The 72,089-nt window shown below is 33.0% G+C and overlaps 2 protein-coding genes across 3 annotated transcripts; both read left to right on the top strand.

Annotated features, from left to right (window-relative positions):
• The first annotated feature begins 36,014 nt into the window (after window positions 1-36,014).
• Window positions 36,015-38,557, top strand: LOC107891925 (stem-specific protein TSJT1-like). Its single transcript, NM_001326792.2, has 5 exons — window positions 36,015-36,338; window positions 37,507-37,747; window positions 37,857-37,977; window positions 38,068-38,177; window positions 38,261-38,557. Exons 1-5 carry the CDS (start codon window positions 36,136-36,138, stop codon window positions 38,294-38,296), a joined length of 711 nt encoding a protein of 236 aa, NP_001313721.1. The 5' UTR covers window positions 36,015-36,135; the 3' UTR covers window positions 38,297-38,557.
• A 150-nt stretch (window positions 38,558-38,707) lies between these two features.
• LOC107891926 (uncharacterized) lies at window positions 38,708-56,297 on the top strand. Of its 2 annotated transcripts, none has more exons than XM_041101831.1 (2): window positions 38,708-39,955; window positions 55,695-56,297. In XM_041101831.1, the coding sequence occupies exons 1-2, from the start codon at window positions 39,665-39,667 to the stop codon at window positions 55,764-55,766; spliced, it is 363 nt and encodes a 120-aa protein (XP_040957765.1). In that variant the 5' UTR covers window positions 38,708-39,664; the 3' UTR covers window positions 55,767-56,297. The 2 variants fall into 2 exon arrangements, with proteins under 2 accessions (XP_040957765.1, XP_016672337.1); XM_016816848.2 differs by lacking the exon at window positions 55,695-56,297 and adding an exon at window positions 41,298-41,576.
• The last annotated feature ends 15,792 nt before the right edge of the window (window positions 56,298-72,089 follow it).

Below are 72,089 nucleotides of genomic sequence, written 5' to 3'. Positions count from 1 at the left end.
TGAACCGAGACTTATCATAATCATAATTTTACTCAAATACCTTCACATAACATTGAACATGGTCGGCACAGCTCGGTTGGAGAGTACCCTGTCTAAATAAGACGGTACTCATACGCGTCGGAAGACATCACACTATCACAAATCAGTGGCATGTATAGCTAAACTTTTACACATGCTCGGTTAGTCCGAGAACCGACTAAACCTACTCTGATACCACTAAATGTAACGCCCCGTACTCGAGACCGTTGCCGGAGTCAAACACGAGGTGTTAACGGACTTAATTCTTTACTTAAACAGCTCATACAATTCATTTTAAAATTTCCAGACAAGCTGGCTAACTGCATCACAGTCGCTTTAAAAATTATATCTCGAGTTCCGAAACTCAAAATCCAATTCTGTAAATTTTTACTGAAACTAGACTCATATATATCTACTAATTTTTTTATAGAATTTTTGGTCAGGCCAATTAGTACAGTTTATTAGTTAAAGTCTCCCCTGTTTCAGGGTTTGACTACTCTGACCTCTGTGTATTACAAATCAGATATCTCCCTGTACAGAGCTTCAATGACTATTCCGTTTGTCTCTGATAAAACTAGACTCAATAATGAATCTGTACATATAAATCATGACTTCTAATTATCTTTGTAAAATTTATGGTGAATTTCTAAAATCAGAACAGGGGATCCAGAAATCGCTCTGGCTCTGTTTCACAAAAATTTAAACATCTCATAAAATATAGCTCATATACCTGTTTCGCTTCTTCCATATGAAAATAGACTCATCAAGCTTCAATTCCATAAATTATTCATTATTTAATTCCATTTCTACTATTTTTAGTGATTTTTCAAATTCACATCACTACTGCTGTCTGAATCCATTTTATGGTAAATTTTACCTATTTCATGGTTTCCATGGATTAGCTAGCAAATTTGACATACATAACACCAAATATGATCATGATTAGCCATTCCAATGGCTAATCATTACCAAGCATTTTCATACCACTCAATAACCATATCATAAGACCATATATACAAAATGATTATAATGCTATACATGCCATACTCAAAATATACAAGCCATTATGCCAAGATGGTATACGGATAGTGTGAGCGAGCCTCCGACCGTTCCCGATTTCCGAGCTGGCTTGTCAAAACTACAAGGAATGAAAAGGAGGGAGTAAGCATAAATGCTTAGTAAGTTCACATGCAAATAGCAAGTAACATAACTATATAAGCAAACATAAAACATCATTTACATAATCATCACCGAGACATTCATATCACATTTTCTAAATATCATTCATCATCTTACGATCTTACCGTTGTTGTATCTATTTCCAACCCGAGGGTTAAGAACATACCTGTCTAAAGTGTCCATTTCACAACACTTACCAATACGTCCCTTTCATCTCGAGTATTCCTTCGCTTGAGTAGAATTTTACCCGTTGAACACATCGGAATATAATTCGGATACATGGAAAGTTTGCACATAAGTGCCACATATGTAGCCAAGCTACCATGTAACCCTCCCATAAGCGAACTCGGACTCAACTCAACGAGCTCGGGCGTTCGCATCCATAGGTGAACTCGGACTCAACTCAACGAGTTCGGGCATTTGCATCCATAAGTGAACTCGGACTCAACTCAACGAGTTCGGATGCTCAACAATCCTAGTGACATGTCACTTGTATCCTAATCCATTCCTAAGGTTCAACGGGACCTTTTTCCCAATCATGTGTCTCAACCATCTTCTACAGAATGCTGATACCAATACTCGGTAGTATTTCACATTTTCCAAATATATCACATAATTTGACATATTATCAAACAATTGTCACAAGTATGATATTTCATAATAATTATCATATCATTTAAATAACATTAAAACATTTAAAACAATAACTATGTTACCAACATTTACATATGAACTTACCTCGTATGCGAAAATGGCTACTTTTACCATTTCGTCCACAACTTGGTATTTTCCCCATTTTAGCCCGAATTTCAGTTTTCCTTGCTCTATCATTTAAAATATAGTCTAATTAGGACTCACATTATTCAAATTGACCCAAAATCATATTTTTGAAAAATTACAATTTTGTCCCTAAACTTTTGCATATTTACACTTTTGCCCTAAAGCTCGTAAATTAAACTTCAGCCTATTTTCTTATGTTTTATGACATGATGATCATTTTTCCCTTCTATGGCAACATCAAATTCTCACTCTAACATGTACTTATGACTATTAGGTATTTTTACCGATTAAGCCCTTTTGCTCGTTTTCACTTAAAACCGAGTAGCACAAGTTGTCTAACATAATTTAAAACCTCATATTCTATCATAAAACACCAAAATACACAAATTTCACCTATGGGTATTTTTCCAAATATAAACCCTAGGTTGAATTATTGCTAACATAAGCTTAATCGAGCTACCGGGACTCCAAAAACGTAAAAATCATTAAAAACGAGGCTAGAACGGACTTACAATCGAGCTTGGAAGCTTGAAAAACCCTAGCCATGGTTTATCCTTGCTATATTCGGCCATGGGGTTGAAGATGAGCAAAATTGGCTTTTAATTTTGTATTTTAATTCATTTTACCCCTAAATGACCAAAATGCCCTTACTACTAAACTTTCCAAAAATTCCATCCATGTCCAATTTTTGTCCATAGACTTAGAAATTGGTAAAATTTCTATTTAAGACCTCCTAATTAATATTTCAAAACAATTTCATACTAGAAACTTCTAGAATACAAGTTTTGCAAATTATTCGATTTAGTCCCTAATTTCAATTTAAGCACTTTATGCATAAAATTTCTTCACGAAATTTTCACACAATCATGCAATCATATCATAGACCTTAAAATAATCATAAAATAATTATTTCTATCTCGGATTTTGTGGTCACGAAACCACTATTCCGACTAGGCCCAAAATTAGGATATTACAGCCACAAACCAAGATTATTGGTACCATCAAATTTTTCTACTTCAAATTTTGCATTGGTCACAGTAGTCTTTGCTGATGACGATGCCTCTGTCATTTTTCTCCTCAATCCCAACTACTATATATATGAACAGTGCCGTCGACGTGAATATTACCATGGATGAGCAATACCGTATACGCAAATAATATCGTAAACAGTCATATTCCTTAAGTACGAACCTGGCTCTGATACCAATTATTGTGCGGAAGCGTGTAAAAAAAGTAAAACTATTGTACTGAAAAGTCACACTAAGTTCAATTCTCAGGAAAGAGAGGTGGGTCACGTGGATCACTTAAGTACCAAATCTTTCCTAGCCAGAATATCTTTCTATCGTAATTTAACCGCACAATAAATCACTAAAATCACACTCACAAAATATGCAAAATAAACAATAAAGAACAAAATAATTTTAATGAGGTTCAGCAAATTTTGTCTACGTCCTCGGGCACTAACAAATATATTTCACTCCAAAATACAAGTGAAAATTTACAAATAAAGAGAGAGAACAATGTCTTAAGGAGAGAATGACAAATGTGGGGGATGATAGAAAATGAGGAATGGTTAGGCCTATTTATAGTTAAGATTCAGGGATTAACTTGCAAAGTCACTATACAATTAAGGACCAAAAATTGCAAATATCTCATGCCAAATTTTAATCCCACTTTCAGTGCCTTAAATCTTTTATTTCCAGTGTCAACATTTTGATACACATATCTTTGACTTTTCTAAATATGGATGGTTGCCAATAAGCACCACTGAGCATAAAAATTGCTCAGCGTACAGCTTGTTTATTTTTCCATGCGCAGGTAGTTAGATTCGTTAGATCGTTCCAGCAGCATCCGAAGAACCGAAGTTTAGCTCAAACAATGTTGGTGAAGAGTTTACTTTATAGTTGATGTAAATGGCATGTACCTAGGCTTATAAATATATGATATTATATCGTAAACTGAATTTAAATATTTTCATTATGTTTTCTTAGCTAGTATTTTATAACTAATATTTTGATAAAATAGTAAAGCATAAAAATCTAGTTTATTGATATGTTTTGAGAAATCATAGTGCTGGGAATTGATTTGGGATATAATTTGAATATGAATATTTTGTGAAAATCTAAATTTTACAGGAGGTTTTATGTAAAATAGGCAGAAATGCTGGCGAAATTTTTATAAAATAATTTTACCACTACGTTTCATTTTCAAAAATAAAATGGAAAAGTGAGTTGTTTCGGCAACGAAATGTGACATTTTATATTTAGATCCAACAACTGGGTCAGGTATAAGGTGTCATATGGGGGACATTCGACCAACGTTACTCTAAATACCGTAGGAGCGACCGAATATGTCTTAAGGAAACTGTGTTTCACAAGCCTCAACGTTTCGTAAACTCCCTATTCTTTCTTCTTTATTTCAACTTTATATTACGGTTTATTTAATTTTCGTATTTGATAAATTAATTATAAATTAATTTATTTATATTTTATTTCATATGTTTTTATTTATATTTAATTTATTTTGTTGGCTAACGTATTTTCTCTAACCGACACAATTCAGTTTCTAACAACATCGAAACACAGTCTACTCATTAAAACATATTCTTAAAACAATAATATAGCAAATGAAGGCAGCCAAACCTGAATGAAAAGATAACATGTTGTAACCCAAAAAATTCTGGACTAACATGGTTATTACGTGTCCTAATTTTCAACATATGAAAAAAGTAAAAGCAATTTTTATTGTTGAAAAATAAAGAAACGAAAATTATTCTAAACCTTTTTATTAAAATATGAAATTTGCTTTTGAAGATAAATTGAAAGTACGTTTAATATTAAAATAAAAAATAAATTTCTGGGTATTAAGCCGAAAAAATAAAGAGTTTTGGGACCTAAACCGTGGTCTAAAAGCAAAACAATGGGTTGGGTTGTCAATCTTGTCTCCCTCAAATATGTTTCCACAAATTTAAGATTCCTTTTTTCTTTTCTTTTCATTTTTGTTTCCATTTGCAGGTAAATATCCAAAAGTTTCAATCTAATCCCCCAACTTCAGTGGACCCCTCCTTAAACATGATTGTCAATTTATCATGATTCACAGAAAAATAGTGGTTTATCTATTTAATTAAATTTACTTACTTTATTTAAATTATTTAATTCTAATTCAGTTCAGTAACATAATAAAAACTTTAACGTGTTTCTTCCTTTGCTTTATCATTTGGGTAAACTAAATTGAATATTATTAAATTATTAGTAAATTTATATTTTGATTATTTAACTTTAAATAGTTATTGTATTATTCTTAAGTTTTTATTTAAGTCATTAAGATGTTAAATTTCTTTTTAAATCAATTAGATAGCTCTAAGCAACAATTCGACGATCAGTACGATAGATCAATATTTATATCAATGAGTAGAAAATCTTACTTTAGATCCAAGTCGATTTGACGGTCAATGTCAAAAATTGGAGAAGCAAGTTGTTTGGATTTTGGTTCAAAGATTCATGACGTTCAAAGTTGTTTAGGGAAAAAATGAATTGTAAAAAAAAAGGGAAAGAAGAGCTTTCGATAGTACAAATAATGCGAATAGAGAATGGCATATAATAGTAATTCTAACAGCCTAGTGAGTTAAATGAAAATTTTCGTATAATTTAATGACTATTTGTAATTTTTTACAGTTGAGTAACCAAGACATAAACTTACTAATAGTTTAACACCCTTGAGTGCAATTTACCCTTATCGTTTTTAGAATTTTTAATTTTAATTAATAAAATAAATTAATACTTAATAATATGCAATTAATACATTAAATATGTATCTTAATCAAACATTTAATCAAATTCACATTTTCCAACATATTATAAAAGTAACGATGCCAACTGAATTAAAGTTCAATCAATAATTTTTTTAAAAAATTTAAAATCGAAAGGATCGTTATTATTTTAAAATCCTAAGTTAAAAAGAAAAAAGAAAAGCCTAATCCAAATATTTCGTTCACATGATAATTTTGTGCATAATAAAATGAATTAAAAGTGTCATTTTAGTTACGTTTTACTTCACTCTAATTTAATGATTTTATATTATAATAAATAAAAAAAATTCATAGTTAACACCGTAATCAAAGTCTTGATAATTAATAGCATCTAGATTCCTAAGTATCTCCTTTTTCTTAGAGATGAGTAGGAAGCCACTAAGCAAGCTCAGATTACGACATGTAGACTAACCTCACCCAAAAAGCTTTTCTGATAATTCACCTATATTTTAGGTATTTTATTTATTTATTTATTTGTTAATTACGCTAATATTATATAATAAAATTATTAAATATAAATGTTTTAGGATCATAAGTTAAACCTATTAAATTAATCATGCTTAAACCTATCATCTCATATTTATTACATTATTATTTTTACTAAACATAATAATATATTTACTTAATAGGTGTTTGGTACAACAGTAAAGTACATACACACGGTGAAGAGAGGGTAGACCTTAGTCCCTAAAAATAAAAATTTGTTTATATAATCCCTTTAATTTTTGAGAAATTATAAGTTAATATAATAATAAAATTGTACTTTCACCCTCTATTTTTTTTTTCATTTTTGGCCTCTAAAACAATTTCTTGACTCTGCCCCTGCACATTACATACACTTTCAAAATAAGAATATAAGTTCAAACTTAAAAAACAACATTATTGAGAGAGATGGTCACGAATATTGAACATGAAAGGATCTCATATATTAATATTATATTAAAAATTATTATGATTAAAATAAAAGATGTTGCAGGGAAAGACATTTTGATTCTTGGGTCCCTGCCAAACAAAGATTTGTGATGAATTAATTTAGGTTCAAGTTGGCATCAGAACACAGGAAAATATTGCTTTCATCCACAGTTTTGGCATATTAGAAGCTTGGATGGAGCCGTTTTATTCAAGTTTCAAATTAAATTATTTAAACCTTGTATATAATTAGATCACTACTGGGGAAGAGACTATCTTGGAATAAGTTTTAAATTGAAATAGTAGAATATTATGGTCTTGAATGTATCGATGTATGTACATTTTCGGTGGCACTTATATGCATGCACGCACGCACGCATATATATATATATGATGGAAGAATTAATTGTACGTATGAATTAAAATATATTTATTTTTTTACTAAAATTTGATACAAAATTTATAAGGTTTCGTAAATATGAGAAAGTAAAATATTATAATATAAATATTTAATTTTTTTAGAATCATGATAATTTGTTATGATTAATACAAACTAATATTTAATTAATAATATCAATCGAAGTGATTTAGAGCCTGATTTTGATTCCCTTAAAAGTAAATTTTAGTTCCAAATTATGCACTACTTGGTTTAATCTTTAAATGTGTTTAGTTAAGGTAATGTGCTCATTATCTCCATTTGATTAGTTTTGACCTAATTGACTAATTCTAAGGAATTAAAAATATCACTTTAATATAGTTTGATATTTTAAAATAGAAACCTTACTTGCCATAATTTAAGCATTTTCAATTATTTTTAATTAAAATGTTTTTAAGTAAATGTTTGCTGTTTCAAATTTTAGGGAAAATGAAATCCTTATAATTTTACTATCCAATTTTTAGAGCGTTTTTATTTTAGTAAATTTTTAACCGTGGTTGATTACACACATTACATTATGTTTATATTTTTATTTTGGTCACCTAATTTTTAACTCAATTTCATTTTGGTCACTAGAAAAATATATTCTTTTAAGTATTGATTGGGGTAAAAATAATCAATGGTTAAAGTAAAAAGCGGTAAAAATTAAAATAATACACAAAAATTGTTAAATTGTACTTATTTATCCTATTGTTGAAAATTCTATTTTTTTTAATATTGAAATTTTAAATTTCAAAACATAAAATAAATTAGCTAAATTGTTGAAAATTGTTTATCCCTTGAAAATGTCAACCGATTTGTTACTAAAATATTGAAATTAATTATTTTAATCCCTTTACAAATTTTAAATTTTTATTTTATGTTTTCAAGTTATCCTTAACAAGATCAACTCAAATAACTCATATTTAATAATTGCCTACAAAACATAAATTTCTTTTCATTATGCATTCTCAAATCTTCCATGCTAAGTTAAAAGCAAAGAAAAAAAAAGTCTTTGCATTTAATTAAATTAATTGTTTGTTCTTCATTTGGGTGAAGAAGTGATAAAAAGGGTATGAATTTTGTTTGAATTTTGTTTGGCATGGAAGATAAAATTAATTAATTAAATTAATTGCAAGAATTTTTTCTTTACTCTTAGCTTAACATGGAAGATTAAATATCATATAATCAAAAGAAATTTGTGTTTCATAGACAATTATTAAAGATGAGTTATTTGAGTGTCTGATGTCACGCACACAACCCTCCTCCCTTTTCCTTCTCCTAAAAAAAATACAAAATGGTATACATATACATACAAATGTAGAAACCATGCCTAGCTATAGCTATGAGGAAGTAAAACACACTTAGGGCAAAAGATAGAAAACAACATTTGACTAACTGTGTTTGAGACTCAAGATCAAGCTGTTCAGAGTTGACTGGCTGCACCAGATTGACAAATTCACCATTTCTCTGTTACGGCACAACGGAATAAATTGCCAAGGCAAAGAACGAAAGGAACATAAAAATGATGAAAACCTACAAAAACCCACTTCCATGATCTATATGAAATTAAGAACAAAGAAACATAAAATAGAATGAATAATAACATACTTAAACTGAAGGAGAAGAAAGGAAATGTTAGAAAACACTTAAAGAGAACAAACAAATACAAGAAAGAAGTAAAAACTATCAATCCATGGACATAATAATAAACAAATACAAGAAAGAAGTAAAAACTATCAAGCCATGGACATAATGATAAATAAGGCCTAACTAAATAAAAAGCAGACTAACCATTGCAAAATGAAAAGGAAAATGAGATTTCTTACTTGAGTTGTCAAGAAAAACAAAAGTTTATACCAGGGAATTCTTATGGAAATAACATATATGGCAATAAAGATACAACACGGAGTTTAGTCTAGTAGAATACAAGCAATGGAAAAGTCAACACTGTACTCAGAATAGAAAAATTCTTATGGCAATAGCATATATAGCAATAAAGACACAACAGGGAGTTCAAACTACTAGAATACAAACAACGGAAAAGTCAGCACTATACTCAGAATAGAAAAATCAGATATAGCAATGTTGGTAGCGAAAAAATCAAAGCAAATTTTACCTAATAATTCAAATGAAAAGTATAATTATAAGCAAGTATATATCAATCGAGCATAATAGATATAACTTGTTAGTAGTGTTAAAAATCAACACTGTTACTGAGAATAGAAAAATCAGATGAAGCGAGAATCATGGTTTTTCAGTCTCAGTATTGAAATAGATGAAGTGAGAATGATGGTTTTCAGCAATGGTTTTCAACAACGGCTGTTGGTGATAGGATTCAATCGAAAATGAGATTTTATTATAACCTTTGATTCGGTAATCTTGCAACATGAGAGGGAAAGGGAGATTTCTTACCTAAGTTGAAGTAGTCAAAACGGAAGAGGAAGTAGATGCTGGGATTAAGATTGAGGAAAATTAGGGGAGGGTAAATGTGCATGAGAGGGGAAGGTTTCTTACCTAAGTCGAAGCAGGCAAAGCGAAGCAGGCAACAAGGATTAGGACTGAGGAAACTTGGGGGACGGGAAATGTGCATGATTTTAAATCAATCAACTCGCATTTAATGCCTATAATACAGAGGAAGTAGCGTGTGCTTATATATACTATTACTTTTTTGAATAAATATATATTATTCTTTAATTAGGAGTCTTTTTGTTTTTTTATATTTATATATAAAATTAATAAAAAATAAATTATGATAAGGTTTAAACTTATAATATTGTGATTTATAATTTTTTAAATTTTTATATGAAATTTTAATAAATATATTTATTGATCCTCCTTTTGATGTATTCAATGAGATGAACTAGAATAGGGGCCTTTCAGCAGTGGTTAGAGTTGAAAAAATGTTTGAACATATACAACGCACTTCCATCTCTTTGAACATCATCCCGATCCATTGGCAATCTGGTCAAACATTCACTAGCAAGAATTTTAGAGTTTGATTTTCCCATAAGTTAGAAAAAGAAAAAAGTTAGCACATAATCCATTTCCAATTTTACACTTGGTGGGTCCAACTTTTGTTTTGTTAGGGTGATTTCTCTTTTTGAAAAAAAATTATTACTTGTTTTGGAGTTGTATAGTATTATAGTATATATAGTATAAATATATGTATAGATATATGTTTATACTAGTACTATACGAATTGGTACTATATCAAAATTAAACTGAAATAAGTGGAATGTAAATAAAATAGGATTAATTCCAATAAATAAATCTTAGAACGCAACATGGAAACACAACAAACAATTGAAACTACATGTTTCAATCAAACTAAATTGTTGTTTGACTAAACAAACAATTGCGGATGACTTGACAATGAATTCCAGTTCGTCTATGTTTTTGCTTTACAAATATGATATTTTCTAAGCATTTCTAATAATATCAAGTGTTATTCCTATTTTGGCATTTCTAATTTCTGGAGTTTTAGTTAGGATTAGGAATGGTCCAAAAAAACTTTCTAGTTATGAATCGAGTATAGAACCTATGGGCAATGCTTGGTTATAATTTTGAATTCATTATTATATGTTTTATCTAAGCTTTGTAGTTTTTGATGTTGAAACAATTTTTCTTTATCCATGAGCAATGAGTTTTGATGTATTAGGGGTACCCGTATTCATTGAAGCTTTCATTTTCGTGTTTATCCCAATTGTTGGTTCAGTTTATGCATGGTGAAAAGAAGGATTAGAATTGTCTTAGTTCCTAAATATTCAGATAAATAAAAAGAAAGAAAAAAGTAAAAATAATAATAACATTGAGTACAAATTCCATCGAATTTCTCTTACTTGATCGAACAATAAAAAATTCAATTATTTCAACTACATTAAATGATCTTTCAAATTGGTCAAAACTCTCCAATTTAAAGTACGGATTTTTTTTTTCAAAACTTTTTTAAGAGTCAAATCATTATTATATGTATTTTTTTAAAGAAAAAATTTCTTTAACCGTTGTTATAATGAGACTTGTATAAGATTAAAAAGGGTGGTGGTTTTGATTTAAATTAAGTAGGGTGTCATGTTGGAAAAGGTGAGGGATAAGGTTCATAATCAACAAATTTTGATACTTTAACTTGGTTTTGATCTTCAACGTGGTGAGTGCAGGGGATATCGTGAAGACGTGAAAAGATCAAGGGCAGGGTGGATGAGCATGAATCAAAATTGGGGTCATAACTGGCAGTCAAACGTTGTGCTATTTGGTCAGTCATGCTCATTTAGGGTCACAGGCAGTGACAGGCACACTTCCACCTCTTGGAACATCGTCCCCATCCCATTGGCTGTTTGGTAAAACATTCATAGACAAGAATTTTAGAGTTTGATTTCCCTATAAGTTAACACATAAGTTAGAAAAAGAAAAAGCTTAGCACATAATCCATTTCCAGTTTTATCCTTGACTGGCTCTAAGTTATCAATACTTAATTGTATTCGTGTAAAGAATTCATTTTTCCCTCAAATGTTTGCACTAAAAATTTAATTTGACTTAAAATGCTTAAATCGCATTAAAATGACCAAGTTCAATTTTAATTCGATTCTAAAATATTTGAAAGACTATTTAAATTTAATTTTAAAAGGAGACAGACTTGACATACAATTAGACCAAAAGTTTAAATTTTCGTACAAGATTTTGCAAGTGGATATTTTTGTAATTAACCAATAATTTTGGGTCAAATTTGAAAAAAAAATCCAAAAGAATGGGACAACACTGAAACTAGTATTTTATGTATTTTCCAAGCAACCCAAACGACAACAGGAGTATTTTGAGTAGCAAAATAGGTAGCCCAAATTTTCTTAGACCCAATCCCTATCGCCTTCTTCCTCTATCGCTTCACATGTTTCCACTGTTGTAGTAAGACTGAGAACTCGAACCCAACTCAGGTAAGAAATCTCTTTTTCCCTCTCATTTTGCAAGATTACTGAATAGAAGGTTAATATAGTAAAATCTCCCTTTCGATTGAATCCTATCGCCAACAACCATTGTTGAAACTGATTGTCGAAATCCATCATTCTTACTTCACCTCTTTCAATACCGAGGCCGACAAACCATCATTCTATCTTCATCTCTTTCAACATCGAGGTTCATTATTAGGTAAAATTTGCTTTGATTTTTCCATTACCAACATTGCTATCTATGATATTTCTATTTTGAGTACAGTGCTGATTTTTCCATTTCTTGTATTCTACATCAAATGTCTATTATACTCTATAATAGTGCTAAGGTGGTGTCTCCATTTTATCTAACATTCTTGAGGAATGTTGAAGAAATTGGAACTTATACATGGGGTGCGGTCATGCTAGCAACTCTCCACCGTAGCTTGGAGAACTACAAATCAAAGGAAAGATATCTATATGGAAATTTTTATTTTGTCACGGTGAAATACAAGTTATATTTAATGTTTTATTTATTTAGTAGTTTTTCTTTTTATTTCATGTGGATTAACGTTTTATTTTTTTTTGTAGGTGTTTATAATGGAGCACATATTGTGGGTTGCATCCCGATTGCTCCATCCTGCCGCTAAAGAAACAAATGAAATTGTCATAGCTGAGGACAAGGAAAATCGTCCTAAAGTAAATGAAATCACCCAATCTTTTTTTAATTTAATAAGTATTTCAGAAAGTTAAGGCCAACTAGAGTAAATGAAATCATTTTATTCTTTCTAATGATTTGTTTTTAATTCTTTCATATGGATTTTTTATTTTTTATTCTTTCCTATTTCATTGTTTCAAACAGGTTGACTGGACCCTCTATTCTAGACTATCAAAAAATGTTTTACCTTCTATATATGATGGTCAAGTTCCCCTGGAACGGGATTTGCAATCTCTAATATCTATGGAGAAGGTAATTCCCTATGATCCTGCAGTGTCGAAGCAAAAACTGCTACATGTATCTGATCATCTTCAGTCTAAGATGGGCCATATCTCTACTATTCACAAAAGACATTATAACTATAAAAAACACAAATCTAGGGGAGGAAAGAAGAGAGATGAGACCCTTGCACATGAAATATTCATTTCAGTATGGTTTGATCATTGACAATGTTTATATAGTGTAGGTAATCCTGAAATGTTTCTTCCTTTATATTCTAAATTTTTTACTTGTTTATTGCCTCCTTTGTATTTTAAACTTTTTGGAATGTCGTATATGGAGAGGATAATTAGTTAGGGCATGATGACCACACGGGACAACAACAGATGGATCATGATGATCCGTTGGGGCATGATGACCTCATGCAATAGGAGCAGATAATTCCTAGCTCCCAAGGCAAGTATGGGCTCCTATGCAGTAGATGTATTATTTTCCGATAGATGTGCCAAAAATATGTGCAAGTATACAGCAGAAGTACTAGTTTACTGGGAAATCCTCTCAATAAAATTGTAAATAAGAAACCTAAGCGGAAGACTCATCTCTGTAAAGAGGAGTTGGAAAATATTTTGCCTACGGCAAGAAAAGACAATTGCAAATGCCACACTTTCTTTCCAAATCTAAATTCAGAAGGGACAGTATTATTACTAAGCTTCATGGTAAAAGAGTGAAGGTAACTAATTGACACATTTTTTTGTTGTTTTAAGAATGTGCATGATAAGTTAATACATGTTGGAAAATATGGCTGACTTTGTTGTGTTTATAACAGCAGTAGAGGCAATAACAAAATCAGTTAGGTATGCACTATACATGTGTTCATGCAATTTTTTTTCTCGTTTGCATGTCCTATTTAAATCGGTGAATGTTTTCTATCTTACAGGCTAATCTTAAATGAGTTAGGCAGATGAAAGATGAACTTGTTATCCTAACATTCATATTGATGTAAGTCTATCTTTATTGATGACGTAATCATAGTAATCTATGTTAATCTCAGCAAACAAGTTGTCATTGTTTGTGTTTGTGTTTGTTTCAAATTTTTAGTCTCGTATATATGCTAGGTAATCTTCAATTTATTTTGAGGGGCTTTGAGGAATGTTGTTGGAATTAAATGAACTAGTTAGTGAAACTTATTCAAGATGAAAGATGAATTTATAGTGGGAGACTTTGGTCTGTTCTTTTGTTAAGTTTTTCCTATGTTTGTTTTGGTATGTAAAGTAAAATGCAGCTAGCAATAACATGCATTTCTTATTGATAGGTGCTTGTGAGGGACTTTGAAGGACGCTATTGGAATGAAATGAACTAGTTAGTGAAACTTATTCAAGATGAAAAATGAAGTTTATAGTGGGAGACTTTGGTCTGTTCTTTTGTTAAGTTTTTCCTAATTTTTTTGTGGTTTGCAAAATAAAATACAGCTAGCAATAACATGTATTTCTTACTGACAGGTGCTTGTGATGACACCTCAAATTTTACTTGATGGATTGAAGCTTATCATATATGTATGACTGATTTGTTCTATGTTTTGGCTTATTGATCTTATGATAGTTCTTTACAAAATTTATATGTATGGAAAAATGTGGAAAGCTATGCACTTAACTATGTTTAATTAAATTGTATACATTGACGGCTCACACTTACAGGACTGTCAAATGTTGTTTTCTATCTTTTACCCTAAGTGTGTTTTACTTCCTCATAACTATAGTCAGGCATGGTTTCCATATTTTGTCATATTGCTTAAGGATTTGTTTGCATTATAGGAATTTTATCATCGCCAGTTAGAAGCTGGTGTATCTAATCTTCCTAGGATTTTTGGGATGACTGTTTCTCCTATAAACTCAAAAGGGGATTCTTTCAAGTTTTCAATTTAGTTATTGGTTATATGTGTTCCATTTTTTATGGTATTTGATCTTTTTCCCCTATTTATTACCTCAGAGGCAAACTCTACTGATAGCTTTTGGCAGAAGATCCATTAATTGGAGATGATTATGAACTCTCAAAGGTTTTTTTTGTTTCTGTTCATTACAGATTTTATGCCTCTGTTGATGATTTGATCCTTTGAGACATAAGTATGTCATTTAATAAAGATGACATTTTAATATTTACATGGTATATTTTCCTCTATTAAAGGTGTATATGTGTGCAAGTGAATCGGTGCTTGCTTGGTTTGTTCCATTTTCAACTCCAAAGTTCAAGTTTTACCAATATATGGAAATTTCAAATGTTTTATATGCACACTTGGTAGAATAATTAACTGTTTTGAAAGTTAATGTGCGTATTCTTTGTTGAAACCTTTTGCTATGTAGCCAGTTAGTGTGAGAAATTTCCTCTCTTCTATGAGTGTCCTTTTTTTTCACAACATTTAGACTCAACAAGTTATCAATACGCAATTTCACCATTATAAACATTGTATGTCTCGAACTATAAATCATGCTTCCACAACATTTGGACTCAATAAGTTATCAATACGTATTTTCACTAGTATAAATATGTTCTTCTTCCGTCAAATTTCAGTTGAGCGTGTGAAAAGTAAAGAGAGGTTCCTTTAGTATTATGGTTTAGGGTTTAGAGTTTAGGGTTAGGGTTCGGGTTTACCCGTATAAATGTTTTCTTCTTCCCTCAGTATTATGTTAAGGGCAAATACGTAAATATATCGCATAAAGTATGAGAAATCATTACCCTTCTGGAGTAAGAAAAACTGGCAAAAAAAGATTAAAATAATATTTGTAATGGTCAACGTGAAGACACGTATGTTTTAGAATATAAATCGTGCTTGCAAACATCTGGTCTAAGCAAGTTATCACTACGTATTATAGGTACAAATATGTTCTTATTCCCTCAATTTTCGATTAAATATGTGAAAAGCAAAGGGAGGTTCTCTTAGTATTATGTTAAGGGAAAATACGTAAAAACATTACATAAAGTATGACGATAATTACCCTTCTAGAGCAAGAAAAACTAGAAAAAAAATATTAGAATAAGATTTGTAATGATTAACATGATGGCACGTATGTCTCGGAATATAAATCATGCTTCCACAACATTTGGCCTCAAGAAGTTATCAATACTTAATTTTACTTGTATAATTATGTTCTTTTTCCCTGAATTTTTGGTTGAACATGTGAAAAGCAAAGGGAGGTTCCCTCAGTATTATGGTTAAAGGTTTAGGGTTAGGGTTTAGGTTTAAGATTAAGGTTTACTAGTGTAAATATGTTTTTCTTCCCTAAAATTTTAGTTGAAGATGTGAAAAGCAAAGGGAGGTTCCCTCAGTATTATGTAAAGGGAAAATACGTAAATGCACCCCATAAAGGATTAGGAATCATTACCCTTCTAGAGTAAGAACAACTAGCAAAAAAAGATTAGAATAAGATTTATAATGATCAATGTGAAGGCACTTATGTCTCGGGCTATAAATCATGCTTGCACAACATTTAGTCTCAACAAGTTATCAATATGTAATTTCATCGGTAAAAATATGTTTTTCTTCCCTCAAATTTTAGTTGAACGTGTGAAAAGAAAAGCGAGGTTTCCTCAGTATTATGTTAAGGGCAAATACGTAAATACATTGCATAAATTATGACGAATCATTACCCTTCTAGAGCAACAACAACTGGAAAAAAAAGATTAGAATAAGATTTGTAATGATCAATATAAAGGAACGTATGTCTTGGACTATAAATCATGTTTGCACAACATTTGGCCTCAAGAAGTTACCAATATGAAATTTCACAATTGTAATTACGTTCTTCCCTCAAATTTTGGTAAAATGTGTGAAAAGTAAATGGAGATTCCCTTCGTATTATGTTAAGGGAAAATACATAAATACACCGCATAAAGTATGAGAAATCATTACCCTTCTGGAGCAACAACAACTGGTAAAAAAAGATTAGAACAAGATTTGTAAATATCAATGTGGAGGCACGTATGTCTTAGACTATAAATCATGCTTGCACAACATTTAGCCTGAAGAACTTATCAATACTTAATTTCACAGGTGTGATTAAGTTCTTCTTCCCTCAAATTTCGGGTGATAATTTCACATGTGTAATTACCCTTTTGGAGCAAGTAATTAACTTAATTAATCTCAATATTATAGTAACAAATCGGTTGACACTATAAAGGGATTTTTTTTTCAATAATTTATTTATTTGATTTTGATGTTTTGAAATATAAAATTTCAATTTTAAGAAACAAAAAAGAAATTTAAAACTTTCGGCAATGGGGTATGCAAGTAGAATTTGACAATTTTTAATAATGATTTTAGTTTCTACCTTTTTTCACTTTAATTATCAATACTTAAAAAAGTTATTTGTTTGAGTGGCCAAAATAAAAGTGACCTAGAAGTCAGTAACCAAAATGAAAATGTAAACATGATGTGATGTCATGTAAAATTAATCGTCGTTAGAGATTTAATGCTTGAATGACTAAAATGAAAGCGCCTTAAACGTTGGATGACGAAATTGCAAAGAATTCATTTTGAGTGACCAAAATGAAAATGCCCTAAAAGTTGGATGACTAACTAGGTAGTTTACCGATTAAAATATTGGAATGAAAAAGCTTCCACACATATACATGGTTTGCTTTTAACAATCTCATTATAGGTTTTAATCATATATGTTTTTTTTTACACAATGCTTAGAACTACCCATAACCCCTCCCCAACCCATATATAAGAGCATAATCCGCTTTAGCGCACTCAAACCCACGTCTTCCTGCATTGACAACAAAATCCATATCAATCGAGCTAAGACTCAATCGGCATATACATGATTTTTTTATTAAAAGTAAATGTTATGGTTAAATGAAATTAATTTATGGTATAAATCTTAATCGGTATATTATTTCTATTTCATTAATATTGTCAAGTAGCATGCAACTAAAATTATCGAATAAAAATAACACATTAGTAAAAATGAAATCATTGGGGTTAATAGGAGTTACAATTAATTTAAGTTAAATTATTTGTTTTTAAGAAATTAGTTGCATTTCAGGTTAATGATCAGACCGACTTAAAAGCAATTAAAAATAAATCTATTATTTATCTTTTAGCATTTATAAATAGCAAATGTAAAATGCATCGTTTGGTAAATCATAGCATTAGCATTTTGTTAGAATTAAGTGACCGAATTCTTATTTAAATAAAATATAGTGGTAAAATAAAATAAAAGTAAAATCCTTATAGAACTATACTTCTTTTATTTTATTTTAGAATAAGGTTTTTAAACCTTATTAAACTCCATCTATTTGATATTGATTAGAATAAGTGTTTCAATCTTACTACACTCCTATTAGAATATGGTTTTACAAGCCTATAAATAGACATAGTCTACTCCTCTTGTAATTATTTGAATTTGACATAGTGAATTATTTTCTCCTCTACTCGTGGTTTTTTTCCCGAAAGGGTTTTCACGTAAAATCTGTGTGTTCTTTATTTTTCTCCCTTTTTTTTGCGATACATTATCATTACCAAAGTTCTATTTATTTTTGAAAATTGGTATCCGAGCTTCCGGGTTGTTTATCTCAATTATGGTAATGGCATTTTTGAAGTATGAAACTCCGCTGTTGGATCGCAACACTAGATTCACGTTGTGACAGATAAAGATACAGGCAGTTCTTGCACAAATGGACTTAGAGGAAGCCCTGCTAAGGATAGATAATATGCCTTCAACATTGACGGAGGAAGAGAAGAAGCACAAGGATCGAAAGGCGTTAACACAATTACATCTGCATTTGTCTAACAAAATTTTGCAGGATGTGATGAAGGAGAAGATCGTTGTTGGATTATGGAAGAGGTTGGAACTAATATGTATGTCGAAAAATCTAACTAGCAAGCTGCATATGAAGCAGCGTCTTTATGCTCATCGTTTGGAGGAATGTGCATCTATGCATGATCACTTAACAGTGTTTAAAGAAATTCTTTCAAACTTGGAGGCCATGGAAGTTCAGTATGATAAGGAAAATCTAGAGTTGATTCTACTTTGTTCGTTGCCCCCGTCTTATTCAACCATTAGAGATACGATTTCATATAGCTGCGAGTCTCTTACAGTTGATGAGGTTTATGATTCTTTAACCTCGTATGATAAGATGAAACATCTTGTGGTTCAAACCAACTCTCAGGAGGAGGGTCTCATTGTTCGTGGAAGACAAGATCGAAATGTTGATGATGATCATGGAAGGACACAAGAATGGAATCATCGCGGTAAATCTAAGGGTAGGTCGAAGTCTTCAAACAGAGGTAAAACTTGTAACTTGTTCAAGAAGAAAGGACGCATTAAATCTGAGTGATATAAGCTACAGAAAAAGATCAAAAGGGAGGCTGCGAATCAAAATAGAAAACAACTAGAAAATTCTGGTAAAGCTGATGTTGTAGAAGACTACAACGATGGTGAACTTCTAGTTGCTTATGTTAACAATTTTAAAGTGAGCGAGGAGTGGATCCTTGATTCGGCCTGCACCTTCCACATGAGTCCCAATCGGTATTGGTTTACAACTTACGAATCAGTGTCTGAAGGTGTTGTTTTGATGGGAAATAATGCTTCATGTAGAATTACAAGTGTTGGAACAATTAAAGTTAAGATGTTTGATGGAGTTGGCAGAACACTTAGTGACATACGACATGTTTCAAGATTGAAGAGAAATTTAATTTCATTGAGTACTCTTGATTCAAAGTGGTACAAATACACAGCTGAAAGTGGGGTTTTGAAGATTTTCAAAGGTTGTGATGAAAGGGTAGAGAAAGATTGCCAAGTTATATGTTTTGCAGGGTTCTACTGTTATTGGTGATGCAACTGTCGTATCCTCTTCCTTGTCAAATGATGATATTACTAAACTTTGGCATATGCGCCTAGGGCATATGAGTGAGAATGGCATGGCAGAACTGAGCAAAAGAGGACTTCTTGATGGGTAAGGAGTTTGCAAATTGAACTTCTGTGAGCAGTACGTTTTTAAGAAGTAAAAGAGAGTTCGATTCACCAAAGGAATCCATAACACGAAGGGAACGTTGGAGTGTATTCATTTTGATCTGTGGGGGCCATCCAGAGTGCCTTCAAGAGGTGGAGCTAATTATATGCTAACTTTTATTGATGATTTTTCCAGAAAAGTTTGGGCCTTCTACCTGAAGCAGAAAAGAGATGTGTTTTCCGCATTTAAGTCTTGGAAAACTATTATTAAAAAACAGACGGGAAAACAAATAAAATACCTCCACACAGACAATGGCTTAGAGTTCTGTTATGATGAGTTTAATAAACTGTACAAGTCAGAAGGGATAATGAGACACTTGACAGTTCGTCATACTTCACAGTAACACGGCATTGCAGAACGAATGAACAGAACGATCATGGAGAAGGTTCGATGTATGTTGTCAAATGCCAACTTACCAAAGTCATTTTGGGCCGAAGCAGCCTGTACTGCATGTTTTTTGATCAATCGATCTTCATCTATTGCCATTGAGAAAAAGACTCCACAAGAGGTATGGTCTGGTAATCCTGCTGACTATTCTGATTTAAAGATATTTAGGTGTCGTGCATATGCTCATGTTGATAATGGAAAATTAGAACCGAGATCCATTAAATGTGTTTTTCTTGGTTATAAAGCTAGTGTAAAAGGGTATAAGTTATGGTGTCTTGAAAATAGAAAAGTTGTGATTAGCAGAGATGTTGTTTTTGATGAAACTGCTATGCTACCTAACTTATCTCTTAAAGACTCTTCCAATAAAAAAATCAAAAGCAGGTGGAGCATCAGATTAATTCGAAATCTACAACAGAGTCGACTCCTCAAGCCAGTACAAAAATTCAAAATAGAGTTGCTTCTTCACCACAATACTCTATCACCAAAAACTAAACTAGAAGAGAAATTAAACCTCCAAAGAAGTATGTCGAGGTTGATCTAGTTGTTTATGCTTTAAATGTGGCTGAAGATATAGATACAAACCAAGTGTCATCTAATTATTCTGATGAGGTTAGCTGTGAAGACTCAGAAAAGTGGATGTTTGCTATGCAAGAAGAGATGGAATCACTCAACAAAAACAAAACATGAGATCTTGTGAAACTTCCTAAAGGTAAAAAGGTTGTTCATTGTAAATGGGTGTTAAAAAGAAATAAGGAACTCTAGGAGTTGAAGAACCTAGATATAAAGTAAGGCTTGTTGCAAAAGGTTACAGTTAAATTCTAGGAGTGGATTTCACAGATGTGTTCTCCCCAGTTGTAAAGCATAGTTTGATTCGATCTTTAGTAGTTAGATGTAAAAACTGCATTTTTGCATGGAGAACTTGAGGAGGATATTTACATACAACAACCAGAGGGTTTTACAGTCCCAGAAAAAGAGGACTATGTTTGCTTGTTGAAAAAGTCCCTTTACGGTTTAAAATAGTCACCAAGACAGTGGTACAAGAGGTTTGATTCCTTATGACTTCTCATGATTTCAAAAGAAATAACTTTGATAGTTGTGTTTACTTTAAAAAAAATAGTGATGGTTCTTTTGTGTATCTACTCCTTTATGTTGATGACATGTTGATAGCAGCAAAAAATAAAGAAGAAATAAAAAAAGGTTAAAGCCCAACTAAGTGAAGAATTTGAGATGAAAGATTTAGGACCAACAAAGAAAATACTTGGTATGGAGATTCTCAGAGATAGAAAAGCAAGTAAATTGTACCTAAGTCAGAAGGGGAACATTGAGAAAGTTCTTTGCAGATACAATATGCAGAATGCTAAGCCTGTTAGTACTCCTTTAGCAACCCATTTCAGACTTTCATCCGCTTTGTCCCCACAATCAGATGATGAGATTAAGTACATGTCACATGTTCCATACTCTAGTGCAGTGGGATCTCTCATGTATGCTATGGTTTGTTCACGTCCAGATTTATCATATGCAGTCAGTGCAGTTAGCAGATACATGGCGAATCCCGATAAAGAACATTGGAAGACAGTTCAGTGGATTTTAAAATACTTACGAGGTACTACTGATGTTTGCTTATAGTTTGGAAGAACCAGAGATGGAGTCATTGCGTATGTTGATGCTGATTTTGCTGGAGACCTTAATAGAAGAAGATCTCTCACAGGTTATATCTTTACAATCGGAGGTTGTGCAATAAGTTGGAAAACCACTTTGCAAACTACAGTTGTTTTGTCTACCACTGAAGCTGAGTACATAGCGATTACTGAGGCTTGTAAAGAAGCCATTTGGTTGAAGGGACTTTTTAGTGAACTCAATAAAGACCTTCAAATCAATACAGTATTTTGTGACAGTCAGAGTGCTATCTTCCTTACAAAAGATCAAATGTTTCATAAGAGAACAAAACACATTGATGTTCGGTATCATTTTGTTCGTGATATTATTGCTCGTGGTGATATTGTTGTGAGCAAAATTAGTACTCATGAAAATTCTGCATATATGATGACTAAGTCACTTCCTATAACCAAGTTTGAGCATTGCTTAGACTTGATTGGTGTTCATTGTTGAAGTTAAACCCTTAAAGGGATTTATGGAAGAGGTGAAGAACTTGTTCGTTGAGAGTTCGCGATGAAGAACTTGTTCATTGAGAATTCGTGTCAAGGTAGAGATTGTTAGAATTAAGTGACTCGAATTCTTATTTAAATAAAATAAAGTGGTAAAATAAAATAAAAGTAAAATCCCTATAGAACTATACTTATTTTATTTTATTTTAGAATAAGATTTTTTTAAAACCTTATTAAACTCCATCTATTTGATATTGATTAGAATAAGGTGTTTCAATCTTACTACACTCCTATTAGAATATGGTTTTAGAAGTCTATAAATAGACATAGTCTACTCCTCTTGTAATTATTCGAATTTGACATAGTGAATTATCTTCTTCTCTGCCCGTGGTTCTATTTATTTTTGCACATTTGATTTTGAAAAAAATTTATCAACATTTTATCAGAATAAGATAATTGGCATGAATTAAAATTATAAAATTGTTTTGATAAATCTCTCATTTATTTGTTCAATTTATGATTTACCAGATACATAATTTGATTATGGAAAACAAATTGCTCTTAAATTAGGTTAGAAAACTAAATTTGACTTACGCTAAATCAGGGATCAAATTTGAAGAAATTTATGTAATTTTATTAGTTTAAATTTTATTAAGAAATTATGTAAATATTTTTAATGATATTAAAAAAGAATTTATTAGAATAATGCAAAATAAGATCTACATTAATCTTGATAATTTAATTCTTAGCATAAATAACTTATAAAATTCCGTCTTAAAATTGATTGTTTAGCCTACTTTGTTACAGAATCCAGAAAATTTTCACCATCTTTCTCCCTTAAATCTTTGTATTCAGCTCATCATTGAGATTTTTGTAAAATGCACAATTTTTGTTAACTGCTTTCATCTTATAATGATTTAAATTTTTACACACCTTTAATAATCCATTATAAAAACTATCTGATACACTTATTTCTATAATAAAAAGTTGTGGAGATAAGAAATATTTTCAATTTATTTCATTTCTTTTAAAATGATATTATTTTGGGTTTCTTTGGATGATGAATTTGTAGGAGGGATTTTATTTAAGGTTTTTAATTTAATAACTCAATCATTTTCTAAATTTCAGGTGGTTTTTCAAAATTCCTCCTAAATTCATTTGATTTAATTCATATAATATAAAAACTCAAACTTCATACTGTTTTTTTATTTAATTATAATATATTTTTAAAAATTTTATTATATTATAATTTTTTATATTTTTTTACAAATATAATGATATTCATATTGAATAATTTTTATATTATTTATTTTTAAAATAATTATTCTTATTTTAATTTGTAAAATTTCATTAACCTAATTTTTTTTTTCTAAATCAATTATCTATCCAAACAAAACAATTGCAAATCGGAACAATTTGAATTTATAAATTCTAAAATACTAGCATTTTAAAAATCTCAAAAATCTTAAAACTCTCATACAAGCATGCTATTAAAACCATGTGAAATTTTTAAAAGAATAAAGATAAAAACTATATAAAAAGATTTCATAATTTAAAATTTACATTTATCAAACAATCTAATTATTTTTTATAGTAATATATTAAATAAATTTTATAATTTAAATTCAATATTTAATTTCTCAGTACTTAATTTTCTTTTAGTTCATCAAACAACACTTAATTATGATAAATTTATACGATGTAAACCAAGTGTGATAAATATATATTAACTAATTAAATATTTACGTAAATAAGTTTAAACATCAATATTTACCAGTGTAAAATTATAATTTTAGGGTTTAAGATTTAGGGTAAAATTATAATTTTACACCCATTCATATCTTTTTGCAAAGCTAATATTTTAACGATCCAACCATTATATTTTATATTTCATTCTTATAGATCATACATGTCCAATTTGACGTAAATTAAAATATTCTAACTGTTTATTTTATATTAAAAGAATTCAATCATTCAAGAAATATTAATATACACAATATTTTAAATTGATATGATAAAGATATCAGATTAGTTTAATATTGAAAAATCACACTAAGCTCAATTCCCAGGAAAGAGAGGTGGATCACGTGGATCACTTAAGTACCAGGTCTTTCCTAGCCAGAATATCCCTCTATCGTAATTTAACCGCACAATAAATCACTACAATCACTCTCACAAAATATGCACAATAAACAATAAAGAACACAAGAATTTTAACGAGGTTCAGCAAATTTTGCCTACATCCTCAGGCACTAACAAATATATTTCACTCTAAAATACAAGTGAAAATTTACAAATAAAGAGAGAGAACAAGGCCTTAAAGAGAGAATGGAAAATGTGGGGGATAATCAAAATGAGAAATGGTTAGGCCTATTTATAGTTGAGATTCAGGGATCAACTTGCAAAGTCACTATACAATTAGGGACCAAAAATTAGAAATATCTCATGCCAAATTTCAATCCCACTTTCAGTGCCTTAAATCTCTTATTTCCAGTGCCAACATTTTGATACCCATATATTTGACTTTTCTAAATATGGATGGTTGCCAATAATCTCCACCTTGAAGATTTGATTAGGATAATCTTATCTTCACACAATTCTTTCTCCCTTTGACAACAATACTTGACAGTGCCTTCTTCAACTGTTAAACTTGCAGGATATTGACTAAGTTCAAACAATGTTCGAACTTGGTTGTTATTACCACCTTGGTCATCATATCTGCGGGATTATATGTAGTCTTAATCTTCTGAAGATGAATTTTCCCCTCATCAATAATTTTTTGCACAAAATGGAATCGTACATCGATATGCTTTGTACGTGCATGATAGACTTGATTCTTTGCTAAATGAATAGCACTTTGGCTATCACAATACATGTTAATATGCTCCTGAACCAATCCCAAGGTTTTAACCCTACCTTGTAACCAAATAGTTTCCTTTACAGGCCATGTATTCGGCTTCTATGGTTGACAACGCAACTGTAGACTACAGTGTAGACTTCCAACTTATTGGTCATCTAGCAAGTGTAAACACATAACCGGTGGTTGATCTTCGTTTATCCAAATCACCGGCATAGTCAGAATCAACGTACCCAATAACACATTTACCTAGTGTAGTATCCTGCTTGAACAGTAATCCAATATCCATGGTCTTCTGAATATATCGTAGAATCTATTTCACAGCTTGCCAATGTCCTTTTCCAGGATTATGCATATACCAGCTCACTATACTAACTACATATGAAATGTCGGGTCTTGTACACACCATTGAATACATCAAGCTACCTACTACATTAGAATATGAAACTTGTAACATGTATTCTTGTTCCGTATTTGTCGAAGGAGATAGTTGTGCAGAAAGCTTGAAATGAAAAGCCAACGGGGTACTTACAGGTTTTGTTTGCTCGTTCATGCCAAACTGTTATAGTACCTTCTTCAAATATTACTTCTGAGATAAACTAACTCTGCCATGAGATCTATCTCTACATATTTCCATGCCAAGAATCTTTTTAGCTTCACCTAGATCTTTCATCTTAAATTCAAGGTTGAATTGAGTCATCAATCTCTCAATTTCAACTTAGCTCTTAGATGCTATCAACATATCATCAACATATAAGAGCAAATATAGGAAAATTCCTTCTTGTAGCTTTTGAAAATACATGCAATGATCAAATTTACTTCTTGTGTACCTTTGCCCTTTCATGAACTGATCAAATCGCTTGTACCACTACCTCGGAGATTGTTTCAATCCATAAAGTAACTTTTTCAGTTTGCAAACCCAATTTTCTTTATCAGCAACCTTGGATCCATTTGGTTGAGTCATATAGATTTCCTCTTCCAAATTATCATGTAAAAACGTGGTCTTCACATCGAGCTGAACTAGTTCAAGATCATATTGCGCAACCAAGGCTAGTAAAATTTGAATAGATGAATGCTTCACAACTGGAGAAAAACACTTCATTGTAATCTATTCCTTCTTTCTGAGCGTAACCCTTTGCTACCAATCTAGCCTTTATCAAATTTCATTTTTACTAGGAAATCCTTCCTTCTTTGCATATACCTATTTTCATCCAATTACCTTCTTTCCTTTGGGTAGTGTCACCAACTCCCAAGTCCTATTTTTATGAAGAGACTGCATTTCTTTATTCATAGCTTGCTTCCATTTTACACTATTAGGGTTACTTCTTGCTTCTATGTAAGTAGAAGGAAAATCATAATCTGCAATTGAAAGTGTATAGGCCACCATATCACCAAAGCGAGCAGGCATACGAATCTCTCTTCTTGGCCTCCTATATGCAATTGAATCTTGTTGCTGTAGAAGTTCTTAGGTTGAAACTTCTTCATAATTTGTTCCTTCAATATTAGCTAGATCATTATTAACCTTTTCAAGCTCCACCTACTACAAAGTACTACTAGTTTTGTCATCCTTTTGTGAATCCTTGTTCTTCATCATGGTTGATTCATCAAAAGTCACATCTCTACTGAAAACAATCTTCCTTATATCAGGACACCAGAGACGGTATCCTTTTACTCCACCAGTTATACCTACGAATAATGCTTTCTTTGCTCTTGGGTCTAACTTAGATTATTTTACATGATAATATGCAGTGGAACCAAAAACATGTAAAGAATCATAATCAGTAGCAGGTTTACCAATCTACATCTCCATAGGAGTTTTTCTATTTATTGCAACTGATGGCAACCAGTTAATTAGATGGCACGCATATGTAACTGCCTCAGCCCAAAATTCCTTGCCCAATCTAGCATTGGACAACATACATTGAACTTTCTCCAATATAGTTCGATTCATACGTTCTACCACCCCATTCTATTGTGGTGTATCTCGAACAGTGAAGTGTCGTACAATGCCCTCATCTTGACATACTTGTAGAAATGGATCATTCTTATACTCAGTATCATTGTCTGATCGAAGTCGTTTGACCTTTCGACCAGTCTGAGTCTCCACCATGTTCTTCCATTTTAGAAATACATCCAAAACTTCAATATTTCTTTTCATTAGATACACCCTTACTTTTCTTGAATAACCATCGAAAAAAGTAATAAAGTAATGCATACCTCACAAAGAAGCCACTTTGGTTGGTCCCCACACATCACTGTGAACATAGTCCAGAATTCCTTTCGTATTGTGAATTGTTGAACCAAATTTTACCCTTGTCTGCTTGCCTAGAACACAATGTTCACAGAATTTTAATTTGCAAGAATTTGCACCTTTCAACAAGCCTTTCTTCGCCAAATTTTGCAAAGCTTTTTCACCAGCATGTCCCAATCGCATATGTCATAACCTGGTAGCCTCTGAATCTGCATCTTTCACAGAAGCTGTTGATGTTGATCCAATAACTGTACTTCCATTTAAATAGCACAGGTTATTTCTTCTTGTGCCTTTCATCACCGTCAATACCCTAGCTACTACCTTTAGTAATCTATCTCTCAAATTTATTATGATCCCTTTAGATTCTAGGACCCTTAATGAGATGAGATTTTTCATCAAGCTAGGTACGTAGTAAAGATCTGTCAAGGCTTGGATTGAGTCGTTGTGATTCTTCAATTGAATTGTACCTACTCCCATTGTCTTACAAGCACTATCATTGCCCATAAAAACAACTCCACCTTCTAGTTCTTTAAGACTAGAAAACCAATCCTTATTAAGACACATATGGTAAGTACATCCCGAATCCAAAATCCACTCATTTGTATGACATGCCATGTAACAACCCGGTTTGACCCTAATCGGACATAGTGGTTTCGGGACCACAAGTCCGAGACAAAAAATATTTTAATATTATTTTGTGTTTTTATTTTGTGTGCATTTGATTGTGTGAAATTTTCGTGTTTTAATTTTGTTGTTTAAGTGTCCGATTAAATAAAAGGATTAAATCGCGAAAAATGAAAATTTAGGGGTTAATTATAAAAGCACCTAATTGTTGTTGTCTTTTTAAATGGAAGGATTTATGATGCAATAAGATCATAAAGTAGATAGTGGGTGATATATGACATAATTGACCTTAATATATATGTTATAAAAATTTATTATAATAAGGTTAATTTAGTCAAATGTTAAATTAAACATTAAAATTAAAATAATTGATGAAAAGATGAATGTTTTCATCTTAACTTAGCTGAATTCATGCAAAAGAAAAAAAGAAAGGAAGTCAAGTAATATTCGGCCATTTTAAAGCTTGATTAAGGTTAGTTCTTTGTTCGGTTTTTGATAATTTTTACATTTTTGAGATCGTTGCTTCGAATACTATCCGACCCATGTTTAAAGTTTTGATTTTGATGAATATTTTGAGTTGTTCCATTGATGAACATTTGTGTTATGTGATGTTTGATGATGAATAATGAAAGATATATTTTAGATTAATATGTTTTGTATTGGAATTTTTAGTGAAATTGAGTAAATAGGGCTAAATTGTGAAATTAAATTTTTGGGGGACTAAAGTGTGAAATAAATGCAATGATTGGACTTGTGTGAGAACCATGAATATCCGACCCTTGTGTGGTATGGGCAAATTTTGTATAAATTGTGTTTTATGCAATAGGGACTAAATTGCAAAAAGTGTAAATATTAGGGGCAAAATAGTAATTTGCCAAATTATGTGTTTCTGGATTAAATTGAACGTGTTAATAAATAAATTATCTTATTTTGAATATATTTAGATCGAGAACCAAAGAAATCGGAGTTAGATTGGGGAAAAGCCAAATTAGTCGAATAATCGTCCGACTTCGATTTTCCATCGTCCGAGGTAAGTCTATTAGCTATTTAATGTCATAAAATCAGTATATAAATAAGTATATGAGCTGTTTTTGGATGAATTATAATTAAAAAAATATGTTGGTTGAAATAATTAAAAGTATGAGTGAATTATATGTATTATTGTAACAAGTTCGAATCATAGGTATATACTTATATAGTCATTGGAATTTAGTTAAAGCATGAAGGTTTATAAGGATATACAATTATAAATGTTATCGAATTTAGTTGGAGTATAAAATTTCATATTTTTTTTATATATACTATATAAAGTATTGGTTTACTAAAAGGTGGATATATATGTGTGTACCTAAGATTCAGAAATAAGCATAGGTTTATATTGGTATAAAATTTGTATTGAATATATATTATGCAAATCTACATGTATATGTTCTAGTATTGAATTTAGGTATGTCATTCATACAAGTTTATATGGGGTTCGACTATGTAATTATGCATGTATATGTTTTTGTAATGAGTTTTAGTATGAAATTTGTATATGTATAAGGGAGGTTCGATTATGTAAGTATGTTCATGTAAAAGTTCTTGAACGGAGTTTAAGATATGAAATTATTAGCTTTGATTATCATAAGGTGTTCAAAAGCATGATATTAGTAGTATGCTTCAATGTGTTAAGTTATATATATATTCGGATGTATAATTAAGATATTGAGCTGGATTTGATGACTGAACTTTATATACCTATGTGGTTTAAAGATATAGTTTATAAATTATTGAGCTGAATTTTTATGTGGATTATATAGACCATTATGAGATACAACTCCTATGAATTGAGATTCTTTTGTTAAAGCTCAGTACCATTCGGATTTATTGTCAGTGACATAATTCAGACTTTACGTCTAGCAGGCTTAATGCCAGTGAAATTATTCAGACTATACGTCTAGCAGGCTTAATGCCGGTGATACATTTCGGACTATAAGTCTAGCAGGCTCAAGAGCTGGTGTACCGAATCAGGTTTTAAAACCTAGCAGGCTAAGTGCCGGTAAATCCGTTTAAATTATGTGATAATATACAATTGATACCTCTATGATTTTGATTATATGAAATTGATGAATACATAAATGTTCAATCATATGATTTTAGTCATATTAACTTGATGAGCATATACATATATACATATATTTGGTCTAAGCAATTGATAGATAAATATATATGTATGCATTCGGCATAGGTGGATATAAATATATGTATGCATTCGGCATAGGTGGATATATATATGTATGCATTCGGCATAGGTGAAAATAAGGGTATATATATGTATGCATTCGGCATAGGTGAAAATAAGTGTATATATGTATGCATTCGGCATTTATGGTTGATGAGTATAAAAAAAAAATTATACTTTTGGTATATGTATTTGAACAATTGTATTTAAATGGATCCAATGAAGTGCGAACAATAAGTACTCTAGAAATCAGTATATGCCGTTAATGATTATGCTAGTAACTTGATTATATGCAGATAATGTATATACATTTGTCCGTTTATGTGTATTAGATAAATATACATCTTTTTAGATTTAAACAAAATGACTCAATATAGCAATGTTTGATTAGTAATCATATTTGATTTTTGTGATTTCAATAAATTTACTTAAAGAATTATATGATTCTTTTATATGTATTTTAGATATGCTATAGACTTACTAAGCTATAAAAGCTTACTTTGATTGTTTTTGTCCATTTGTTTTTTTTTTAAGATTTTGGAGACGCGTTACGAGCTCGGGGATCATCAGCATAGTCTATCACACTATCGACTTCTTTTGGTATTTTGTTAAATATTTGAACTCGATCTTATGGCATGTATAGGTTTGAGTACGATGTTGGTTAGATTTTGATCGTAAATTATAAATAGCTATGCGAAAAAGATTTAATTTTCATATTTGTGATCAGTTTGGTTTTAAAAATGGTTGTGTTTGTTCGGTAATGCCTCGTAACCCTACTTCAGCGACGGATACGGGTTAGGGGTGTTACATGCCATTGTCGTGCCAACCAAGCTAAAGTCTGAATCCTCATCATGCTCCGCTACACATGCATCAGAAATAGCCTTGCCCTTTTTTTAACTTAGGGCAATTCTTTTTCCAATGCCCTTTCTTACGACAAAAATCACATTCATCTTTGGCAGGTCTCTTTTTAGACTTACTCCTACCAGGTTTGTTGCTGTGCGAACGGCCTATTACTATTAAGACTTCTACAGTTGTATCTTGGTGATCTCTATTATCTTTCTTTCGAGTCTCAGATCTATACAATGCACTACAGACTGTATCAAATGTGATCGTATCCTTCCCATGAAGCAATATGGTGGTAAGATGATCATATTCATCAGGAAGAGAATTCAACAACAATAATGCCTTGTCTTCATCTTCAAATTTCTCATCCAAAATTAGCAAGTCTGCTAAAATTTTATTGAATGATTTCACATGGCAATTCATCGACATACTAGGTGTATATGTGAATCGATAAAGTTTCTTTTTCATATAAAGCCTATTTTCAAGACTTTTCGTTAGAAACTTTTCTTCCAGTGTATCCCATAACTTTTTTGCTGATGTCTCCTTCATGACAGAGTACTTCTGCTATTTGGCCAAACATAGGCAGATTGTACCACACGCCTGTCTATTGATCTTGGCCCACTCCTTGTCATCCATCTTGTCAAGTTTTTCTTCAAGGGCTATATCCAGCTCTTGCTGACATAAGACATCCAGGATCTCACATTGCCACATACCAAAATTATTAGTACCATCAAATTTTTCTAATTCAAATTTTGTATTGGTCACAGTAGTCTTTGCTGATGATGATGTCTCTGTCATTTTTCTCCTCAATCCCAACTATTGTATATGTGAACAGCACCGTCAATGTGAATAGTGTTGTGGATGAGTAATACCATATACGCAAAGTATCGTAAACGGTCATATTCCTCAAGTACGAACCTGACACTGATACCAATTGTTGTGCGGAAGCATGTAAAAGAGTAAAATTATTGTATTGAAAAATCACACTAAGTTCAATTCCCAGGAGAGAGAGGTCGATCACGTGGATCACTTAAGTACTAGGTCTTTCCTACCAAAATATCCCTCTATCGTAATTTAACCGCACAATAAATCACTACAATTACTTTCACAAAATATGCAAAATAAACAATAAAGAACTCAAAAATTTTAACGAGGTTCAGTAAATTTTGCCTACATCCTCGGGCACTAACAAATATATTTCACTCCAAAATACAAGTGAAAATTTACAAATAAAGAGAGAGAACAATGCCTTAAAGAGAGAATGACAAATATGGGGGATAATCAAAATGTGAAATGGTTAGGCCTATTTATAGTTGAGATTCAGGGATCAACTTGCAAAGTCACTATACAATTAGGGACCAAAAATTGGAAATATCTCATGCCAAATTTCAATCCCACTTTTAGTGCCTTAAATCTCTTATTTCCAGTGCCAACATTTTAATACCCATATCTTTGACTTTTCTAAATATGGATGGTTGCCAATAAACACCTTAAGACTCAACGAGGTTAAGAACGTTTTAAAATATTTAAAATTTAAACTATAACAATATAATTTAATTTTTTAATAATTGTGGATAATATTTAAACGCAATGAGACATCTGTAGGTGTTGAGTTCTTTGTTAAAATGTTAAATATATATAATTTGTAACTAATTATTTGAATGATAAATAGAAATCGTAAAGCACCTCGGCACTTATGGGTATCAAGGTTATCTTAAAATCACTAATAAAACCATAACTTTAAATCCTATAATTAACCCATTCAACTTCTTAGATTTTCATAAAAAATTGAAAGCATTCCTTCTTTGCATTTTATATTATCCTAGGTACCAAGTATTTCTTAATTCTATTTTCCACTTATACTATAATGGTTTCTCGCTTATTGAAATCTGAAGAATGATAAGTTTGTAAGATGTAGCAATTGAAATATTTTCTTGTGGCTTAAGGTTACAGTAATAAGAGAAGAAATATATCTGACAATAGAATAATTTCTCAATTAATAGAAATCAGGTTCTATCACAATACCCAAATTGGGAAAGTAACTTTCATATTGACATTTATATATGCTTTGATTTAACAATGAAGACTTAAGACCTAAACATTTCATCAACCATGGCGAAGTGATAATAACGTTGGAAGATATAGCGTTGCTAACGAGACTTATACTGAATAGGCATCTAGTAATAGGAAGTTTTTAGCATAATCTAAGGGAGGTCCTTTATTGACCATTTGAAATAGGTATCAACCCTAAGTCTGATTTTCAAGGGCATTGGATTAAGTTAGCGTGGTCGAAGACAAGCGTGGTCGAAGACAAGCTTCAAGCATCTCTCATAAAATCCATCACTTAAAGATTTTTAACATTATACTAGAGCTTACATTCTTTGGTTGGTCGTAGGTATGTTGGTGTTAAAAAAGTTGGGCAACTTAAGCCATACCATGTATCTCTCATTGTTATCTAATTTCATAACGGTTTGCAGATATAGCTAGGGTCTACTGTTTTAGCATATTCTTATACAGAATGCTACATAAAGCCCGTAGAATATGGAACAAAAAAGTGAATGATTTCCTTGTTATTTTACAATCATAGGGTTGGTATTGACTTCCATGAATTGCACCTATCCCCTATGAGAACCTAAAATTCCCTCTTACTAGAAAGTAAAATTAGAAGAAAATGTTATAAAGTCTATTGCATTCTAAATGTTTCATGCTTCCAGGCATTGTGATATACAACATATTGAAAAGAAGAAATCTTAGCAATACGAGCATTTATTTATGTGAACCAAATGATTCAATAATTTGTGTTTTATATTGTCCAATGTATTTACTTGAATTAATATGACCTCATAATGAAACCTAAATGCAATACTTTTATTATTATTATTATTATTATTTTGCAATTTGTGTGAATGTTGTACCAAAAAAACTCCCACAAATTTAGAGAACATGAATGGCTATCATCTCATAAATTTGTGTTTTGGGACGGAGCATAATCAAGCCATTAGATTTTTCCGGCACAACGCACATTAGGTCAATCGTCTTTAACATGGGCCACAGATTGCACTGATCAACGATGATCATTTTGCAACATCGACAATTTATAAAGAATGGTTTATGGCCAACGATAAATCATATTTGTATCCGTTGGAACAAGCTCTTGTACATCATATTCAACATCCAATTTTAAGTTTGAAAATACTGTCAAGGTTGAGTTTGAGCTTGAGATAGAGGAAGAGGTATTCCTACTGAAGTTGCCTTGACTATCATAGTTGTTGAACTAACGAAGGTCTAGACTTTTTAGATGTAGAGGTTAATCCTAGATTTTCCCAGATCATAGATGAAAATCCAATGCTCCAACCAGATGGGCAATGATTTTTTTTTGTTATTTTGTTGTAATACTTCAACTAGATAATTGTATGATTAAAAGTATTCTTTATGTCAATTTTACGTTCCCTATACTATTATTTAAATCCTTAATTGAGTTGGTGTCACAAGTTAATTGGGCACCAACTCAGTTAGGGAAATTACTAAAATATATATTTGTATTTAAAATAAGTTATATTATTTGAGAATACTTTAATCTTTTAAATTAAAAAAATACAGATACGGTGAGATTTAAACCCATGTCAATTGTATTAGTAAAACCTTCAATATATCACTTAACTAAAACTCTATTTTGATTTATATATATTAAGTTTATTATGCACATTTTATTACATCCATCAATTGATTTTTTTTAAAACACATTTTTATACTCTAAATATGTGTGATAAAATTTCTAGTATTAAAATTAATTCTTTCCAAATTTGTGAGCACCCCTATTGTACTCTTTTTAGAGATACTCTTTTATTCTAAGTGGATTAATGTGAAATTTATGAACCGATTGGATTTTGAGTAAAAGTATTATTGAGGTATTTGTAGTAGGAATCAGATTGAATTTTGCCTCTTTTACTCAAAAAAATAGATAAATTAGTCTCTGTATGTTAGATCAAAGAGCAAACGGTCATTATGTTAAAAATTTTATCAATTTATACTGTTAAAAATTGATTTTTGTACGTCAGCTTGATATACACGTGACACACCACATGTCGCTATCTAGTTATTCCGTCAAACACGCTGATTTTTAACAGAACAAATAGATGACATTTTAATATAAAGTACTAAATACACTCTTTAATTTAATGTATAATAATTAATTTTCTTATTTTTTAAGTAAAATAAGTAAAATACAATTTAACTCTTAATTTATGTATCTCTAAGATACATTTACCTCAAATTTTGTAATCCCTAATATCATTGATATTTTATTCTCTAAATTACTCCATAATTACCGAAATTAAGAACATTTTTGTGACGTTAATGACACTTAAGAGTCTTTTCTTAATTAAACTACATATTATTTTAATTACTAAATGCTTTTTTAATAGTAACCAAAACGATCAGCTGCTAATTTACAAAGATGACCTTCGCGTGGACCCCACGACCCTCGTCTCAGTACGTCAGCATCCAAGCTCAAAAATCATCGCCCATACTGTGGGACCCACTATCACGTGCCACGTCCTCCTCCTGGACTATTAATTTATCCTCCCATTTAAATAATCACAAAACGACAGAATGAAAAGAAAAAGTGAAAAAACTATAATAAGAAAAAAAATCACCGATCTAGATTTACAATAATATCCCCATCACATATATTTTTCCCTATAAATGAAAATGCCCTCCCTGCCCTTTTTCCATTCCTATATTCAAGCTTTCCAAGACAAAGCTTCATATTATCTTTTTTAGTTCCGACAAAAGAAAACGAAAAAAAAGAAGAAGAAATACAATCGTTTTCTTTTTGAAGTCGGGTTTTAGTTTTTGGGGTGAAAAAAATGTTGGGAGTATTTAGCAGTGCGATAGTGTCTCCGCCGGACGAGCTGGTGGCGGCCGGTTGCCGAACTCCATCACCTAAGATAACGGCGGACGCTCTGGTGAAACGGTTCCTTGAGACGAACTCCTCCGGCGTGTCCATGCACATCGGAGACCATGTCCAATTCGCTTATTCTCACCATAAAGAGTCTCCTTTACAGCCCAGGTAAAAAAAAATCATATATGGTATTGGCTGTTGGATGATCTCAATCGTTGAAAATTAATTATGAATCAAACTTCAGTTGATCATCGAGTGCTTTCGAACGAACCTAGGAATTACTGTAATTTGTTTAATCGAATAATTTACGATTTTTTGGCCGATGATTTTTTATTATCATAAATCATAAAACAAAAGACTAAAAAACGGATGAGAAACGATAAAAAAAAAGAGAAATAAACAGGCAGTCAGAAGTTCGAATCTGACGTGAGATGGAAGTATTTAATGTGTGAATAAAGTTTAAAATGTTTTCTTAATTTCTTTTTCTGCGGAAATGGGAGAGATGGAGAGGCCGTGATTTCACAATCACGTTGATGTTTGAATCCAATAAAAAAGATTCCGACCAGATCTGTCATAGAGATGGAAATTCAATCAATCAAGCGGCTATGCTTGATTTAACGGTACACGTGTCTAACATCCAGGAACTTTTCATAAAGTAAAAAGGCTCAATTATTACAAGGTGCATTAGTTAGGATTTCCAAGTAAGGGCAGTACATTTATGTGAATTAGGATTGCCTAATTTGAATTTTAGGACCCACAATCCTCTCAAGTCGACACTTCATATTTTTCTTTGTTTTTATTTTTCATAATTATTTTAATATACTTTATCTTTTTCCTATTCTGACATGTAATCATTTTCAAGCCAACTTAGAGACCGTATAGATTTGGCCGATGAGATTGAACGGTTTTTCCATTAACCAAAAATCGGGTTTTTTTCTTTAAACTTACATATATTTTGGAATTTAGTATATTCAATTTTTATAAAAAAAATTTAGTTCAAAAATATTTTTGAAAAAGAAAAAGAAAACAGTTCTGTTCAACACAGAGAACACTGTAAGTAGATAATTCTCATAACTCTACCCAAAACATGAATCCCAACATCAAAGGTTCAAAAAGAAACCCTCTTGGAGTCCTTGTTTCAATTGTAAAAATGGATTCGAATAATCTATTTTTGCTATGTTTGAAAATATGAATTTGAATATTTTGATTTTTTTTATATATAAATCGTTCCGATTATATTTGGATTTGGATGAATAACTAGACACACTAAAAAAAACAGTTAATTAAACATGCCATATCACACGGATATAAATTATTGGGCATTGGTAAATGGCAGATCATTTGCTGTGAAAGACGAAATCTTCTGCTTGTTTGAGGGAGCCCTTGATAACTTGGGGAGTTTAAAGCAGCAATATGGTCTGGCAAAGTCAGCAAATGAAGTGATATTGGTCATTGAAGCTTACAAGGCCCTTCGTGACCGAGCACCTTATCCTCCAAACCATGTGGTTGGCCATCTAATTGGGAGCTTTGCTTTCATTGTCTTTGATAAATCCACCTCCACTTTGTTTGTGGCTTCTGTAAGTATTCAAATAGGTCTCACCTACTTTTTTTAAAAATGGTATTATTGACTTTAAGTGCTTGCTTGGTTGGTGTTTAACAACAAGTGAGGTGGTATGATATTGACAGGATCAATTTGGTAAGGTTCCTCTCTATTGGGGAATCACCGCCGACGGATATGTGGCCTTTGCTGATAATGCTGAATTGCTGAAAGGTGCCTGTGGCAAATCTCTTGCTTCTTTCCCTCAAGGTGGATTCCCCTTATACAGTTTTACTGATGTGTTTTTTTAAAGTGGAATCGTGAACTTGAATTGAGGAGCTTCATATTTCAATTATGCAGGCTGTTTCTACTCCACAGCAGTAGGAGGATTAAGAAGCTATGAGAATCCTAAGAACAAGATCACTGCAGTGCCTGCTGAAGAAGAGGAGATATGGGGTGCTAAATTCAAGGTAAAAAATGATTATGTTCATTTTAACCAGCTGTAAATAATATCCTTAATCAATCATTGCTTATGTTTGGTTTGGGGTTTCAGGTGGAAGGGCCAGCTGTTGTTGCTGCCACAGAGTAGTCCTTTGCTTTCTCCTTCTAAATCTATGGATCCATGGAATTATAGGAGCTGCAAATGCATAGCATATGGATCAGTCTCCATATGAAAGTACTTGTAGAGTGGGAAATGAAAAGAAGAAAAAGAACTGTTTGGTTATGAGAAATGGTAGTAACTTTCTGTTTAGGTAGCTTTATGTTAAAACTAGCTTTTATTCCTGTTTCGTCCTTTGTACATCATAATGTCAGCTTCAACTTCGAGTCTAATAAAAGCTTGTTCATCTAATAGCTCGAGTAAGTTCCGACCGACAGTAATTATAATAATAATCAATTTTGTACGAATAGGCCAGGCGACAAAACTAATCCGATCATAGTTCTCAATTCGACCAATGAAATGTTAGAAAAGAAACCATAAGATTTAGTGTTCAATAAAAGAAAAGAATAAAACGAATAAAATGATTTTAATATGAGTTCAAATTGTGGTTCATGAAACTGAGAAATGGGTTGAAGTTAAAGGGTAAAGTTGCAGGTTAGGGATGTCACCACACAAATCCCTAGCCCTAGTTCCTTACTATTTTAGAGTTTTGTCCATTTTGTTTTAAAATTTATAGATTGTATTTTTTTTGGTTGGGTCAATGGTTCATCGGGTTGGATTAATGTTTAGATTAAGTTCCATTATACACAAATGTTACGTGATCATTTTGTCCTAATTATTTGGAGTTTAAATCCTATCATGGGTAATTTCAAATTTATTTTAGTTTAGGTCTGAAGATATTTTGATTTTTAGTTTATTGTGCTTTGTATTGAGTTGATTCTAGTTCAAATTGATGAGACATACTATTTGTGATTTGTACTTAAACTTGTGATTGTACCTGGAATTGTACTTGTATCACCAAAAATTATATAAAATATAAATCAAATTTAATGATTCAAAACCTAATTTCAAACCCATGGATGTGATAGGATTACACTATCTCCAGGCCTAACAACAAGGTCAAAGGCCAAGAAGTCTAAAGTTGGAATCCTTACACTCAACTACGAAACTTTGAAGATGAAGCCCTAAGAGGATATAAAGTAGATGTCCGATCGGTTTACAATCATCATAAATGGATTGATGTCTCATAGAAAGATTTATCCAAATGAAGAGGTGCTAAGGAAGATGCTTCGAAGCGTACCTAAATCGTGGGAAGCCAATGCGACTACAATTGAAGAAGCAAAGAATTAAGAAATATTGACTTTGGATAAGCTCATCGGTTCTTTCCTTACACATGAGATGAGGTTCAACGAAGGGTCTGAAGAATAAAAAGACATGACGAAGAATGTTGGTATTGCTCTAAAATTCACCACAAATGAATATAGTGAATCAAGTGAAGAGGTGAATGAAGGCAAATAGATGGAGATTTTTACTAAGAGATTCAAGAGGTTCATGAAGTCCAATAAAGGAAGAAGATTACAAAAGATTGAGGAATTGAAGTTTGAATCTAGCAAGGAGAAAGATCCCATTATTTGTTATGAGTGCAAGAAACTGGGACACATCAAGTTTGATTGTCCTCAATGGAAGAAGAAGGGATCAAGAAAACAAAAGCTTAAAGCTAATGTGGCTATTTTGAGTGATGAGAATTCCTCCGATGATGAAGATCAAGAAGTAGCCAACCAATGCCTTATGGCTATCAATGATTCTAAGGTAACTTCTAACTCATCTACTTCAAATTCTTATTCTTTCAATATGCCTGTGATGAATTAGGCTTGGAATTTGAATTAATGATTTCCAAATAAAGGAAAACTATTTCAAAACTAAAAGATGAAAATAGTTCACAGTCCAAAGTCAATCATGAACTTGAAAGTAAAGTAAATTATATGCAAGCTATTATAAATGATTTTGAGAAAAAAATTTGTGACTTACATAATTTACTTTCTAAAGTTCATGATGATCATCAAAATCAACTTTAGTTGTTTAAGAGTGAAAAAACTCACTCTAATAAAGTTTTTGAAAAAGGAAAAAATTCAAAATAAAACTTTGTTAAAACTAGATTTAATTTCTATAAACATAGAAGTCCTCCAAGTTTTTACAAAAGAAAATTGTTTAAAATATATGGGTCCCTAAAAGACTCATAACTACTAAAGATAATGGTATCCTTTCTAAATGGATACTTAAAGGGACTAGAATCTTGGAAACTGATGCTTATGAACCCAAAAAAAATTAGGCACCAAAAACAAAAATTTAATTCTATGTTTGTAGGAAAAGGAGCATTGCTTCAAAGAGAACATCACTAATGCAAATTCTATGTGACTGCACATTAATGTTTACTTGGCATGTTAGTTCACTTGTTCTTTATTTTTAATATCTATCTTTGAACAAACAACTTTTTTTCCTCTTAAGCTTTATTTTTTTTTGATAAAATGTTGCATCCTGAATTACAATATTATAGATTTCCAAAGGATAATCCATTTTAAAAGACAAATTACATCTTTTTTTAATAGCGAAATTACATAATAAATATGTCGTATTGTTGCTACTACGGTTGATCCATTTAATTTGGACCAAGTCAAAATTATTAAAAGCCATGCACGCCTTCTTCACGCAACAGCCCAATAGAGTCATATCCTGGTCTCTCTTGTTGGCTCTGTTGACTAAATTTGTGCTGTCAAACTCAAAGATAATTTTTGACACTTTTAAAGTAGACACCAACTTCAGACTTTCAACCAAAGCTTCCATTTCAGCCCAGTTCGCATCCAAAAGCTTATCGACAAATCTATAACAGCACCCGAGAATGAAACCATCCGAATCTCTAGCAATGGCTTCATACCCCACACTACTGTTCGAAACCGCTGTGTCAAAGTTTATTTTTACATAGCCTTTAGGAGGTTTCATCCAACTTTTACTTACCTGTATTGGAGGAATAGCATGGGGATCAACCAGGTTGAAAATTCTGAAATCATTGCTAAAGGTTTTCACCCTCTGCCACACCACCAAAGCAGCATCTTCCTTACCATGGAACACCATCTTATTTTTGTTATTCCAACAGTTCTATAGGAGGGTAAAAAAATCAGCAGCAGCCTTATCGTCCAGCTTACGGAGGACATCTTCCAACCAGTCGATGCAACGCTTGTAGCTCCCATCAAGCAACCTGTTATTTAAGCCACCGAGGGTAAGAATCTCACGCGTCATGGGGTAGTCTTTCATACCATGGATTAACGTCTCCTCTTTGTTCTTGCATCTTGGACAGACATTTGAGAAGTTATTGAAGAAAATGTTCTCAATATTAAAATTGTTCTCTCTTATAAAATCAAAAGCTTACAAACTATTTATAGTCTATAGTCTACCCTTTAAAACAACAAAAAACTGAAAATATTAAAATCTAATAATAACCATAAACCAATGAATCTTGACCTTTCATTTTCCTAAACAAAAAACTACTAATTTAAACCCATTAAAAAAACAACATAACTCTTGACCTTTCAACTCTTGACCTTTCACTTACATAACTATTAACTTTCATTTAAGTTTATTTAACAAAACTCCCCTGTAAACTTAAATGCTTCTGCCATCCTTCATGCCGATTAATTTCTTGTAGTTGTCGAAGAGTACCATCGGTAGTGGTTTTGTAAAGATATCCGCGACTTGGTCCCGACTTGCCACGTGCACTAATTTCACACTTCCTTCCTTTACATGATCTCGGGTGAAATGAAAACGAATGTCAATGTGTTTGCTTCTCTCATGATTCACTGGGTTCTTTGCCAACTCAATCGCTGATTTATTGTCAACTCGTATCTCAGTTGCACCAAGTTGTTGTTGCTCCAACTCGCCCAACAAATTTCTGAGCCATATAGCATGACACACACACCAAGATGCTGCCATATATTCAGCTTCACATGTCGATAGTGTCACAATTGGTTGCTTCTTTGAAATCCAAGCAAATGTTGTGTTACCCATAAAGAACACATATCCCGATATACTTTTTCGATCATCTAAGTCTCCGCACCAATCACTGTCGGAATACCCAATCAACTTGTAATCTTCTATATTTGAATAAAATAACCCAAGTGACACCGTTCCTTGAATGTACCATAGGATTCGCTTCAACGCCTTCCAATGTGAATAAACCAGCTCTTCCATGAACCGACTTACAATGCCAACACTTAGCGAAATGTCAGGCCCTGTGCAAGTGAGATAGCGAAGGCTTCCCACCAAACTTCGGTATTTACTTGCGTCGACTCGTTCTCCTCCATCAAATTTCGAGAGTTTTACACCTGGTTCCATTGGTGTTGATACCGGGTTGCAATTTGCCATCTTGTACTTCTTCAAAATTTTCTTTGCATATGCCTCCTGTGACACAAAAATACCTGTCCTTTCTTGTCGAACCTCCAAACCAAGGAAAAATTTCATTAAACCCAAATCTGTCATCTCGAATTCTTGTGTCATTTTGCTCTTAAAATCCAATATCATCTCACCATTGTTCCCTATAAAAATGAGGTCATCGACATAAAGAGCAACAAATAACATATTACCTCCATTCTTCTTCACGTAGAGGGCATGTTCATAAGGACATTGTTTGAACCCATTCTCCTTGAAGTATGTATCGATACGAGTATTCCATGCCCGCGGTGCTTGCTTCAACCCGTAAAGTTCCTTCTTCAATTTCAACACCTTCTTCTCCTCTCCATTTTTCATATACCCGGGTGGTTGTTCGATATAGACTTCTTCTTCAAGCACACCATTCAAGAATGGCGACTTGACATCCATTTGAAATATTGGCCATTTAAATTGTGCCACTTGTGCAATGAGCAACCGGATTGTCTCCATTCTTACAACGGGAGCAAATACCTTATCATAATCGATCCCCTCCTTTTGCTTATATCCCTTTGCAACAAGTCGCACCTTGTACCGTTCTAACTCGCCTTGAGCATTCATCTTTCTTTTGAACACCCACTTCACACCAATGGGCTGACTTCCTTTCGATAATTTCGTTAACTCCCACGTGTTGTTGCAGTCAATTGCTTTAATCTCCTCATCTATAGCAGTTTGCCACTTCTTGTCTCGCACCACCTCTTCAAAACTTATAATCTCGGAATCTGCCAAAAGACATATAATATATACCTCATTTGTTGAATCATACAAATCTTGCAAACTTCGCATTTTTGGTTGTTGCGGTTCATCTTCATTATCGGTAGTTTCAAGATTTGTCGATATGATTGTTGGTATAGCGATTGATGATCCTCCATCTTTGATGATAACCTCCGTTGAGTTATTCCAATTCCACTCGCTTGCTTCATTAAATCATACATCACGACTTACCACAACCTTCTTACTTATCAGGTCGAGTAGCTTGTATTCTTTTGTTTTCTCATCATACCCAATAAAAATAAACATTTTGCTTTTGTCTTCAAGCTTCGTTTTTCGCTGATCCGGCACATGTGCATAGGCCTCACTACCGAATACTTTAAGATGAGAAACTGATGGTTTTTGTCTGCTCTAAGCCTCTTGTGGTGTTTGATCATCCAACTTCGCATGTGGACATCAATTTTGCACATAGATGGCACATTGCACGGCTTTCGCCCAAAATTCCTTCGGCATCTTCTTGCTCTTGAGCATTGATCGAACCATGTCAAGAATAGTCCGATTCTTCCTCTCGGCCACACCATTTTGTTGGGGAGAGTACGGTGCGGTTAGAAATCATCTTATGCCTTTCTCCTGACAATACTCCATGAAAGCCGTCGAAGTATACTCGCCACCTCTATCAGATCGTACAGATTTGATGTGTCTACCAGTTGCTTTTTCAACCATCACTTTGAACTTCTTAAACACCTCAAATGCCTCGGATTTTTCTTTAAGAAAATAAACCCAAGTTTTTCGTGAGAAATCATTGATAAAAGAAATGAAATACCTTTTACCGCTAAAAGATTCGGGGGTGATTGGTCCACATATGTCGGTATGAATCAATTCGAGAAGTTGCTTAGCCTGATATTCTGCCTTCTTTTGAAATGAAGTTCTCGCATGCTTACCGAGCACACATTCTTCACAAAATTTTCCCTCATAGTCCATGTCTGGTAGCCCATGCACCAAATTCTTCTTCGCCAACTCGTTTAGACCACCATAATTTAGATGGCCAAAACGGAGATGTCACAGCGACGCCTTGTCTTCAACATCAACTCGCAAACATTTTCCTCGAACACTTCTCAGATTCAACCTGAACATGCGATTTCTCTCCATTTCAACTCGAGCGACCAAACACCCTTCCTTATCTTTCAAGTGTAACACCCGATCTTTTATAAATACCGAATAACCTTTTTCCATGAGTTGCCCCATACTCAAAATGTTACTCTTGAGGTCTAGTACGTAATGCACATCATGGATTGACCCAACTAACCCATCATTTTGTAAATAACAAATGGTACCTTGGCCTTTTACCTCAACCTTCGACGCATCTCCAAATGACACATGTCCCGTTTCAACCTTTTGCATCTCTTTGAATAGGTGCTTGAGCCCACACATATGGTTGCTTGCATCTGTGTCAAGGTACCACACCATGTTGTTGTTGGTGTTGACTTCGTTGTGTGCCATCAAGAGAAAACCTTCTTTTGCCTCCTCATTTTCCGTGGTTAGGTTGGTTGTCTCTTCCACCCTTTTTGAGACGCGACATTCTTTCGCGAAATGTCCCGCCTTACCACAATTGTAACACTTATCAGAGTTACAATCCTTCGCATAGTGACCATATTTGCCACACTTGTAGCACTCGACATTGGAATAATTCGACCATCCGCCTCTTCCACGACCACGTCTTCTTCCACGCCAATTTTGTTGGTTTGAATGCTCCTTCTCTTCATAATTCCCTTCTTGACCACGACCTTTTCCACCACGACCATTTCCTCGATCTCCACGACCACGACCTCTACCTCGAAGGCTTTGAGAATAGAGAACCTTCTCGTCTTTGATTGATGCCTTGGTTTGAAGTGCTTGCTCGAGTGTCTCATCTTTCTTCTTCTTTTTACGTTGTTCATGTGCCTCGAGAGAACCGGCGAGTTCATTGACTGTGAGCGTTGCTAGATCTTTTGACTCTTCTATGGCACATACGACATTCTCGAAACTGTCAGTTAATGATCTCAAAATCTTCTCCACAACTCGTGCATCGGTTAACACTTCTCCGTTTCAGTTGAGTTGGTTCACCACGGTTTGAACACGCGTGATGTAGTCGGAGACACCTTCCGATTCCTTCATCTTCATGCCTTCCAGCTCGCTACGAAGAGTTTGAAGGCGGACTTGTTTAACTCGGTCGGCTCCTTTGTACACCTTTGCTAAAATGTCCCACGCTTCTTTTGAAGTTGTCGCACTTGCAATCTTCTCAAAGCCCGACTCATCAACGGCTCGAAATAACATGTACAATGCCGCCTTATCTTTTGACCGCATTTCTTTCAATGCCTTGTTTTGAGCCGCCGTATATCCCGTAGTAGTTGTCGGTTCTACGAAACCTTCTTAGACTACCTCCCAACCATCTTGAGACCCGAGAAGAGCTTTCATTTGGATGCTCCAATTCTCATAGTTCACCTTTGATAGTCGAGGCAATGGCACATTACTAGTCACACTCTCCATAGCTTAGATACCAAATTGAAGAAAATGTTCTCAATATTAAAATTGTTCTCTCTTATAAAATCAAAAGCTTACAAACTATTTATAGGCTATAGTCTACCCTTTAAAACAAAAAAAAACTGAAAATATTAAAATCTAATAATAATCATAAACCAATGACTCTTGACCTTTCATTTTCCTAAACAAAAAACTACCAATTTAAACCCATTAAAAAAACAACATAACTCTTGACCTTTCAACTCTTGACCTTTCACTTACATAACTCTTAACTTTTATTTAAGTTTATTTAACAGTTATGACAAATTCGAGCAATATTATCATACGTGGCAGGATATTGTGACCGATTCTCCAACTAAACACTTTGATCTTGGAGAGCATATTTAGTTTCCAAATTATTCTTCAAAAATTTATGTGAGGATCAAACCCTATTCTCTTTAGGGATAACCAATAGTAAGCCGACTTTGACGTGTAGAACCCATGGGGATTTTGATTCCACATTCTACTGCCTTTAACGCCATTATGAATAATGGGTAAATTCTATATTTGATCCCCCATTGTGTTACCATACAATTCAATCACCCTTTCTCTTTTCCAAACCTGCGGTTATTGTCCCACAAGTCACTAACTTTTCTTTCATCATTAGTCAACAACGACCGATAAACAGAGTCCCTATTAGGGCCCTCAAAACCCAATTTATCCCTTCAAATATCAACCATGTTGCCGTCCCCAACAAGCCACACAAAACCTTCCTTAAGAGCTTCGGTTGCCCTTGCTATACTAGACTAAGTATAATACGGTTTGTCACCATATTTAGGTCGAAGAACGTCCCCCTCGGGGAAGTATTTAACACTAAGCACCCTGAAACATAAAGTGTCCTTGAAATGCATAAGTCTCCACACTTGTCTGCCGAAGAGAGCCAATACCACCCATCCCTTTCGGGTGACACAACTTATCCTACACCATCATAGCCTAACCACGAGTCTTATCATTGCTCGTCCACTACATACAGCTCATTTTTTTTAATTGTAGACCATCAATGATACCTTTATGAGTAAGAAAAATAGAAAACGCATATGTCGAAATAAACTGAACAATAGCTTTAATGAAAATCTCTTTCCCTCCATAAGAAAGAAGTTGTTTCAACCAACTATTTATCCTGCAAGCACAACGATTAACAATATTAGTAAAAGCAATTGACTTTTTTTTACTAATAGGTAAAAGCAACCCTAGATAGCTATCAAGATTGTCAACCATACGCATTCCGAGCATAGAGTAAAAAAATCACCTTTGAGGCAAATGTGTTTTCGAACTAAACATAACTATGGGTTTATCTTTGTTAATCTCTTGGCCCGACACTCTAGTAAAATTTGTTATAATTTTAACAATTTCCTCCAGATCCTTTTTTCTATTATGGATAAAAAAAAGTGCCTCATCGGCAAAAAATAAGTGATTAATTCTAGGACCATTAATGCTAGCCCGAATTCCCTTTATCATATTGTTGTTTTGGGCTTGAATTAACAATTTAGATAAAGATTCCATGCAAAAAAGAAAAAGGTAGGGAGAGGGAGGATCCCCATGTCTAAGACCCCTTTCCGACACTATAGTCTCTTAAAGGATTGAGTTGCACTTGACAACGTAACGAACCGAACGAACATAACTCATAATTTGATCCACTCAATCATCCTCTTTGTTCATATTTAGCTTAATCACAAAGCCTTTGTTAGGCCCGTTCTTTACACTTCCAAGGTAATGAACCAACTCATGGGCAATCAAGATGTTATCATGGATCAGTCGTCCAGGAACAAAGGCACTTTGATTTTGGCTTATGTAATTCGGAAGAGTATCTTTCAAACGATTTGCTAGAACTTTTGCAATGATTTTGTAAATAACCTTGCAAAGACTTATGGGCCAAAAATTAGTCATGTCGATAATAATCGTCTCATTGAGACTATCCATAGTTCTATTTCCACTTACAACCTCATGGCACAACTTTATAATATCCACTCCCACCACCTCCCAATTTTCTTTGAAAAAACTTTCCGAAAGTTTGTCAATTCCAAGTGCTTTCTAAGGGTCCATTTGATTGAATGCTTCCTTAATTTCATTGACCGTGAACTCTTTCGCCAGTCTTTTGTTCATCTCCCCTGAAATCTTATTTTCAATATAGTCAAGATTAAGTACTTCATTTGTAGATAAAGTAGAGACAAATAGGTTTTGGAAATACTCCTTGGTAGTCGCACAAATATCATTGGTATTATCCTTCCAACAACCATTAATATCTTTCAACCTATCAATGTTATTTTTCTTCCTTTTACTAGTAGCCCTCACATGGAAAAATTAGGTATTTCTATCTCCCTCTTTTAGCCACCTAACCCTCGATCTTTGTGCCTAGTGTTTCTATTCTTTATCCAGCAGCTGCCCGAGCTTCAACGTCATAGCTTTAAGTCTGTTCCCCTCGTACAATCTCCCAGGGCCATCAATGATTCTATTAATTTTTTATTTCAAAGGACCAATTTAGTTGCTCATATTTTTGTATCGTTTATACTGCCAAAGACCAAGGGCATGGCCCATCTTCTCAAACTTTCCCATAATATCTGTAGTACCACCATTCTAAGCATTTTAATGATTTTTTTATGTATCTTCCTCTTTTGCCCGACATACATCATATTTAAATCTAAATCTAAGATCCCTGAAACCCTCTCTCGACTTACATCCCATGGTGTCTAAAACAATAGCGTCGTGGTCGGAATTAGATTGGTGAATCACCTTAGTCTCAATGAAGGGGAAGTTAGTTATATTGCTTACCAAGATCATAAAGCGATTGAGCCTTTTTTTAACCATTGCGATTCCATCTCGGTTGTTGACCTAAGTAAATCACCCTTTGTCCTTATTTAAATCAACCAAGGAAAGCTCTTCAACAACCTCGCAGAAGTCATCCATCAAATCTTTCGGTTTCCTTCAACCTCCCTCCATTTTCAAATCATTAAAGATTGCATTAAAATCACCACCAATAATCCAAGTTTCCTAGATTGGGCTCCCCTCCCTCTTAAGCATTTCCTATGAGCTTTTTTATTTTTGGATCGGCGTTCCTGTAGAAGCTAGTGAACCGGATGGGGTTATGGTTTTCTATGTAAATTAGAGAATCGATATGGTTACTGAAGTAGTTTTTGATTCCAACCTTTGTGCCCTCCTTCCACATCATTGCAAGACCACCATTCCTTCCTATAGCATTAACAACCATACAGCCTTCCATCCTGCAAAGATTTCGAATACAAGAAAACTTATTAGTTTGCACTTTAGTTTCACATAGAAAAATAAGATCAGGGTCATTCGCAACAAGAAGTTACTTCAATTCCCAAACTGTCACAAGGTTCCCAATCCCACAATAGTTCCAACATAAGAGCTTCATTGCTCTTGGCGGGGCTAGTCACCAGCCACTGTCTTACAAGGTGAGGTGTTCTCCAATAGTTTTCTGCGCACTAGTTAAATTGAACTATCATCAAGGTTCTCCCCATTGCCACTTCTTGCTTTTTTCCTTTTGTTTCAGTTTCTTCCCCTCCATCACGCATCCCACGAGCTGGCTGTTTTTCCACATGAGAGCTCAACCATAATTCCTCCTCTCCAGTTTTTATTTTTTCTTTTTCGAGACCCTCTCATGGTTTCATTTTCTACTTCTATTTTTCCCCTTTGTTTGCTTGCGTCTCACTAATACTCCCCAGCGTTCCCTCTAAAAACTCAACGCCATTCCTCCAATTTCCTCTTTCTTGGGTTGTACTCTCGGTTTGCGCTCTTAGCCAATTACCATACTAAAATTTTGTCTTGTCTAACTCCTATTGACTCCCTTTTTCATTGTAATTTTTTGTTTTATGGCCAATGATTCCACATTTGTAGCAAAAGCTCGAGATTAAGGACATCTATTTTAACCTTAACTCTAATATATTCAATGTAGCCACCATCCCTATCCCTCCAATCAATTGCCATCACCTCGCCAATTGCTTCTCCTACTTCCAACATTGTTTGTCTGTCCATTTGGTCGAAAGGTATATTATATATTTTCACCCAAAAGGGTGATAGGTTTAAGGTGTATTTTTCTATCTCTTGATCCTTTACATACGAAGTTAGAGAGAAAATACTTTGATCAAAAAGCCATAGAGCAAGGTTCAATATTCTTATTCTATCTTCAACCTCCCCAAATTTGACCAAGATGACTTTTTCTCTTAATTCCACAAAGTTCACCTCTTCTTTTGTGAACCACAGAGATTGTGAAACCCTATACATTGCCTATTTATTAATTTTTTTCATTCGACATTACTTTGCCGATCTCCCAAGCCTCATAACCCTTAGAATTTGATGAGAGCCAAGTGAAGCTAAACAATCTATTTGATTCCTCTTTAAAGAAGGTCAGCTTCTCAAGAAGCTCGTTTAGTTCCTCAACCATTGCTCGACCGAAGGAGGGCCAACGCACTGATCCTGAACTAACCACACCCTCGATACAAACATCAACACGTTCAACACCAACAACCTTATAGCCATTCTAACCTGCTCCAAAGAAACACGAAAATCAACAAAAGCCTAAACCAAGATAACCTAACAAATTAAAAAATAGTGAAATTCAAATAGAACAATGTCTCATAACACCAGACTAATCCAGAATCATAGAAAACACAAAACAGTAAGAGATCAAACTAGAATAACAATCGTAAAGATTCAGATAGAAACAAGGACAATGCCTAAAAACATAGAGACACAATTTTCTCAAGAAAGCATTGTACAAGATAGTGAAAAAGAAAAATCACAACAAAGCCAATAGAGATAATCGTCTCGATGATGAATATGAAAAAAGAAACTCTACAACGAGAAAGCAATAAAAAACTAACATAAACAACTAAACTGGAAAGCCTAAATCATAATCTATAAAAGAATACAGAGGAAAACCTTAAAACCTAACGAATAAGTTTTACATTCTTGAAAAAGGATATTAAAGAAAACCCATCCAAAACGTAAAGGAAATGTAAGTAAAAAGACAAAGGATAAAGAACACAGAAAAACCTATTTTCATGCACCTTTCGTAGAAAAGTCAACACTAATCTTTTCGGCCATTAATTTTAATGAGAACTTAAAAAATAAGAAATGTTATGTAGATTACTTTGTGTCATGACAAAAAGAGAAAAAATAGTACAAAAATCTATAGTTGAGGAGAATAACATGGCACAAAGGACAAGATTCACCACTTAGAACGTTGCCTCAATCTTGGCACATTGCCTCATATTGATTTGACGCAAACCTATCGCCGCAGCAGGTAGTCACCACCGTATGACCTCGAACAAACCCCAGTCCTGTTGAAAACCAAACGAAACACACACAAACCCCACTTCTCATGCCTAATTATTCACGAATGAATAAAGGTAAACTCATGAACAGAAAAACAAGAACCAAATCTCATCAATCTTGGAGAATTCTCACTAAATGTGCTTTGCTACTTTCTCAACACTCTCCTACCAGTAGACATGTTTCTCTTAAGCTTTATTGTTGATATAACAAAAAGAGGGAGAAGAGAAATGTAAAGTTAATGGTTGATTGATTATGATTAATTAAATTTATGCCAGATTTAGTGACCATGTTTTCAAAGTAAAATAAAGGTCAACTTTGATCTTTTGTCAATTTTTTTAACCTTAAATTGAAAATAACTTTTATATAGGGGAGCGATTTATTCAAAAAAACATTTTAAAATTGTTTTGTTATTTTAAAAAGGGAGAGATTGTTAAACTAGCTTTATTTGATAATATGTTTTGATATAACAAATTAAAATGTTTTTGAATAAAAGTTAAAGTTGAACAAAAATAGGCAAAATAATAAAATCAAGTTACAATGGTTTCAATTGAGTTAAATATTTTTAATCAACTTAAAATTGTTTTAAAACAAGTCAGTATTGCTTCAAGACAAAAAGTATATTGATACCTATTCTAAAATCGGCACCAAATTGATATTCTGCTTTCAACCAATTTAGCTAAGTATCGATCCAATATGAATAATTTTCATATGGTATTGATAAAAGCCCATTGGCATTGATATCTTTAGCTCCAACGGTCATTGAACTTTGTATTGAATGTAAAAATTATTGATACCTTGTTGGCAAGTATCGATATTCATTATTGCAGGTGAATTTAATGATATGATATTTTAATCCCTAATGGCTCTATTAACTTCCACAACAACCCTAACGATTGGAAATGAATTAGAGGGTATAAATACCATCTTTCAAAAGTCCGACAACAACAAAAGAGATCGTCAAGCTTAATGATCGATCAAAACAACCTTAGTGCTTAATTCTTTCATACTTTCATTGTACACACTTGTAAGCTTTCATTGTTACTCTTTAGCTCAAGTGTATTATTGTTATTTGTGCTTAATTGGAAAAAATTATGATCTTGTAAGGATTATTTTTTTTGTTTGCTTTTTTGCATCTCTTTGAGAGGGTTGAATCTCAAAGTTTGGGTAGAAATCTTAAGGAAATTGTAAGGTTAAACCTTGTCCTCAAAGGTTGTCACATTAGTGAATTTGGGAAAATCCTTAGTTGTGAAAAGATAAGGTAATGGAGTGGGTAATTGGGTTTGGACCACTATAAATTATTGTGTTCATTGTTTCATTTTCTTTCATTGCTTCCACCATTTTTCTTAAAGGCCAATCCACATTCCCTCTTGGTGATGGTGATTTTGAGTTGGTCTTTTGAGCTAACAATATCAATATCACAAAGCTAATAAATTAACTACAACATTAAATAATTTAAAACAGATGGATCACAAATCGTAATTTTAAACATTCGTTGCTTAAAATTCATCAATCCTTAACAACCTTTGCCTTAAATGATTCACCTATCTAGTAATAAATTAAGTACCTTGACTTACCTAAAGCGAAAATAGGCGGCAGTAGCATTTTGGAGGTAATCAGTGACAACTATTTGGACGGCATATGATAGGTAGTGTTGAAGGAAAATGATGGCAACACCTTAAAGTGAATTGAAGTAATTTTTGAAGGCAAACAATGATGATAAATCGTGGTAGAGAATTTATGGTTTGCAGCTAATGGGAACATAAAGTGAAAATAAACACAACATCATGACTGCCTCTAAACTTGTTATCATTTAGAGTACATATACAACATCAAAATTAGATCAGCAATGTCCGCTAGTATACTAGTCAAATTATAGTATAGATGTGTTATAACGAAACACAGGGAAGTATTCCGAGGATGAATTAAACTAAAAATATATTTCTATAATAATAAGTTTAAATACTATTAATTAAAAATTATACTACGATTGAATAATAAAATATAGAATCAATTATAACTGGATTAACTAAATTAAATAAACAAAAATAATCAAACAATTAAATCAAAAGGTTAACTCATTTCAGAGGTCATAATTAACTTCAGAATTAGGGTTTAGGTGGAACTAACTATTAATTAACTAGTATTACCTCTCAACCTCTACTAACTAATTAATCGACAAGTACTCGCTTATCTCCAGACCTCACTTTCCCTACTAGGATAAATTATGATTTACTCAGTAAACTTATCTCCCGACCTTGCTTATTCTAGATTACTTCCTAGGGTCGTCACTCTTAGGGTTTAAGCACACATGATTTAAAACCAGATAATTTCTCTTGAGAAACCCTAATCCATTCGTTAATTACTCTCACATCCACCTGTTAATCTTCCTAGAGATTTAGCCTCTCATGGATCTAGATGTCATAACTCTTAAATTTTATTTAAGGTTGCAAAAGAACACAAATAAATTAAATAAGAGAAAATTAAAAAATTGCTTAATCGATTGAATTAGATGTGCTTAGAGCCGCGTAATCTCATAATCGTTAATTGATCTTTGATGTTTGAATAAGAACCATGAAAGAAAATTGAATACTTCAATAGAAAAGACTTAGGTTCAAACTTAAATTCTAAACCCTAAATCTAAATGTACTAACTATGGCTCCTAACGACTTATTTCCTCTTAGGAATAGCCTTACTATTTATAGAGACATTTAGAAACCCTAACTAGGTTAATTAGAAGCCCCAATCTCGAAATATATCGATTGTATGAATGAATTTAGCCTTATCGATCCTTACTTCCCATGTTTAACCATGTGACGTGACACACCTTGCTTGTGTTGCGACACGACACCGACATCTCATGCTTGGTCTTCCAACTTCGTATGTTACGTCTTGGGAACTGGTGCTCCACTCGGATGTTGTCCGTAAGGCTATTAGGTTGCTAAATAATAATCTTGTACTCTCAATTTAACACATTAAAACTCCCTAAGACCCAAGTTGGCCTAATAGATCAATAAACGTCAATTTATGTGTGAAAACACTTATTTTTGTACTTAAGCTACTAATGTTGAAAATAACAGAACTAAACCTACAATGCCTAGAAAACAAGTTCCTAAAGTGTTGAAATGTACCAAAAACTACCACCACATTTGGTGGTAGGTTACACCACAATGAAAAAGAACATGATTTGGTGTTTTAAAAAAGGTTATGGTCATGTAACAGCTCATTTTCCAATGCTGTCGGGAACAGTAGTTTAGGGACCACAAATCTCGACGTGTTAGTTTGTAATAATTAATTATTAAATATTTACGAGGTCATTAATTTCATATTAAAATTTGGTTAGAAAATTGTAACGTTCAGATAGTTAATTAAGAAAAGAGGATTAAATCGTACAAGTCGTAAAAGTTAAGCATTATTGAATTTTTATTACTTGGATGGTTTAATTAATACACATGCAAGGGTTTATGAGGTAAATAAACCATAATTTTTCATGATGGACAGTTTATGCATAATAGTTAAATAACATTATAAGTTATTTTATGTTATATGTTATTATAATAATTATATTAAAAGTAAAAAAAATGAAAACATGATGGCATCTTCTTCATTCTTGTTTGTTCTTCACCGAAAACACCATTGATAATAGCTTGAATGTTCAGTCACTTTTTCCTCTTGCATGTAAGTTCGTTTTGAGCCGTTTCTCGTAAATTTTATGTTTTTCTGATTGTTGTCATGATATCTAGCTAGTTTAAGGATTATTTTGTGAAGTTGTCATAGTTTAAAAATTTTATCATTTTTTAAAGCCCTTTAATTATAAATGTTTTGGTTGGAAACTTGATGGTGATTTTGAGCTAGTTTGTAAAGTAATTTTGTATACTTTTTAAGTTTAGGGATTTAATTGAAAACAAATTAAATATAACATGTTTTTCTTGTGAAATTTTAGCATGTGAGGACTAGTTTGGATGAATTAGGTTTATTGGGTATAAGGTTTAATTGTGAAAATAATCATGTTTTGCTCTTAAGGATCAAATTGAATAAAATGTAAAAGTTTGGTCCAATTGTGAGAAATTGTAAATACGAAGCCATGTGCATTAAATTGAATATTCTATGAATTTGAAGCTAATAAATTGAAATAAACTATTTTATAGATCAAGAACAAGTAGATAATCGTGGAAAATGAAAAGTTGTTGATTAGTCCCTAAAACTTTTACTATCTCTACAGTTTAGCCATGGCAAGTTCATTTGGTTTAGTTTAGTATAATTTGAAATGTTATATTGATTGTGAATTGTGGTTGTTGAATATTTTTTGTATAACTGAATTGTTATAAACTGTTGTGAGTTGAGAAAATAATTAACTTGAACATTGTTAACATGATGATATGTTTTTAGCCTAAATGAACGTAGGATGTGGTACAATTGGCATGCCAATAGGTTATATTGCACGTTGTATGAGATTGACTTGTGATGAGATGATGATTCCTAACTTGTTATTTTCCACTAAATATACCAGAGTTCAGCATTTGTTGCGGACTATCGTGTTATATTTACAGTGATTCTGGCGTGTTACTGGGGGTTTATGTAAAGTCTTCGAGCTTGGCACTTGGTGCCCAGCATGTTTCCGGTGGGATGTTAGCCTACGGGATAGGCACTTGGTGCCAATGTGTGTTCTCGGTTGGTTTGGCTGATTTGAGTTTTCTGCCATGTTTCGGGTGGATAACTGCATATCCGTATCCGTTATATTGTTCATCGGGAAAATTTCTAGTGGTAGATGACTTGTTATTGAATTATATATTTGTTTTCATGATTTTTCGATATTATCGTGACTTGATATCGAATGATCTCATGTGGTTGAATAGATTATGCAACTCGTATATGTATAACTCACCTGTTGAATGATCGTGGGTGATAGGATTATTGTTTATTAATCATGTTAATGTATAATTGTTATGTTTAAACGGGAAGTTTTATCGTTTCAACTATTAAACTTACTAAGCTCTATTGAAGCTTACTTGTGTCATTTTCTTATTTCTTTGTAAATAACGCTTTGTAGAATCAGGCAATCAGATCAACTTGAAGATCACACTATCCAGATTTGTAATAGGTTATATGGCATGTAATAGGTGTGTCTTGCATATGTTTTGGATACTTATTACTTGTGATACATCTTATACATGGATGATGTTGTTTAACCTTGATTTTGGCTCACTTGTATATACGTCTTTGGCTTTTGGCTTGTAATATAGGTTTTGGTAATTTTGTTTATGCTACTTATGAATGAATATGTTATGATAGAATTAGATATGAATAGAATGGATGAATTGTAATTTTGGTATGTGTTTAAAGTAAGTACTTGTGAACTTTGAATGTGAATTGGTTGGTATATGAAATGTGGTGCCGTTAAGGACATATTGGTTAGGCACTTTTGCATTTTTTGGTATGTTTTAAGCTTGTTTGAATGTGCTTTAAAGGTATATGAATGCTTGTTTTTGGTTTGGCTTGGCATCTAAGAAATGGGTAATGATTTAACTTGATTTAGAAGTGATTTTAGGTGCATACGACCTAAGACACGGGCTATCACATGGCCATTTGCCAAACACAGTCTCCTCACACGGTTGTGTGTCATATTGATTTTAAGTGCAGGTTTTTCCACATGCCATCAGGATGTTATACGCCTTAGAGACACGGTCGTGTGATCTTATTTAGAATCTCACACGGTCTAGCACACAGTCTACGACACAACTGTATGACCCAAATTTCAAATTGTACACGGTTTGGCCACATGACCGTGTTTTTGAGCCACACGGTCTGGACGCTGTCATACGGTTTGTCCACACGGCCATGTGACCCCTGTTTTCAACATTTTCAAATTTTTCCATGTTAGTCTATTTTGTTTCAAATTAGTCACTGATTGTTTCCAAACTATTTTTAAGGTCTCGTAAGCTTGATTTAAGGCCTGTAAGTGTATATATACTATGCTTAATATGTGGATTGAATATTGATATTTAAATTAATGTTTAAATGTTTAATGATTTTATTTGATTGAATGCATGTTGTAATACTCTGTAACCCTAATCTAGTAACAGAGACTGGTTAGGGATGTTACAGGTCAATTGGCCATTAAGCCATTGGGCTTATTTCTTTTTAAAACTCTTATTTTCTCCTTTTTTTGAATTAGTCCCAATACTAAAACAATTATCTATTTCCATTTCTTTTCGATCATGGCCCAATTCGTTACCTAATAATTCTAAAATTTTAAAAATAGTTTCTACTTCCAAAACTAATTTTTCCAACATTAGGTTTGTTTTACAGTAATTAATTCTCGTTTAATCGAGTCAAGAACTCCACAATAGAATGGTGTGGTAGAGAGAAGGAATCGAACTTTGTTAGATATGGTTTGATCAATGTTAAGCTATTCATAGTTGTCAATCTCTTTTTTGGGGATATGCTTTATAAATGATTTGCTATATTCTAAATGATGTATTAGCTAAGAGCGCATCTAAAAATCCATACCAATTGTGGCATAGTAGGAAGCTAAGCCTAAAGCATTTTAGGATTTGGGGATGCCTAGCCCTTCGATAAAGCCTAAAGCATTTTAAGGTTATTTTCTTGTTGTTGTTTTCTTGCTACTATTTTGCTTTAGTTGGATTCCTAATTTGATTTGAGGCATATGATAGGGATTGAGACAAAAGGTATGGTGAGTGAGATAATCCCTGTATTGTCCAAAATTATGGAACATAAGCTCAATGGAACTAATTACTTTAATTGGAGTAAGATTTTTCAAATCTATTTGAGAAGCATTGATAAGGATGTTCATCTAACTAATAATCCACCCATAAATGAGAAAAAACAAGTGTGGCTAAGGGACAATGCCAAACTATTTTTACAAATTTGGAATTCTATTGATAGTGAGGTTTCATTTATTAATTAATGTGAATTTGTTAAATGACTAAAGGAGTGTTTGGACTTTTTGTATTCTGAGAAAGGTGATATCTCTCATATGTATGAAGTTTTCCAGGCATTTTATTGTCCAAAAAAGCAAGATAAATCCCTCGCAGCTTACTACTTGGATTTCAAGAGAGTGTATGAAGAACTCTATGTGCTATTGCCATTCAGTTTAGATGTTAAATTGCAATAATCTCATAGAGAACAAATGGTAGTCATGATCTTTCTTTTTATTCTTCTTCTGAAACTTGAGGTTGCTAAATACCATAATTTGTTGAGTGTCAAAATCTCAACTTTACAGGATGTCTTTACAAGGATAATACAAACTGGAAACAAATATTCTACTCAGATTCATAGTAATGCATTGGTGAGCCATGGTAATAAGACACGAGGATCAACTAGTCATGACAAAAGTGGAAAAAATCACGAGATATGGGAGGTGGTGTGCTACTATTACCATGAGCTTGACCACACTAAGCGTTATTGCCAAAAGCTTCAGGAAAAGGCTAGGAGAACAGAGATGACACATGTTGCAATAACGAGTACTAAGACCATTTCATATGAAAATCCACTCCTATCACTACTATTTTCGAGTCAGGTAACTCCTATAAGTTCCTCTTTTCAAACTTCAAAGCTTATACACTTACTCCTAACATCATTTTTACTGATGGATCCACCTCTTGTGTTCTTAGATCTGGCACCGTTAATCTTACATCATTCATTTCCTTCAATTTTATGTTAAGTTTACTCAAATTTTCTTTTAACTTATTATGTTTTAGTAAGCTTACACGTGCTCTCAACTATTGTGTCTCATCTTTTTTCCTGCTCATCATCTCTTTTAAGATCTTACGACGAAGAAAATTATTAGTAGAGGTCATGAGTATGGAGGACATTATGTACTTAATGCACAAATGCTAAAAGCTATTGATTGTTCTAGTATGAAGTCTCTATTGGAGGTACATAGTTGGTTAGGTCATCATTCATTGTCATCCTTGAAGAAGTTGTGTCCTCAATTTCATAGTTTGTCGTCATTAAATTGTGAGTCATGTCAATTTGCTAAACATCATCTTTTAGCCTTTGTTCCTAAAGTTAATATAAGAGTTGAGTTTCCTTTTGAATTAGTTCACTATGATGTTTTAGGTTGGAGTCCTATTACTTCCGAAACTGGGTTTCATTATTTTGTTACTTTTATGGATGATTATTTGTGAGCCATTTGGTTATATTTAATGAAAAAATGTTCTAAGTTATTTTCTATTTTTTTGTGTCTTTTGTGCTAAAATAAAAACACAATTTAATGCTAGCTAGTGTTCTTATTTTACTATGTGATAATGCTAAGGAATATTTTCTGATACTTAACTACTATATGACTTAGAATGGTATTATTCACCAATCATCTTATGTTGATACTCCTCATAATGAAATAGCTGAAAGAAAAAATAGGCAGCTTCTTGAAGTAGCTCGAGACCTTCTTTTTCAAATGAGTGTACCTAAATGTTTTTGGAATGATGTCATTTCAATAGCCACTTTTCTTATTAATGGTATGTCATCTTCTATACTTAACGGTAACATTTCTTACCATATCATCTTTCCTTTAAAATGTTTGTTCCCTGTTGAACCCAAAATATTTGGTAACACTTGTTTGGTTTATGATGTTCATCCACAAGTTACAAAATTGGACCCAAAGTCTCTCAAATGTGTTCTTTGGTTATTGCCAACTTAAAAAGGGTTATAAATGTTACTCTCTTGATCTTAAGAGGTATCTTGTGTCTATTTATGTCACCTTTCTTGAAAATACACTTTTTTTCCTTGTGTCGTTCATATAATACTTCTTTTGAAAATGATGATATGTTGTTATATACAGTGAATTGTCCTGTCAACTCTTCTGAAATACATATACTAGAGCATGCAACAACTCGATCACCAATCATTAATTTTTATTCAAGATGGAAAAATCCCTCAGACACATGTCCGTCGCTAATCTTTTCGTCGAAAGATTCGATCCCTAGTCAATCTAATCCTAGTATCGACCTTCCCATTACCCTCCGGAAAGGAAAAAAAATGCAAGTATCCTATCTCCTATTTTATCTTTTATGATCATTTATCCCTTATTACTAGCTCTTTCACTGCTTCATTACACTCTATTTCCATTCCTAAAATTGTTAGGGAGGCTTTATCTCATCTCGGCTAGCGAGATGCAATGATAGAGGAGATATATGCTTTATATGGTAATGGTACTTGGGAATTGGTAAATTTGCTGACTGGAAATAAGGCTATTAGAGGTAAATGGGTGTTTACAGTCAAAGTTAATCCTGATGGTTCCATTGCTCGACTAAAAGCACGTCTTGTTGGTAAAAGATATGCTCAAACCCATGGGGTTGATTACTCAGATACTTTCTATCTAATAGTAAGATAGCTTTTGCTCATTTTTTCATTTTTATGGTGGCTACATATGGGTGGCCCTTGCACCAACTTGATATCAAAAATGTTTTTTCTATATTGTAATCTATAAGATGAGGTCTATATGGAGCAATCACCTAGTTTTGTTGCCCAAGGGGAGAGTGCGAAGGTGTGTCATCTTCAAAAATATCTGTATGGCATGAAACAGGGCCCACGATTGTGATTTAGAAGTTTTAGTGATCCATGATTTTGGTTTACAAAAGAGTAGTTGTGATCGCTAAATTTTCTACAAACACTTGGAGGTATGCATGATTCTTCTAGTAGTTTATGTTGATGATATTATTATTACTGATAGTGGTAATGCATGTATTCTTGCTTTGAAATCATTCATTTGTACTCAGTTTCAAACGAAATATTTGGGACAGTTGAAATATTTTCTTGGAGTTGAAGTTACTAGTAGTAAGAAGGGTATTTTCTTGTCTTCAAGGAAATATACCCTTGACTTACTTGAAGAAACTAGAAAGTAGAGATGTAAACTGTGTAGCACACCAATGAATTCTAATTTGCAACTTATAAAGGATGATAATGCTTCGTCTGAGGATCCTAAGAGGTATAGAAGACTAGTTGGGAAATTAAATTATCTCAAAGTTACTCGTCCTGATATTTTGATAGTGTTGTGAATCAATTCATGTATTCACCAACACTTAAACACTGGTCAGCATTAGAAAAAATCTTATGTTACCTAAAAGCTTGTGGTCTTCTATATCATAATAATGGGCACACAAGCATTGAATGATTCAATAATGCAGATTGGGCAGGATCAAAGATGGATAGGAGATCAACTAATGGTTACTGTGTTTTGTGGGAAGAAATCTAATTTCTTGGAAAAGCAAGAAGCAGAGTGTAGTTTTGTGGTCTAGTGCAAAATTTGAATACAGAGCTATAGCACAATTTGTGTGTAAGGTTATGTGGTTACAAAAGTTACTGGTTGAATTGGAATTTAAAAAGTTGTTACTAGCAAAATTATGGTGTGACACTCAAACTGCTCCTCATATATCTTCCAATCCATTTTTTTCATGAGCGAACCAAGCATATTGGAGTCGACTATCACTTCATTCGTGAGAAGATTCAACAAAAGCTTATATCAACAAGTTATGTCAAAACAAGAGATCAATTAAGAGATATCTTTACAATATCTCTTAGTGGACCTCGAATTTATTATATTTGTAACAAGCCAGGCATGATTAACATCTATGCTTCAGCTTGAAGGGGATTGTTGAGAATATGTAAATAGGAATGTATTTCATTATTAGGGATTTGATTTCATTTGATTCTTTTTATTCACTTTCTTTATAGAGTATACTTTTACATGAATATATATATGTATCGTTTGAGGGTGAATAAAAAATAGAATTTCATTCTCTCTCTTTTTTCTTATGCCTTATTAATTATCTTTTAGTATTTCATTCACACTAAAAAAATATATAAAAAATTAATATCCAAGCTTCCCAAGTTTTCTCAAAACAACTAAACTCAAATATTAAGTTAGGAGAAGAGGAAATCACCATTTCTTACCTTTATGATGCTTTCTCTCTTGAGCTTCATTTTATCTCTTAAGAACCCATGAAACTCTAGGCGGAAGTTTGAGAGACTGATCGTGGAAATGAGTCTAAAAGGTCGTTTTCCAAGTACTTTTAACAAAATCTCAAAGTTCGAGTGTTGTGTTTTTGAGGAATTTCAAGACAAAGCAATGGAAAAATTAATCAAGTGGGTCCAAGGTCGAATTCCTTCCATCCAAATCCAAAGTTTTAAAATTTCAAGGCCATTTCCCTAATTCATGGTCCATGTAGCACCCCTTACCCGAGCCCAAACCTAGACTCGAGCAAGAAATGCTACATTTAAACACTAGCCAATATGTTACAAGGTTTTGCAAAACATTTTCATTTAAATCACTTCACAACCTTATATCGTTGCACAACTACTCAACACTTTTATGCTTACTAAATCCCTATGTACATGCCACACTAGTTCCTTAATTTAAATACACTTCTTAGTCCATACCTTACTGTTGATGAGTGATTTGTCAAGCCATGTTCAAGTCATTTTCTCAAGAATACTTTCTTCACACTACGTGTTTAAACAACAACTGTATTAAGCTTCACAAAACATAGTAAGTACTCATATGAATTCTTTACTTATCTAAGTATTTTTTTAATGGAACTTATCTAAGTATTTAATATAAATTTTATTAATTCATTGATTTACCATAAATATATTTGTTCATGTTATGTCTTATTTTAGACATTTCACTAATGATATATTAAAACTTAATACAGGAAACATGTTATAATTCTAGTTATTCACTTTTCACATATTATAATTCTAGTTATTCACTTTTCACATATTTTATTAGAGAAACTCTCAGTATGTTAGTTTTTTAGTTTACTATTAATTCACTAACACAAATAAATCATGTTCTTTCTATATAATTTAACCTTTCAAGCCTTTATCATATCCATTAATATTTCATATAATTAACATAAATAAATTTAACAAGTTTTACACTTAATCCTTAGGTAACAAATGAATTCTTTGAGTATTTACCAATCTATGCTAGATTTAACTTCATTTTCTGTTGATTCCAACACTTTTTTTCTTTTTATCTCTTCATGAACACATTAAGAACATATTTAAAATCTATAGTAGAAATCACTTTATCAAGTTTCTACTTCAACTAAACATAAAATCCATAAATGAACGCTTAAACTCTTACCTTATAACCATGATTTCTCACACTCCTAATTTTCTTCACTTCCAACCTTTAAGTATCTTGATTCCAAGGTGATATATAAGCTCACTAGGGTCTCAACATCGCTTTTCCTCTTTGGTTGCTATAAAAATTCCTAAGATTTTGGGTTGAAAAGTTGAAATTTAATGGAGAATGACCAAATTGTAAAAAAATAAATTTTTTCTTTCTTCCTTTCCTTCATGCACGTTTGGATAGAGAATTATGGACAAACTTCTCCATTTTCTTCTTTAAATATTATTTAATAATAATAATCAAAATATTCCAACACCATTATTTCAATTCAATGGTCATAATTTCATCTCACTTTTTGTCAAGATCTAATGGCTCATATTGTGCCAACATTTCATGAATTAATTAATATAATAAATGTAATTATATTTGATCCAGTGGCCCATGTTAAATCCTTCATCATAACACAAATTCAATGGCTCAAATTCAATATACATGCTAAGGGTATTTTGGTAATTTTATCCAAAATTATCTTACTTTCAATGATCATTTTGCCCTTAAAACTTTTTGTAGTATTTACAATTAATGTATTCCAAGTTTTTGTATAATTTCAACTTTGATCCTAGAAATTTTCTCAAAATTTCAATTTAACCCCTCAACTTTCGAATATTTACTATTTTTGTCACAACCCAAGTTTGATGGATTCGAGATAAAGGCATATAGTTGTGAAGTTATCTGTTTCGCGTGGTGTAATCAGCCAATGAACAGTCTTTCGGCGTGTTAGAGTCTGGCATAGTATATTTGTCTTAGAATGATTAAGGATTGTGTTACAAATTATTCTATTATTTAAGAAATTGATGTGATAAGTAAAGAGTAATACTAGTGAGGTTACTGCCAAAAGTATGGTACACCCAATTACCTGAGCACTATACTGAACGGGCTTTGTAAAATGACCTGGTTAAAAGCCAACTAGATTGACTGCTCAAATATCAAACATACAGGATTCTCATTTATATTCATCTTAGAATCTGTAGGCCATTATGAAGGAAACAATTTGGATTCAATTGACACTTTTCAAGTCCTACTAAAGGGAAATTAAATATATATTATGAGAAGGATAAGTTTGATGGTTTGTCTTTCTTTAAAATCTACTCTCTAGTTCTTCCTCTTAGAACTTATATGTTTTCTTTTCTAGAAGCTAAGGATTCCGAATTTATGAGTGGATGTTCCACTTCATGGTAAGTCTAAGAGCTTTGTATGTTAAGTTTTTGAAAGAATAAGACTGTTAAGAAGCTTATAAACAGTAGGCTATGAATATAAGGCCTTGTATGTGGGTTGTCTACGATTGAGATGTTAACAATTGGTATGAAAATAGGCTTTAATAGTGAATTTATGTTCTTTAAGTAGTTTTTGTTGCTAGTTCGAGAAGGGTGTTTGAGTTTAGAGTTCAAGCTATAGTCAAAGTGAGTATCAGGTGAGTCTCTCTATCTTGACTCTTGCATGTGGACTGTTCAGATTAAAATACATATAAAGAAAATATCTAGGACAACTAGTAAGTGCATAAGAAAAATATTGAAAGGATTGTAAAATAATGAGATTGTGTATGAGATACTATTTGAATAAGAAGTCAACTAAAAATTAAGCAAGTAAAATCTTATATGAGAATGTAAGAATCAATCAAGTATGTGAATAAGATCTAGGAAAGTAATTACTGATAGGACACATCCCTTTGTGATGCCTCTAGTAAGGCAATTATATTGCTAACTAGACTGGCGAATCATGATACGAAAGTAAGTGCATGACCATGTGGCTGAGAACCATGGTATTGTGTGTTATGAAAATACTCATGGTGATGCCTTTAGTAAGATAAAGACTGGACTGGTAGATCACAACATGAGAATGTGTAATCCCATATGGCTGAGACCCATGGCATAATATGATAGTAAGAATATCCATGGTGATGTCTTCCGCAGTATGTGAATCGGAGTTTTGTATAAGTCCATGAGGGAGTAATCCATGTCACCTTCCGTGAAAGCATGACGGGGCAGTAAACACATGTTTTGTATGTTTCCTATGTGGCATGATTTGCTAAGGCTTCATGGAGTACTCTGTATGGTCTTTGTGGTAGGTTTTGTTTCGTCTCATTAGCGTACTCAGTTAGGTTTGTATGGTATAATATGGTTATTAATCTTTGTGGTAAGATTTGGGTAAGTCTGAGAGTACTTTGATGAATAATTCTATGATAAGAACATGATATGTCTAGAGTTATTTTGGTTTGATTAGTTTTGTGATGTAATCAAATAAGTCTTAAGGGAGGTCTCCTGAAAAGTAGTATGTATTTGCATGATTCAAAGAGGGTATCTGCCATGGTAATCTGTCAGTTTAGAATATAAGTGTATTCGTAGTTATGAAATATATAAGAATTTGTTGGCATGTGTTTGTCTGCGCTATGTACAGTTGAAATCTAAATTATCGAGTATCCGCCAAATCTGAATAGTATTACGTCTCGTTCTGGGATTTTATGCAATCTGAGCTGTTGATATCTTGGATATTCTTGTGTTATGTAACATAGATGTGTGGAATTCTTCTGAATGATATGGATAATTCATTATCAGTATGAGCATGTGTTGGGTTCAAACTGGGATATGATTTGGTCTGTAGAATGATAGTATCAAACTCAGTTTGGGGATCCGCCAAATGTGAATTCATATAGTAAGTATCTGCCCGTGAACAATATCTATAAATAACCATTCTGGAAAATTATTAACTGTTGGTTTGAAGAGAAAATCCATAAGAAGTGGCCTCTGTAGAGATATTCCTCTGAGTAGTAACTTTTATTTCTAAGAAGAAGAAGATAATAGAATATCGTCTGGTAAGGTCTGAAGTCAACCAAGTAGTAAAGTGAAAGCTGGTTCGTTAAGTATGGTATTTGGCATAGAAGTTCAAGTCTGATTTAATGTATGTGTCTGCCTAAAACAGAAATGATATGCTAAGTATGGAAACTAGCGTATAAGCATATATCCAATAATATGAAAGTACTCACCAATGTATTTTGTATTAAAGATTACTAAGTTCTCTTGATCTTACAAATGTTTGTTCTTATTTCAAGTGCTGATGTATGAATGATTGCGTCAGGAGAGCCAAGCCAGGATCGCGACAGAGAAATGGCGAGTTAGGATATTATGCATACAGGGAATGTGTCACATCCCAAAAATTAGGTTAGTAGAAAATGGGTTAATAAACTGAGAGTGGTTAGGCCTAAAATTTTTTTAGTGATTGAGTAATGGTGGAGCTTCCTTGATGATCAGTGTTCGAATCCCTTCCCTTTCATTATTTTTCTATGTGGTGCAACTTTGCTTCCAACCTTAGCGAAGGTCACATCCCATGTTTTAATTATTTTCTTGGTAAAATAAAAACAAGGAAGTGAATAGTAGAGTGGTTAAAAGCTTTAATTAATTTCTTTAGGTCCTAGGTTCATGTTTCCACACCAACACCTTTTTATTTAATTTTTGTGATTTTTTCCCTTGTGCTTAAAGCCCCTTACCTTCCAATTTTTCTTACCATAGTGGAAGGATTCTTTTCTTTCTCTTTTGGTCAACATACCTTATTTTTGGAGATTATGATCCCATTTTCACTCCATTTCCACCCTAACTTACCATTCTCTCCATTTTTGCCATATGAATGATTCACTGAACCTAGACTTGTTGACCACAACTCTTTCTATCCATCCTATCACTCTCCTCTCATTGCCATACCTCCTTAAAGCTCCTCCCCATTCTCTCATTTTCTTTCTTTTGTTTAGCAATCAACCACTTTCACCACCACCAAACCTCCATTGCACCACCACTTTTCTTCTTCTTTTTCTTCCACCATTGCCTTTAACGTCGCCCTTCACCATCGTTACAACCAGTGCGCACCACTACAAAACATCACCCTTTTTCTTTTTTTTTCTCTTCTCCTTTCTCCATTAATCTAGTAACTGAAATCCTCCTCTTTTCTTTCTCCTTCATCGAACTGTCGTCTCCATCAACGGACCGCCACTGCTGCCGTAGCACCACCGTCGATGGTTGTGTTTCCTACTCTTTTCTTCATCATTTTTCAACCTACATCATTTCTTTTAGTAAATAAAATTATGCACTATTTTTTCACTTATTTTCTTAAATTCTAAGTCTTTTATTTTTTAGGCTCCGTTTGTTTGCCAGTAGAATTTTTTCTGGAAAATGATTTCTAGAAAATGATTTACTTTCTAGAAATGATTTACTTTTCTGGTGTTTGGATGAATCTGTGTAAAATATTTTCTGTTGTTTGACAGATTTCCTAAAAATATTTTTCGGAAAAGCTATTTTTATATATATTAATAAATTTATCTTTTAAATTGTTTTTACATATATTGCAATGATTTTATTTATTTATTAAATATATAATAATACTCAATTATTAAGCTAGAATATTAACTGTCATTAATTGAAAACAACCAAAGTCAAATAAATTATTTGTAATTGAGTTATAAAAAAATAAAAAAAAGGATTGAATATAAATTAGCTTCCAAACCACAATTAATACTAGAAATTAATAATATTATCCAAATGCATAATTAGTAGTACACCACATAATAACAACAACATTGTTCAAGTGCATAACTAATATTACACCACATTAAAAGCATCAATATCTTCAACCTTGAGAAAATTTTTGAAGCCAAATATTTTTATGCTTCTTACTTTTAACTAAAAAAGCTTTGGCATGGATTCATGACTCACTAGATAATCAAACACAGAACACAGGAAGTCGTCATCAAATCCTTCTTCCTCCATCGACATCACTTCTTCGTAAAGATGTGGTGTCTTATCCGCAGTAAATTGTTCCAAAGCATTAGCAATTTTGCCAAGTTGTTCACCCACAAATTTAATTTGTTCATCAACGACACTTTCTTGAACATTTTTTCTTTTACGTTTGGATGTGCCAGATGAAGATACTTTTGTTCTTACTTCTTCAGTCTCTTCATTGTCGCAGTCTATGGGCACTGAATCTTGGTTACTGTGACAGCCCAAAATTGACCCTAGTCGGGAAGTGGTTTCGGGACCGCTAAACCGAGTCACAATAATAATTAGATGTTATATCCTATGTTTATTTCATGTGAAAGTGCATGTGTGAAAATTTCATGCTTTGATTTTGCCAATTGTGAGTGAAATTTTGAAATGTGACTCATGTGAAAATTTTTGCAAATGCTATAGGCTAATTTGTAGTGGCCAAATAACTTATAGTATGAAATAGGTGGATTTGCATGTCAAATTTCCCACCTTAAAACAAGGTGGCCGGCCATGATGGGCATGATGAGCAATTGTGCAATTTTTTTTATGGAAATTATGGCATAAGTATGGCACAAATAAAATATGTTAATTTGTGTCATAAAATGTTGGGATAAAACAAATAAAATAAGGGGCATGGGCATAAAATAATGAAAAGGAGTATGGTGAATACAAAAAAAAAATGTGTGTGTAGTTGTTTGTCCCCCCCATTGCCGTGAGCTAAAGAAAAGAAAGGAGAGAATTTTTGTTCATCCTTTTCTCATCTTCATACTTGCCGAAACTAGAAAGAAAAACAAAGAAAAAAAAAATTCTCATCCTTTGGTTCATCCTTGGCCAATAATTTTAAGGAGGAAGGAAGAAGAAAGGTGAAGAGGTTCGGCCATGCATGTAGCTAGGCTAAGGTATGTTTGATGATGTTCCATGAGATGCATGCATGTTTTAGTTGTTAGCTTGAGTTCTACCTAGCCCATGGTCTAAATCTTGCTATGTGATGGAAATGACACTTGACCATGGATGCATCATTCTTGGTTGATGTTTGATGTGGTGGTGATGAGACATGAGGATGAGTTAAGATTCGACCTAGGTAGAGGTTGTGTTAATGCCATTGCATGCTAAATATGAAGCTTGTTAATGATGCATGTGATGATGACTTGATGATTCTTGAACCTCCTTTTTAGCATTTTTGTGTGAGCACATATGTGCATTGGTTGCTAAATGGAGAAGAATCGGCTAGCAAGTTGTGTGCTAAGGCTGTAACACCCCGAACCCGAGACCGACACCGGAGTCGGACACGAGATGTTAACAAACTTTGAAAAATTTTTCCAGACACTGCCCAGTCTGAGTACTAGTCGCTTCAAAAATCATATCTTGAGTTTCACAACTCAAAAATCAGTTTTGTGATTTTTTCCTGAAACTAGACTCATGTCCCCATCTATGGATTTTTTTCTAGAATTTTTGGTCGGGCCAATTAGTACAGTTTATTAGTCAAAGTCTCCCATGTTACAGGGGTTGACTACACTGACCTTTTCCCATTACGACTGGGATATCTCTCTGCACAGAGCTTCAATACTGATGCCGTTTATTTCTATGGAAACTAGACTCAGAGAGGAATCCATACATATATGGTATGACCCCTAATTATCTCTGGTCAATTTATAGTGAATTTCCAAAGGCGGAACAGTGAATCCAGAAACTGTTCTGGCCCTGTTCCACAAGAACCCGAATATCTCTTTCTGTACTGTTCCTATAATTGTTTCGTTACTTGCATATGAAAGTAGATTCATCAAGGTTCGATTACATAATTTATTCACTATTTAATTCCACTCCTACGAATTCTTGTGATTTTTCCAATCCACACCACTGCTGCTATCAGCTTCTGTTTTCAAGTGAACCTTACCTAATTTGGGGTTTCATGGACCAACTAGGGCCTTGTCATACATAAGCCCACATATGATCATACTTAGCCATTCTAGTGGCTGATCATTTGCTCAACACTTCCATTCCAACATAGTTACATCATGAAACCATCTATACATTCATAAATACGAATGGTCTAATGCCATACTCCACTTCTACAAGCCATTTTCGCATGGCTGTACACTTATACATTTCATAAAGTACTCGAAAGACAACAATGGGTAGTCCTATACATGCCATAACAAAATTCAACCAAAATAGTACCCAAAAGAGCCTTTGATAGTGTGGGCAACTTCGACTTCAAGATCCCGAGTCCGATAGCTGGAGAACCAAAAATCTATAAAACAGAGGAGCAATGTAACGAGTAAGCAATTTATGCTTAGTAAGTTTGAGCAAGGAATTCCAGCATAAACAAAGAATATCACACATTTAGCTAAACGGAATATTTCATAATACGCAATTTATCGATATTAAACTTGCTTCACAACATTAACAACCCTTATGCACATACACAATAGACTAACTTAGCCGAAGGCCGATAGCTCGTTTATCAACTGAGCGAACATTTATTTGTAAGGGCTCGATTAAATTCAACACATACGTAACATATCCCCATATTGGGATGTTTTTTTCGAGTATTCGCTGGAATTTTACAGCAAGCTCATTCATTACCAAATCACGTACCTTCGGGATTTAACCGGATATAGCTCCTCGTTCAAATGCCTTCGGGACATAGCCCGGATTTAGTAACTCACACAATGCCTTCGGGACATAACCCGGATTTAACAATTCGCACGAATGCCTTCGGGACTTAACCCGGATTTAACAACTCGCACAAATGCCTTCGGGACTTAACCCGGATTTAACAACTCGCACGAATGCCTTCGGGACTTAACCCGGATTTAGTATCTCGCACAAAGGCCTTCGGATCTTAATCCGGATATATTCACTTAGCACAAAGCCTTCGGGACTTAGCCCGGACAGCATTCAATTAATCATGCACATCTAACAATAATTCATGGCACATTCATATTTCATTTTCGTTTACGAAACTCAAACACAAGGCACATATTGTCCTTGCACATTCGGCTCAATAGCCACACATAGAGCATGATTTAATCACATCGAAATTTAAGCTCTCTTACTCAAGAACCTACCTCGGGTGTTGTCGAACGATTCCGCTAGCTATTCAACCACTTTTTCCTTCCCTTTATCGGTTTTATTTCCCCTTTGCTCTTGAGCTTAATCAAACAAATAAATTGATTTCATCATTTAGGCATCAAAAGATGAACACAAGGCACTTAGCCCATATTTATACATTAGACATTAAAGTCTCATACATGCAAAAATCATGCATCAACACAACATATTAGCTAATTTCTTGCCCTTGGCCGAATATGCATGTCCATTTTTGGGGTCGATTTCAACACTTAATACACACATGTACACACTAGTAAAGCATTCTCCCCCTTTTCATCAATTTAACACATGCATTGCTCATTAACATGCAAAGTTACATTCGGCCTTAGCACACATCTTGCTAGCCGATTCTTCTCCATTTAGCAACCAATGCACATATGTGCTCACACAAAAAAATGCTAAAAAGGAGGTTCAAGAATCATCAAGCCATCATCACATGCATCATTAACAAGCTTCATATTTTGCATGCAATGGCATTAACACAACCTCCACCTAGGCCGAATCTTAACTCATCCTCATGCCTCATCACCACAACATCAAATATCAACCAAGAATGATTCATCCATGGTCAAGTGCCATTTCCATCACATAGCAAGATTTAGACCATGGGTTAGGTAGAACTCAAGCTAACAACTAAAACATGCATGCCTCTCATGGAACATCATCAAACATACCTTAGCCTAGCTACATGCATGGCCGAATCTCTTCACCTTTCTTCTTCTTTCCTCCTTAAAATTTTTGGCCAAGGATGAACCAAAGGATGAGAAAATTTTTCTTTGTTTTTCTTTCTAGTTTTTGGCAAGCATGAAGATGAGAAAAGGATGAACAAAATCCCCCCCTTTCTCTTCTTTAGCTCACGGCAATGGGGGGACAAACACTACAC

This window comes from Gossypium hirsutum, chromosome D09 (assembly GCF_007990345.1).
Source record: "Gossypium hirsutum isolate 1008001.06 chromosome D09, Gossypium_hirsutum_v2.1, whole genome shotgun sequence".
In the NCBI taxonomy this organism is placed as follows: Eukaryota; Viridiplantae; Streptophyta; class Magnoliopsida; order Malvales; family Malvaceae; genus Gossypium; species Gossypium hirsutum.
Note: the sequence above shows the minus strand (reverse complement) of the source record. Positions and strands in the feature narration are given on the sequence as shown.

Excerpts from the sequence above, each read along its gene's own strand:
- LOC107891925 (NM_001326792.2), top strand. The coding sequence starts at position 36,136 with ATGTTGGGAGTATTTAGCAGTGCGATAGTGTCTCCGCCGGACGAGCTG. Across the intron at positions 36,339-37,506 it reads GAGTCTCCTTTACAGCCCAG|ATCATTTGCTGTGAAAGACG; the intron begins GTAAAAAAAAAT and ends GGTAAATGGCAG. Across the intron at positions 37,748-37,856 it reads CCACTTTGTTTGTGGCTTCT|GATCAATTTGGTAAGGTTCC; the intron begins GTAAGTATTCAA and ends TGATATTGACAG.
- LOC107891926 (XM_016816848.2), top strand. The coding sequence starts at position 39,665 with ATGGAGATTTTTACTAAGAGATTCAAGAGGTTCATGAAGTCCAATAAA. Across the intron at positions 39,956-41,297 it reads TGGCTATCAATGATTCTAAG|TTCTATAGGAGGGTAAAAAA; the intron begins GTAACTTCTAAC and ends TTATTCCAACAG.